This window comes from the organism of the source record quoted next, unplaced genomic scaffold, assembly GCF_019419815.1.
Source record: "Pyrus x bretschneideri cultivar Hongxiangsu unplaced genomic scaffold, Pyrus_bretschneideri_v1 Contig268, whole genome shotgun sequence".
Taxonomy (NCBI): domain Eukaryota; kingdom Viridiplantae; phylum Streptophyta; class Magnoliopsida; order Rosales; family Rosaceae; genus Pyrus; species Pyrus x bretschneideri.
Genome location: NW_025999577.1, coordinates 235,737 through 307,825, shown reverse-complemented (window position 1 = coordinate 307,825; position 72,089 = coordinate 235,737). Strand labels below are relative to the sequence as shown.

General features: G+C 37.7%; 1 protein-coding gene and 1 pseudogene across 1 annotated transcript; both read left to right on the top strand.

The window, feature by feature from the left end:
* The first annotated feature begins 49,441 nt into the window (after positions 1-49,441).
* Positions 49,442-50,560, top strand: LOC125478819 (annotated as a pseudogene).
* Positions 50,561-53,864: 3,304 nt separating this feature from the next.
* LOC103942686 (F-box/kelch-repeat protein At3g06240-like) lies at positions 53,865-55,076 on the top strand. The gene has a single exon (XM_009352872.3). It carries the CDS (start codon positions 53,874-53,876, stop codon positions 55,074-55,076), a length of 1,203 nt encoding a protein of 400 aa, XP_009351147.2. The 5' UTR covers positions 53,865-53,873.
* Positions 55,077-72,089: the final 17,013 nt, after the last annotated feature.

Below are 72,089 nucleotides of genomic sequence, written 5' to 3'. Positions count from 1 at the left end.
CATCAAACGATTTGGAGAGCGTGCGGTTATTGTTCACTATATAGTTTACAATAAACTTAGTGAACCATTAGGATAGGGACACAAAGGTGAAGTCCTTTCTTAGTTTCTGTCTCGTTAAGTGGTTTAACACTTCAACACTGAATGATTCAAAATCATCATAAGTCCATATAAATGGACTATTTTTGTCAACCAACCATTATGTTCTAAACATAATAACAAACTTTCAAGAGTTGTTGAAGGCAACTCTCATTTCTTCATACAACAATTTGTAAGTGAAGAATCATGGCACATAAAGTGTCCATGCCCTTGTGCTTACTTCTCAAGTTCCTTGTTCGTGTAACAAAGAGACAAGCACTAAAGTTTGTGTTGATTAAGGGTTGTTCAAAGCAACTCTTATTTCTTCATACAACAATTTGTATTTGAAGAATTATGACATTAAAAGTGTTGTCCTTCTCATGTTAGACTTATCTAACATATTCTTCCAATGATACATTATCAATAGGAAGATTGTGAGGATGAGACTACTTAGTTACATCTACAAGCCATTAAAGACAATCTATGGGATTGTAGAACTAAGTTCGGAAATTAAAGCATTCGGCTTTTCTTTGTCAAGTTTTGGATAGCGTTTGCAAATATATTGGTAAACAAATACATAACGAATATAAATTGATTGATTTTAAGCCATTTGATTCGGGTCTTTAAATCAAATAGCACCACCCACTATTTTTGGCAAATTCCATATCCCTCATCGGAATTCGAGAGTTTTGGAGGAAACTCCTAGCAGGGTATGGGAGACTCACCATTACCAAGCCCACCTCAGAATTATATCATTTTGGTTAGCAAAAATAATGATGAGAGAATAACACTTTAGTCATTTACAACTCTTGTAATTACCCATCTAGTTTGGCCTCTAGAGAATGAATGCCTCAGAATTATATCATGTTGGCGCCATTGCACTTAGTTAAGTTATTCCCACCATGCTTAGTTTATGTAGAGGTTCAAGCACAACCTCAGAATTATATCATGTTGGTCATACTCGTTGTCTACACTCACCTCATCATATGTTTATGGACTCCTCCTGGATGTAAGCACATACTTTGTACTTCCCCATTATAGGGTGAAGCCGGTGCATGAGTCACAAACGATTGGAGCCCACCACGGTGGAAGGCCTACGAAGAGATATTCAAAGCATCTCTCGCTTATCAACTTAATAATGGTTTGTTGAGGGTTTTAGGTCTCATCACATATAAACATACATTTTAATCCAATTAAAACATTTTGGTCCTATTACAACTATTGGTCCATATGATTGATTTAGTAGTATATAATACTCCCACTATGCTTTTAAAACGGTTTTTAAAGCAAGACTATATGGTACTACTAACATAAGATTTGCATTCATTGATGGACTATATAGTTGCCTTAGGGCCTTAGGATGACTATGAACCTTTGATTAGATCCAACACGAGCCTTGTGTTGAATCTCGGTCTAGGGATGGTGATTGATTTTAGTTACGCGTTTAATCACATTAAGGTGTGTTGTCTTATTGGGCGTTGGACCCAACTACTCCAATTTCATGCATATCGAATAAAACAAGAAAGGAGTACTTCAAAGTAAATAAGAGCTTATGCCCTTTTACAACAATTGATCAAATCAAATTACTTTAAAGTAAAGAAGAGCTTATGCTCTTTTACAACAATTGATCATATCAAATTACAACCAAAATTTAATCTACACATTCCCATGGTTCAAACAAATTTGAAACGGCCTTTCACATAGCTCAATTATAGTAGGCTTAGGTTCATAATCACCCTTTCTTTAATTAATTAACGCTTTAACTAATTAAACTTGAATGCAACATTTTCATTTGGTTTTTGTATCCATAGAATTAATTTAAATGGAGCTAAATGAAATGAAAATCCAATTCTCATTTAAAGAGACAAAACAATTTTGTTCTCTACCTAATTTGGGCCAAAATGCTATGACCTCAACTTGTTTGGGCCATAGTGCAATTAACCTCAACTTTTGGGCTATTTTGCAAAAACTTAAACTTTTGGGGTCACTTTGTAAAAACACAAAAGTCCACTACTTCATGTAATTACAACTAGAACCCAAAAATTTCCACAAAAGCTAAAACTTCATTAAAGGAGCAAAACAATTTGTCCTTTTAGTGATTTTGGACCTTTACGTAAAAACGTAAACTTTTGGGTCAAAGTACAAATACACAAAAGTATCAAAACTTTATGTAATTGCATAAAAGCCCCACAAGGACCCTAATTGAGTAGGGTGGCCGGCCATTGAAGCAAAGTATATAAAAAAAATTTCAAAGTTTTGTAAGTGGGGTGTGTGAAATGGAATAAATCATTACACACCTACCCACTAAAATTTCTTTAATTTTTCAAAACAAATATCTAAGATATTTAAACATAAGAAATATTTCAAAACAAAACTTTATGAAATAAATGAAAACTTTGAATCAAAACACCAAACCTTTTCTTCTTGGCAAGAACATATCAAGAACAATGAAGAACATCCATGAAAACCCATAAAAGCTCCATGAACATTTTTCACCCAAAAACATACCAAAACCACTCAAACTTAAGGGAAATAACATACAACCATACTAGGGTACATAGGGGTTCCAAAAGTCACTTTAAAACACTTTTAACAAGTCAAACAAGAACCCAAAAATCCACCCTTTGGATTTGGCCGAATTTCCCCAAAAACATGGCACCAAATTTTAGCTCCAAAATTCATGCTCATATGAACTACATCTACAACATTTGAGATGGCAAATTTTCTAACAAAATTTACATTCAAAGAAGCAAGAATAAAGCTTGTAACAATTACAACATTCAAATCACAAACTATGAACTACAAAACCCAAAAGGATTCACCAACTACTAGACTTAGGCTCTGATACCACTTGAAGGAAGATTTGTGAAAAACAAGTTCATTTGAGCAACATCAACAACATGCAATTAACATATTAAAAGGCGGAATCATGTTTATATGCACTCAAAAACAAAACTTAACCCATGAACTTCAAAGCCTAGTAGATAGGTGAACCAAGACTCAACTCAAAACAAAGTGAGTTGAGAAATCAATACCTTTGTAGATTCCTCTTTGCATAAGCAAAGGCTAATCACCCAAAGAGAGGGCCTTCATTCCTTGCATCTTAGATCCATGGATTTGGATGGATGAAAAGGTTTCTCCAAGTTCCCAAAATTGAGAACCTCTAAGTCTCCACACCAAGGTAAGATTGGAGAAGAAATGAGTGACCTTGAGGAAGTAAGATTGCTAGATGTTTTCCTCAAGTGTGGCTGGCCATTTCTAGAGAGAAAGGAGAGTTTGTGTTTCTCCAATTTCCCCAAAAACAACCCTTAATGAATTTTGGCTATTAAGTCATACTTATTCCTTAATTCATTTGAGTGGCAAACTTGTAAATAAGTCCAAAACCACTCCTTCTCTAACATGGCCGGCCTTAGGGTATTCATTGGGCTATTTGGGCCTTTGTGAATCATTATTCATTAAGTTGTCACACAACTTAAGTCAATGGACTTGACGTTCGAAGCCCATGGGGCCTTAAGGTCCAAAACTATCCCGTGGTCTTCAACGAACTTATTCGTTTGATTAATAATCATATTAATTAATCCTTGCCATAAATAATTAAACCATTTAATTATTCTTACTCATCTCCGTTGAATCTTCAATCTCTACCTTACACGGTGTACGATCCATTAGGTTCCTTTTAGCGAGGCAGTGGGCGATTCAAACTCTTTCAAATCGATTGTGAATTGAAACTTACTTTCAATTCTCCCGTTAGTGATAATACACTTTTAGGGCTTCCACAAACCATGGTTGACGCCTAGCAGCATGTCATGGTTACCCAAGCTAATCAGAAGAGGTGGAGAACCTATTTAGTTTTAGGATTACAAATGCAATACGGTCTTTCTCTAATACAATACTCTTGACCACATTGTTTGGTTTGATAGTTTATTCATGTCTACTATCCAATGTGAGTGTTGTGCTTATATGATTACCTTGAATGTGATTTGGAACACATTCCTAAATCTCATTCATACTTTGGCCAAAGATTCTTAATCATATCATAGAGTATTCTCCCTCAAACAGTTTGAAGGTTAGAGATCCCTTGTTGCGCATTCACTTGCCTCCATGGCTAAGTGGCTTAACCCCAACGATGTCGTGGACACCCTCCTGATGGAGTGATTTTGACATAATCAAAGATTAAGGACCTAACCACAAGACAACTGTGATGCCTCAGGTCAAAAGACTAATTTGCATTATCCCAACCATGAGTTCTCATGTGACATGAATATGAGAACTCTTTGTTGATCGTGTTCAGTGAACTCATTCTCTATTGAGCACCTACGTACTTGTCTTGATGTCACACACACCAATGACTCGAGACTAGTCACTCTCCCTGAGAGAAGACATAGCACGTACTGATCTTAACGGACTGTCAATGCCCAATTGACAATCCTATGATCAGGAACGTTTAGGATGTGTCAACGAAAGAATGGTCTCATGAATCTAACTTCTTTAGATCGCATTCTTCCAATCACATATTCCTTGGACTTATCGTTTAAGCATATAACATTTATATGAGACGGCTCAAACAATAATCTTTGCCCTTTACATTTAAACTACATTAGTTTGAAATGTCCGTAAAGTATCATCATATGATTGGTTTTAGGGCACATTTCCAACAGTCGTCCCCAACGGAAATTGGACAGAAGTTCACTTGAATCGCTTCAGAATTTTTCAAGAATCCGATTCAAATTTTTCTAGGGTTTGGTTGTTATAACGTTGAGATTAAACCATCTCCATTCACCACCTTGGTTGTCAACGATCACCATGACTTGTCCCGAATCATAACAACCCAGACACACCACCAAAAGCTGCGGTGCCGTGCATCCCTCCAATGTGGACACCCAGCACGATTGGGATTTGTGTTCAGTCCAACACTCGGCCCTTTGGGCCTATATCATTCTCAGCCTATCAGTGAAAAAAAAAAAAATTAAATTTGGGCCTGTGAACCAAGCCCAGTTGCTGATCCAGTTGACCCACTTGTGACACCAGCCCAATTAAATTTGGGTGTCCTTGTGTCCTCACCACATTTGATCCATTCCCTTCATAGGCCATCTTGGACCTTGCCCAAAATTCTGGGCTTGCTCTTATAGCCCAGAAAAGCCTACAACTTTTTCTGATGGCTCGGCCCACTCTATACCCAGCCCGTTTTGGGCTTGGGCAGCACGGTCATAATTTACTCAGCCCACCTATGGACTTTGGTCTAAGTCTTTGGGCCTCGAGTTTAATTACCTAATTATTTAGGCCCAATGGGTTTTATTTTTTCACCCACACTTTAACTTGGCCCAAAGTCCAAATAATTAATTCAATTATAAACCTGAAGTTCTATTTGCATATTTTCTTGTTGCATATTTCTGTATATATATTTACGATTGTCTAAAGGAACATATGAACTTGACGTTCATAATTATTTCGAAACCTAAAGTTTCTATTAACGTGCCTTATTTGAAAACCTGAAGTTTTCCTTAAAAACATTACCCATGAAAACCTGAAGCTTTTTCATGCGAATTTTAACCAATACGTGTTTGTTAGAACCTGAATGTTCTACTCTTTTGTGAATGGATTGATATTTTTCTCCATTGCACTAACCACATCATGTCCATCTATTTTGTGATAGGAACATGTCGAATTTGAACAAACTTGACTTCACCGCTTTGGAGGTCTCTAGATGGAACTACCTCAAGTGGGTTGTCACATCCTGGCCCGGGGTGGATCACTTCCCGGGCCCGCTCCACTACCGTAGCACGATATTGTCCGCTTTGGGCCCCGACCACGCCCTCACGGTTTTGTTTCTGGGAACTCACATGAGAACTTCCCGATGGGTGACCCATCCTAAGAGTGCTCTCATGCGCTACTCGCTTAACTTCGGAGTTCCCATGGAACCCGAAGCCAGTGAGCTCCCAAAAGGCCTCGTGCTAGGTAGGGATGGGAATATACATTTAAGGATTGATGTGAGAATTATACGCACACAAATTAAACCCTCTTTTTATCAATTGTAGTATAAGTATAAGTAGGGATCGTTCTGGACCGGGGATTAGGAGGGATTGTTAATCTCTTGGAAACTGACTCAAAAACGTAAAAACAATATAAAACACTATATTAAACTCGAAGAATGCAAAACTAAAAGTAAGAAAGATTAAGACTAAAACTTAAACAAAATAAAGGGGGATTGGATTTGGACGAAAATTGAAATAACGAAACAAGTTAATAAACTAGACAGAATGTAAATATGAAATTGATGAAATAGAATGAATGGATGCTAGCCAAGGGGTTCATCTCCACACATGTTACACTTGCATAATAAAAAGATTTCTAATTTCATTTCAATAAACCATGAATTCTCAACGCTCCGGGTTAATTAGGTCCGCTTAAATTAACCGTCAAGTTTTCCTTAAGTTAATGAATTGGATGATTGCATACGACAACCCAAAGCATTCCTCACAAGTTCCCTACATGAATTGCATAATAGAGATACAAGCAAGAATCATTAAGCAACATGAAAACTATAAGTGTTGACGAGGCATTCGTTACAATGATTGCATGAAACTTATGCCAAGAATTTGTTTAACGCGATTGTTTATAAGCAACCTCCACTACTTGTGAATATAAGTTCATAACTATTACGTGAAACTCGCTTATATTCTAGCGTCAAATTCATGCATGAAAATTAAGCGTTCATTCTTAATAAACATACATAAATAGGTTATCAATCAAACAGTTAAACAAATTGAATTCACAACTTATGAAACGTAATTAAAAGTAATCAAATCATATTACAAACATAAACATAGTTTCGAATCACCCCCTAGCTAAGGGGGGTTTAGTTCCTCATACGTACAAAACAAAGAGAATTGAAATTAAACATTGAAATGAAAGAAACGCCTAAACATTCCAACAACTCAAACTTGAATTGTATGAACGTTTAGGCCCTCTTCTCTTCCTCTTCGTTGTAGCATAAGGTCTAGGGATAGTTGGTTGGGGGAATGGAAGTGTGGAAAGGAGTGAGGAGTGATGGAAATGGAAGATGGTTTTTGGATTCTAAGGGAGACTCACGGCTAGGAGAAGGAAATGGAAGTGTTTGTGGTGTGTTGTGTTGTGAATGAGATGATTTGAATGAATGGGAATGCAAGGGTATTTATAGGAGGAGTGGAGGTTATATGGCTGTTTGTTTAAGGTGTTTGTGTGGAGGAATGATGGAAAAACAGCTAGGACACATGTGAAAAGCTGGAATTGCATGTGTTAGTATGTGAAAGCTGGAAATGGGTTGGTGGCCACGGCAATGAGTGGTGTTTGGTGCTGGAAATGGATGTGGCTTCAATCTGAAAATGGGAGAGCATGTGCAAGGCAAGGATGTGAATGATTATGGAGGGATGTGGCTGAAATAACATGTGGAAAGGTTGGAAAGTTGGAAAGGTGAGTGAAGGCCACGGCAATGGGATAGAATTGGCTGCTAGGATGGATATGTAATGCACGGCAATGGGGGAAGTTTTTGATGATTTAAAATGTGGATGCATGATGAAGAGTTAATAAATAATGCATGTAGGGTTAGGAAATAAAATCATAACTTAAAGGGGGGATGATTAAAGGGTGTGGCTAGAACAAAGGGGGAAGCACATGGAAATGCTTGTGAGTATGCTGGAAATGGGAGGTAGGCCACGGCATGGATGTGTTTTGGGTGTGTGTGTGTGTGAATGTGTGGCTTAATGATTAAGTGAATGAATATATGGCTGCATGTGGATTAAAGGGGTGTGAATGGTGGTGTAATGATGAAATGAAATGGCTAGAAAGGGTATGAAATGCACGGCAAGGATTTTAGGATGCATGTGATTGATAAATGGTGGTGAAAATGCATGTGAGTGCATGTTCTGGAATTAGGGGGAATGCACGGGTAGGCTTGGTTGAATGATGATGATGCATGTGATTGGTGGGGACAAAGGGGGAAACAAGGCACAAGGGTGCTTGAGTGAATGATTGAATGTGCATGTGGATTAGGTGATGAAAGCATGTGAATGCATGTGTTAGGTTGTTGTTGTGATAAGTGATAAGTGTATGATATGATAAGTGAATGATATGATAAGTGAATGGTTTGATAAGTGATAAGTGATAAATGAATGATATGTGGTGAGTGATAAGTGAATGGAAGTGATAAGTGAATGGTTTGATAAGTGAATAGTTTGATCTTCAATTTCGTCCATCTACTTGGCTCCATGGATAAGCTATCCAATCCATGCACAAAAATGCTCCAAATAGCCTCAAAATGCACTTTCTTGCTCCCTAAGCCCTTAGAACCTGAAAACACACAAAAGAAGCATAAAGGACTAAAATAACTAGAGAAACATAACGTAAACGTACGAGAACAAGCCATTTAAGTCGCATGAATATGCTCCTATCAAACTCCCCCACACTTATCTTTTGCTAGTCCTCGAGCAAAACAGAAAAACAAAACAAAACGAAACGAAACGAAACAAAACAAACCAAAGACAATCTTAAACCTTCCAACAATCGTCTTAGGGATTTCCAATGCACATGACATGTTAAAAATCGTCATTCCCACAGATTTTAGTCATCTTCACACTTAAGTACATTCTTAATCATAGTCACCACATACTATTTCACAATTAAGTATTTAAAACCATGTTTTGAATGTAGTTACATGCCTTAGAGAATTTGCTCAATTCCTCACAAGATATGCACTCAATTTCACTCAGATTTTCTGACTACACACCCTACACTAAGTATATGCGAGAAGATCGATGTAAACATGAAAACGAACACTCACATATATGTATCACAAAGAACGCAATTTCTGGAGTTAATAAGCATGTTTAGATATGATCTCATGAATGGAATGCTACTACTTAGACGCGAGAACCAGTGACACCATATGCTCATACCAAATTCAAACTCCACAATTGAAATGCACAACACTCAAGATAGAAGTCAAGGGTTGTAACGGGGCTTGGGGTATTGGCTCACAAGGAAAGGTAGGGATAAACAAAAGCTCTTTAAACAATAGCAAGCAAAGTAATGAAATTAAGGCTTAGAATTCACTTGGTATGCAGAAATCAACTTTTAGACATAAGGGGGAGATTCAACAACTCTTAGGGCCTAATTTATTGTTTTGGGCCCTTACTTCAACAAACAATACTTTTCAACTTTTTTTTTTTTTTTTTTTCTTTTTTTCTTTTTGGCCGTGCCTATGGCACATCAACTCACATAAACACTCTTTCCCCCACACTTATTTTCTGCAATACCTTAATCAAAAGGAAATCATTGCTTATTATGCTTCAAGAACAAGGGTAAGGATGGTCATATTCTAGGCTAGGTGAGGATAATTGTGGGTTAACAAAGAAAGTAGGCTACACAATGCTCAACAGGGTTAAATCCTACAAAACAAATAAAATTGGGAAATATGGCAATTTGGCTTTGGTGGTGGTCACTACACAACTTCTTCTTGAATATGTGTTATGCAAATCAATAACATGCTTTGAATGAAATGGGCATGAGTTCTAGCATTTGGAACTATATGATGAAATGCCTTCTAAGTAGTAACCAAGCAAAGAATAATGAGATCATGCAACGACTTTAGAAAACAAGAAATCACAGATTATACTCTCCAAAGAACGTTATAGGCTCAAGTCTCTTAGGGTTGTAGCGTTTGTTTGAGTTCCTTCCTTCAAGCATGTTACAAAAACGAATTTTTCTTTTATGATTGCATGTGAAGTCATACATTATAACCATAACCAAGCATATACCAAGAGTAAATCAAACTTTTCTCTATGTTTATAACTCTTTTCAACAGTCATGCAATTAGAAACCAAATCCTTATCATTGTGTTGGAAGGTGACCTATGACACAAAAATGACTCAAAACACTCTTTTTAGGCTTTTCAAAACATGTTTTTCAAATTTTTATGTGATTTTCGAATTTTTAAGTCAAAACACACTAAACACACTTAAAAACAGCAAGAAACAACATTTGAAGTTATGGTGGATAAAACCCTACGAATTTGCATCAAAACACTTTAGTAACTCCCCCACACTTAAATCAAACATTGTACTCAATGTAAAAAAAACCACACTAAACACAAACAAACATATAAACAGCAATTAAACATACTAAACATGGCAGAATGTATCTAACAAAGAGAAGAGTTTAGAGATGCAAATCTGGTTATGGAGTGTTCGTTCCATCTTCTCCTTGGTGATTGCAGTGAGGCTTCATCTTGAGTTTTTCCACAGGCTACTCTTGAACTGAGCTGGAGATTCTTTTGGTTTCCTCCGATCGTTGATTTTCCTTTGTGCTACTCTTGAACTGGGCAGCAGGATTCTTGTGGTCTCCCCGGAAGGTCTGAGCTTACTTCTTTTATCTGTTTCTTTGTTCAATCTCTCCAATTCGTATTGAAGAGGGTTAGAGGATAGCTCAGCAACGCTAGGTAAGCAACCAGGGAATAGAGTCCAGATAGACTCCAAGTGCCGGCTGATTGCTTCTTTCACTTTGCCATGCAAGTAATATCAAGCACAAAGGAAAAGACAGGGAAAGGGCATGATATGAGATACCTTTGCTTTCGCCCTTGATGATATGAGATACCTTTGCTTTCGAAGAGGCAGCGAATGAATCCACATGCTTCGATCCACCGTTTCCTCTTGCCTCCTTTGTACTCCAGGCATTTGGTATCTTCTTTGGGGGATACATCCATGGTTGAAAGTGTGTTCATGTTTGTGCGGGTTGGTTGCAGCTTACATTTTTGGCCGAGAAGGAAAGTTATGCGTTTGTGGGTGTATGCCTTGCCATGCATGTTGATGTATATAGGAATTGTAATGGCAAGTGGCAATGCGGATGCGGAAATTACCTCCACGCGTCTTCTGAAAAGCCGGGAGCTTTTGACAAAGTGGCACGCGTCTTCTGAAAAGCCGGGAGCTTTTGACAAAGTTGCACTCGCTTTCTGGAAAGCCGGGAGCTTTCGGCTTTGTCACCCACGTTTGTCGGCTAAAGTGTGCAGCTGATTTCTCGCCTTCCACGCGTCTTCTGAAAAGCTGGGAGCTTTTGACAAAGTTACACACGCTTTCTGAAAAGCTGGGATTGCGTCTGACGAGCTAGCGATCTTTACGCCGGAAATTCCGGTTTTGAAGAGTGGTGTCTCTTCATTTCTGAATCGGTGAACGCCTCTCCTTTAATAGAGATGATCGATCACCTCTAGCATGCACACTTGAAAATTGCCCAGAAATCGTCTCCGGCCCGTCGAGATTTCACTCCATCCAACCCTTCTCTTTTAACTTCTTGAAAAATGGCTAGCTCATCTAACCCATCGAACATTTGCTTAGATTTGAGTCTAAGCAATGATCCTGTTGCGCCGCGTCAGGATAAGGTATGGTGCCCGTCTTTCTTATCTTCTCATGGCCCTCTTACAGATGAGAACTCTGTGATGACGGATGCCACAACGACTACGATAGTAGGTCGGAACCTCCTCACTCCCAAAGACAGTCAGTTGCTTTCAGGACGGTCTGATGAGTTGGCCGTTCAAGAGTCCCTGGCTCTTAGTGTTCAGTGCGCTGGCTCTGCGTCCAACATGGGCCAACGCCTTCTTGCTCACTCCCGTCAGGTTGAATCCTTGATGGCGGAGGTGGAGAGTCTTAAGCAGGAGATCAAACAGCTTAAGTACGAGAACCGAAGTTTGCACGTGCTTGCCAACAATTCTTCGATAGGCATGAAGAGGAAGCTTGATGAGCTTGATGACCGTCAACAGTTTGCAGCTTTCTTCCAGAGGCACCTCTTTCCTGGGTCATCCAGCGTTCCACCAAGGTTTGGGGCCTTGAATGATCTATCTTCGGTGCCTCCCGCTCCTATGCCTCCTGCTCCTATGCCTCCTGCTCCGATGCCTCTTGCTCCGATGCCTCCCGCTCCGATGCCTCTTGCTCCGAGAGTGTTGCCACGTAGTGGGGCCTCACGTACACAACCTTTGTAAAGGCTCCATCTTTCTGCCATGTTTAGATACAATTGTAATTTATCGAAAATCAATGTACAAGCTTTGTTTTATTCACTGTATTGGGTTGCCTCCCAAGTAGCGCTTTCTTTTACGTCTTGCAGCCGGACGAAGAACTTCTTTTCTCACTTAGGACCCACGACATGGAATTTATCTCTGAATGGGGGGTGATACTTGAGATGATCCGGTAATGGTTTAAATTCTAGAGTGGGTGCCTGGATCATTAACAGCATATCAGTATAAAACAAACTTGAAATTCGGGGAGGCGGCTTACCTGTGTGCTCCGACAAGAACTCAATGACAAACACCACTCCCTTGAAAGTTTCAGGGATATTGGACTTGGCCAGATTGCATGTGATGGTTATGACTTGTCCAATGTCGTCAAATTCAACTTCTTTGGATTTTGTGGTTTCAAATATGTCCTCTTTGACGAATTCCCCCGTCACATCTTGCTCTTGATTCTTTGGAAATGATTCGAAGATGCCTTTCTCACCCTCTTCTTCCTTGTATTGCATGATCCTGCAAGGAATAGGGACATTCAGTGGAACGGGGTTAGAAATAATTAACTTTGGAACAACCTTACCTGAATTGGATGGCGTAGGAGCAATAGGTTCCTGCGGCAAAGGTGTTTCCACCCTTGCCATAGGTTGCGTGTGTTCCTCTTCCTCAATTAGCAGCTCCTCATCCACTTCTTGCTCTTGAATTTGTTTCATGAACTCCATAATCTGCCCAATTTGCTCCTCCAATTTACCCAACTTCTTGTCTTGATTTTGTTCGTCCTTGTTTTGAGTTTGGACTTCCTGCGTCAAAGTAGTAAGTAATTGAAAAATCGTATCATTATCACTTGAATTACTTACATTGCTTTGGGCAGGTTGTGGTGGCTGCATAGGTGTCGTATAGAACTCATCATATGGTTGCCAATATTCCCTTTGTTGAGCCTCCTCGACTTGGTTTTGTGAGCCCTACACCAAACAAAGTAATTCATTAAGCTTTTGATTATAATCTATTGACGAACTTGAGTTTGGTTGGGCATATTGAATATGAGGTTGTGGTGGATGCATAGGTGTCGTATAGAACTCCTCATAAGGCCGCCAATATCCTTCTTGTTGAATATGTTGAGGTTCCCACCATATAGAGTTTGAATGATCACTCCAATCCGAATTGTAAGTATTGGAAAACACGTCGTTCCTTGATTGATTATGATCAAATGTACCAACTCTTTGTGTTTGGTACTCTTCCATAAGCTGTGACAAAAGAGAAACACTATCAAGTGCCATGTCTTGCGTCTAAAATAAAACTATAAATATATACACACAAATGAAAATAAAACAATCCAAGAGATTAGCAAAGTTTCTAATCCCCGGCAACGGCGCCAAAATTTGATGCGAGAATTATACGCACACAAATTAAACCCTCTTTTTATCAATTGTAGTATAAGTATAAGTAGGGATCGTTCTGGACCGGGGATTAGGAGGGATTGTTAATCTCTTGGAAACTGACTCAAAAACGTAAAAACAATATAAAACACTATATTAAACTCGAAGAATGCAAAACTAAAAGTAAGAAAGATTAAGACTAAAACTTAAACAAAATAAAGGGGGATTGGATTTGGACGAAAATTGAAATAACGAAACAAGTTAATAAACTAGACAGAATGTAAATATGAAATTGATGAAATAGAATGAATGGATGCTAGCCAAGGGGTTCATCTCCACACATGTTACACTTGCATAATAAAAATATTTCTAATTTCATTTCAATAAACCATGAATTCTCAACGCTCCGGGTTAATTAGGTCCGCTTAAATTAACCGTCAAGTTTTCCTTAAGTTAATGAATTGGATGATTGCATACGACAACCCAAAGCATTCCTCACAAGTTCCCTACATGAATTGCATAATAGAGATACAAGCAAGAATCATTAAGCAACATGAAAACTATAAGTGTTGACGAGGCATTCGTTACTATGATTGCATGAAACTTATGCCAAGAATTTGTTTAACGCGATTGTTTATAAGCAACCTCCACTACTTGTGAATATAAGTTCATAACTATTACGTGAAACTCGCTTATATTCTAGCGTCAAATTCATGCATGAAAATTAAGCGTTCATTCTTAATAAACATACATAAATAAGTTATCAATCAAACAGTTAAACAAATTGAATTCACAACTTATGAAACGTAATAAAAAGTAATCAAATCATATTACAAACATAAACATAGTTTCGAATCACCCCCTAGCTAAGGGGGGTTTAGTTCCTCATACGTACAAAACAAAGAGAATTGAAATTAAACATTGAAATGAAAGAAACGCCTAAACATTCCAACAACTCAAACTTGAATTGTATGAACGTTTAGGCCCTCTTCTCTTCCTCTTCGTTGTAGCATAAGGTCTAGGGATAGTTGGTTGGGGGAATGGAAGTGTGGAAAGGAGTGAGGAGTGATGGAAATGGAAGATGGTTTTTGGATTCTAAGGGAGACTCACGGCTAGGAGAAGGAAATGGAAGTGTTTGTGGTGTGTTGTGTTGTGAATGAGATGATTTGAATGAATGGGAATGCAAGGGTATTTATAGGAGGAGTGAAGGTTATATGGCTGTTTGTTTAAGGTGTTTGTGTGGAGGAATGATGGAAAAACAGCTAGGACACATGTGAAAAGCTGGAATTGCATGTGTTAGTATGTGAAAGCTGGAAATGGGTTGGTGGCCACGGCAATGAGTGGTGTTTGGTGCTGGAAATGGATGTGGCTTCAATCTGAAAATGGGAGAGCATGTGCAAGGCAAGGATATGAATGATTATGGAGGGATGTGGCTGAAATAACATGTGGAAAGGTTGAAAGTTGGAAAGGTGAGTGAAGGCCACGGCAATGGGATAAAATTGGCTGCTAGGATGGATATGTAATGCACGGCAATGGGGGAAGTTTTTGATGATTTAAAATGTGGATGCATGATGAAGAGTTAATAAATAATGCATGTAGGGTTAGGAAATAAAATCATAACTTAAAGGGGGGATGATTAAAGGGTGTGGCTAGAACAAAGGGGGAAGCACATGGAAATGCTTGTGAGTATGCTGGAAATGGGAGGTAGGCCACGGCATGGATGTGTTTTGGGTGTATGTGTGTGAATGTGTGGCTGAATGATTAAGTGAATGAATATATGGCTGCATGTGGATTAAAGGGGTGTGAATGGTGGTGCAATGATGAAATGAAATGGCTAGAAAGGGTATGAAATGCACGGCAAGGATTTTAGGATGCATGTGATTGATAAATGGTGGTGAAAATGCATGTGAGTGCATGTTTTAGTGCTGGAATTAGGGGGAATGCACGGGTAGGCTTGGTTGAAAGATGATGATGCATGTGATTGGTGGGGACAAAGGGGGAAACAAGGCACAAGGGTGCTTGAGTGAATGATTGAATGTGCATGTGGATTAGGTGATGAAAGCATGTGAATGCATGTGTTAGGTTGTTGTTGTGATAAGTGATAAGTGTATGATTGTTGGAAATGTGCCCTAAAACCAATCATATGAAGATACTTTATGGACATTTCACATGTTAAACTAATCTAGTTTAATATTAAGGGCAAACATTATTGTTTGAGCCGTCTCATATAAATGTTATATGCTTAAACGATAAGTCCAAGGAATATGTGATTGGAAGAATGCGATCTAAAGAAGTTAGATTCATGAGACCATTCTTTCGTTGACACATCCTAAACGTTCCTGATCATAGGATTGTCAATTGGGCATTGACAGTCCGTTAAGATCAGTACGTGCTATGTCTTCTCTCAGGGAGAATGACTAGTCTCGAGTCATTGGTGTGTGTGACATCAAGACAAGTACGTAGGTGCTCAATAGAGAATGAGTTCACTGAACACGATCAACGAAGAGTTCTCATATTCATGTCACATGAGAACTCATGGTTGGGATAATGCAAATTAGTCTTTTGACCTGAGGCATCACAGTTGTCTTGTGGTTAGGTCCTTAATCTTTGATTATGTCAAAGTCACTCCATCAGGAGGGTGTCCATGGCATCGTTGGGGTTAAGCCACTTAGCCATGGAGGCAAGTGAATGCGCAACAAGGGATCTCTAACCTTCAAACTGTTTGAGGGAGAATACTCTATGATATGATTAAGAATCTTTGGCCAAAGTATGAATGAGATTTAGGAATGTGTTCCAAATCACATTCAAGGTAATCATATAAGCACAAGACTCACATTGGATAGTAGACATGAATAAACTATCAAACCAAACAATGTGGTCAAGAGTATTGTATTAGAGAAAGACCGTATTGCATTTGTAATCCTAAAACTGAATAGGTTCTCCACTTCTTCTGATTAGCTTGGGTAACCATGACATGCTGCTAGGCGTCAACCATGGTTTGTGGAAGCCCTAAAAGTGTATTATCACTAACGGGAGAATTGAAAGTAAGTTTCAATTCACAATCGATTAGAAAGAGTTTTAATCGCCCACTGCCTCGCTAAAAGGAACCTAATGGATCGTTCACCGAGTAAGGTAGAGTTTGAAGAAACAACGGAGATGAGTAAGAATAATTAAATGGTTTAATTATTTATCTAAGGCTAAGATTAATTAATATGTTAATTAATCAAACGAATAAGTTCGTTAAAGACCTCGGGTTTGTTTTGGGCCGCAAGGCCCAATGGGATTTGAATGTCAAGCCCATTAACTCAAGTTGTATGACAACTTGAATAAACAAAGGGCTTGAAAGCCCAATAAACCCTATAGGCTTGCCATGTTAGAAGAATAGGGCTTTTGGTCCATTAGGTCACTTATTTGAAGCGACTATATAAAGGACTTTATAGCCTAAAATTTACATATGGTAATTTTTGGGGAAAGGATGAGAACACAAGCTCTCCTTTCTCTCTAAAATTTAGGCCACCTTGGAGGGATCATCTAGCAATCAAACTCCTCCAAGGTCACTCAATTCCTCTTCATTATGCCTTGGTGATGAATAATTAGAGGTTCTCAATTTTGGGAACTTGGAGAAACCTTTTCATCCATCCAAATCCATGGATCTAAGATGCAAGGAATGAAGGCCCTCTCTTTGGGTGATTAGCCTTTGCTTATGCAAAGAGGAATCTACAAAGGTATTGATTTCTCAACTCACTTTGTTTTGAGTTGAGTCTTGGTTCACCTATCTACTAGGCTTTGAATTTCATGGGTAAATGTTTTGTTTTTAAGTGCATACAAGCATGATTCCGCCTTTAATTGTTAATTGCATGCTATTGATGTTGCTTAAATGAACATGTTTTTCACAAATCTTCCTTCAATGATATGATAAGTGAATGATATGATAAGTGAATGGTTTGATAAGTGATAAGTGAATGGAAGTGATAAGTGATAAATGAATGATATGTTAAGTGATAAATGAATGATATGTGGTGAGTGATAAGTGAATGGAAGTGATAAGTGAATGGTTTGATAAGTGAATAGTTTGATCTTCAATTTCGTCCATCTACTTGGCTCCATGGATAAGCTATCCAATCCATGCACAAAAATGCTCCAAATAGCCTCAAAATGCACTTTCTTGCTCCCTAAGCCCTTAGAACCTGAAAACACACAAAAGAAGCATAAAGGACTAAAATAACTAGAGAAACATAACGTAAACGTACGAGAACAAGCCATTTAAGTCGCATGAATATGCTCCTATCAAGGATCACTCCCCTGGGCGATGTGGGATGTCACATGGGTCTAAGATGTGAAGCTCCACCTCATTGTAAAGAATTTGTGTCTTGCCATTGAAGATGAAATAGACAACCCTATTGGCAAAGCTGAGAAAGCCACTACCATGATCTTCATCCGAAGACATATTCATGATGCACTGCAAACTGAGTATCTTGCTGCGGAGGATCCACACACATTATGGGTCAGTTGGCTGATCATTTTGATCACCAAAAGGACATCTTCTTACCTGAAGTAAGACATGACTGGCAGCGTTTGCGTTTCTGAAACTTTAAGTCTATGAATGAATATAATTATGAAGTTTGTTGAATCCGATTACTTTTCAAGTTTTGTAATGAAACTTTGACTGAAAAGGATCTCCTGGAAAAGACCTATTCGATCTTCTCAGCTACTAATATTGTCTTACTGCAACAATACAGAGCTCAGAAGTTCACTAAGTTCTCGGATTTGATGAAAAATCATAAAGCTCGACCTACTGGGGCAACTATTGTGCCTGAAACACACTATAGCACGAACCAATGCCCAAAACACAAAAAGAGGCATGGTAAGGGCGACCAGAAGCCACCCAGTCAAGGTCAACAGAGCCAAGGCCCACCTAAAGGAGGAAACAAAGCCCATAAACGCCCTAACCTCACTCCCAAAACCCCAAACTTCAAGAATAAAGGCAAAGCACTTGACACCATAGATGCATATATGTGTTATCACTGTGGTATAAAGGACCATTGATCCCGTGTTTCCTAAGCTCCCTAGAAGGTTGTAGCTGAATATCATTCTCATGATAAGAATTTTGAATCAAATTTTATGCAAGTAAATGAATCGAAGACTGCAAAGATGGAGGTTTCTAACTTTCAAGAAGCCGTTACCCTTATGGAAGATTGGAATCCTAGACATAAACTATTTTTTCAGTTGAAATAAGACCATGAGGCTGCATTCCACAGATAGTGCAACCACGTACACTGTTTTGTGTGCAAAAAATCTATTTCATTAACTTCATCCATAAGAATGCACCTCTGACAACCCTCTGTGAACACGAAAATTCTGTAACAAATGAAATGAGAATACGTGCTAAAAGTAGATTTGTATTGATGAATTAGTGGGGTTACAATCTTTGTTTACAATTTTCCTCTGATTCAATCTTCAAATTTGATGTAGATGCGTATTTGATCCAAGGGTTGCGATGACTTGATCTCGAACAAGTAATTGAATGATTGCATCAAGTTTTGAGCTTGAAACAATGTGTGGATAGTCTTCACCTCTAGGTTTACACATGACCTGCGATAAAGGTGATGTTGATGTGGGGTTTTGTTGATTCAAGGTTCTTGGCGACTTGATCTTGAATCAAACGTTGTTACCAGCGTTAAGCTTGCAACAAAGTCTTGAAGGAATCGGCACAAGTGCTTCTTAATTTTTCAAGGGAATGCTTCGGCTTTAGTTGTACGTGCTTTGAAGAAAGCTTTGGCAGCATATTAGTCTTCAAAGATTTGGTAGAGGTTCTCCCTTTGTTAGAATTTCGGCCCTTCAATGTAGAAATTGTCGACCCTTTGTTTGTCCTAGGACTTTGTATTTATAGACTTTCGAAACCATGCCTTTGGGTTTGATTTGTGTCTTGTTTCAGCCACTTTCCCTTGCTTGGCCGAATTATAGGGCTTTCTTGCCTATTTTGGGAGTAATGTTCAATTCCTGCTTGTTTTGCCAAGATGCTTTAGCTTTCTTTCCGGTTTTTAGAGCAATTTGGACTGTATGCCGATTTTAAGGGATATTTTCACCTTTTTGTCGAATTTTCGGGAAGTTTTGAGCTTCCTTTGCTTGATTTGTGCCACATATTATTGATGACTTGTCCATTTGTGATAAGGCATATGCCAAGGAAGGTGTTTTCCCCTTTGATTTGGGAAACTTGAAGACTTGTCCTTGCCTTGGAGGGGTTTCCTTTTGTATTTTGGCAAGAAGAGGTACTTTCCCTTGATGTTTTTTTGGAAATTTTGAAGCCCTGTCCTTATTTTTTGTTTTGTTTTGTTTTGTTTTCTTTGTGATTTTTGTTGCAAAAAACAACATTTTTTTCCCTTTATTGTTGTGCATAAGCATTGCCTTGTTTGTTTGGAATTTGTTTCCTTCTTGTAGTTGGAATGTGCTTCCTTTTTTTTTATTTTCCTTTTGCTATTTGGTATGTATTTCCCTTATAGCATTAGGAAGCAATTGATCCTTATTTATAGGACAATTGGGTGTGTGCTTTGTCACAGACCACCCTTGTAGTGCATTTCCTCTATGATTCCCATGTGCTTTCTACTGCTTAGTGCCATAGGTTTTGCTACTTAGAGCTGTGCCTTTTTGCTTGTTGCTTGTTGCAGTGCATCATTTTTTCCCATGTGGTGCTGTGCAAAAGGCTGCAGTGAGGTTACGCTGTGTAGTGCATTTTGGTTGCAGTTTCCCTCGATGGTGACGTTGCCATGCAGTACAAGAAACTGCTTGTGTAATCACTGCGGGTTGCGTAGTGCGATAACGTAGCATTTTGGTTTTCTTTGCTAGTGTAGCATGCTTTGAAGAACCGTCTTGTAGCTTCTCTCCTTGTTGTGCTACTTAAGCTTTGTGGATGATTTCTTTTCGTTGTTGTGACATTGTCGTCGTCATCCTTCAACTCTCATGAGATTTTTCTCGCATGTCTTTAGCTTTAGTGAAGTAATTTTTTTTTTTTATTCTTGCAAAAGAAGGCAATTCACAAGATAAGGGAACGGCGTTGAAACTTTGTGCACCGTTGATTAGCCCTAAGGTGTTTGTTCTTCCTGTAAAAGACATCTCGATGCATATGAAGTTGTGGTCTTCTGAAGTATCTTGGGAGGTGGCAGAGTTTGGTCGACCAAATATGAAGAAGAAGGCATGTACGTTGAGGATTCTTATCTTGAATCCTTCGCACCATGTTCGTGACAATTTTCTGGCTTTGTTTGAGCTTCTTGGTGATTGCTTCCATAGCAGAACTATGACTTGGAATAACACCTTGTCGACTACTGGAGAAGCCATCTTTGTTGAGTTTTATTGGGAGTGGCTTGAAGATGCTTGAGCCGATCCAAAGATGTGCTTACTAACGTGGGTCTTTATCACGCTGTATATGCATCTTTGTTTAGTTATGATCGCCATCATTCCGTCCTTTGTGCATTTTTCGAGCATTGGTGTTTAGCGATCAACACACTTCACATGGCACAAGGGGAGATGTCGATTTCACTTTGGGATTTCCACAAGATAGGAGGCTTGCTGATTTAGGGTAAGTTTTATGATGAGGTTGTTCCTAGCGTGGATGAATTTTCTCATCACAAAAGTCGATGATTGCCTACGAGTTACTGCTATTTGTTTTGGGTGTATCACAAGCTTTCCCATGAGCCTCAGGGTAAGTCAGGCATGAAGATATCTTCATGGATCTAATTTTGGTATTGGGGTTCCATGAAATACAGGAAGCCTTTGAAGAAAAGTGGCCACAATAAGACAACCAAGCCAAAGGGAGACTTGGTGCCGTACACCTACCGAATTGAAAGCGTTTGACAAACTTGGTGTAGTGTCAGAGCATGTGGAAGAATCTTACCTAGCCATTTTCTTAGCTTGTTGGCTTTGTAAGTTTGTTTTCCCCAAAGACGACGTCAACTTTATCCATCTCGGAGTCTTCAAAGTGGCCAACAAGATGGCTACAGGTGAATTTTTAGCCTTGCTATTCCGATTTTTGTTGGAAATGTGCCCTAAAACCAATCATATGATGATACTTTACGAACATATCACATGTTAAAGTAATCTACTTTAATATAAAGGGCAAAGATTATTGTTTTAAGCCGTCTCATGTAAATGTTACATGCTTAAACAATAAGTCCAAGGAATATGCAACTGGGAGAATGTGATCTAAAGAAGTTAGATACATGAAACCATTCTCTTTCGTATACATATCCTAAACGTTCCTGATCATAGGATTGCCAATTGGGCATCGACAATCCGTTAAGATCAGTACATGATATGTCTTCTCTTTGGGAGAGTGATTGGTCTCGAGTCATTGGTGTGACTGACACCAAGACAAGCATGTAGATGCTCAATAGAGAATGAGTCCACTGAACATAATCAACGAGGAGTTCTCATACTCATGTCACATGAGAACTCATGGTTGGGATAATGCAAAGTAGTTCTTTGACCTGAGGCATCATAGTTGTCATGTGGTTAGGTCCTTGATCTTTGACTATGTCAAAGTCACTCCATCAGAGGGTGTCCACGACATAGTTGGGGTTAAGCCACTTAGCCATGGAGGCAAGTGAATGCGCAACAAGGGACCTCTAAACTTCAAACCTTTTGAGGGAGAATACTCTATTATATGATTAAGAATCTCTAACCAGAGTATGAATGAGATTCAGGAAGTTGTTCCAAATCACATTCAAGGCAATCATATAAGTAAAAGAATCACATTGGATAGTAGACATGAATAAACTATCAAACCAAAACAATGTTGTCAAGAGTATTGTATTAGAGAAAGACCGTATTGCATTGTAATCCTAAACTAAATAGGTTCTCCACCTCTTCTGATTAGCTTGGGTAACCATGACATATTGCTAGGTGTCACTCATGGTTTGTGGAAGCCCTAAATGTGTGTAATCACTAAAGGGAGAATTGAAAGTAAGTTTCAATTCACAATCGATATGAAGAGTTATAATCGTCCACTGCCTCACTAAAAGGAACCTAATGGATCATACACTGTGTAAGGTAGAGATTGAAGAAATAACAGAGATAAGGAAGGATAATCAAATGGTTTCATTATTTATGGCAAAGATTAATTAATATGATGATTAATCAAACAAATAAGTTCGTTTTAGATCTCGGGTTAGTTTTGCACCGCAAGGCCCAATTGGACTTGAATTTCAAGTCCAATAATTCAAGTTGTATGACATATACAGAAAGGGTAGTGAACTTGCTTTAATTGCAAGTTTGCCATTACATTGTGAGGTGGTATAAAGGCAACTTTATAGCCATTTCATCCTTAGGGTTTCTTTTGGAGAAAAGATGAAAACACAAGCTCCATTTTCTCTCTAAGAGGTCGGCCACCCTAGGAAGGTTTTACTAGCATCTAAATCTTCCTAGGTCCCTCATCTCTTCATCAATGCTCACCTTGGCGTAGAAAAATTAGAGGTTCTCTATTTTGGGAACTTGGAGAATCCTTTCAACCATCATCCTCTAAGAAATCCATAGAGCTAAGAAGCGAGGAATGAAGGCCCTCTCCTTGGGTGATTAGCCTTTGCTTATGCAAAGAAGAATCAACAAAGGTATAAGATTTCTCAACTCATTTTGTTCTTGAGTTGAGTCTTGGTTCACCCAACTACTAGGCTTTGAATTTCATGTGTGAAGTTTTGTTTTTGAGTGCATACAAGCATGATTCCACCTTTTAATTGTTAATAGCATGCATAGATGTTGCTCAAATGCACTTGTTTTCATAAATTTTTCCTTCAATTTTAGCCAACATTTACGACAGCTAAAGTATTGTTTCGAACTCAGCGAGCACTGACGATCGTGTTGCAGTTCTTCCTTACCACTATGTGTACGGTTGGTTGGGTAAGTACTTTGGCACTCATTTTCCTTCATCAACTTTAGACAAGTCGAGGCCGTCTTCGTTAACTTTAGTCAAGTTGGGGCCTTTGATGATGAAGTATTTTGGCGTGCTTTCTACGAAGAGCCTTGATGATTTGCAGGCGCAAGGATTTTTTAGAAGTTGTGAAGGTTTGAGAATGCATCACCTAGCAAAGGTTCGCTCAGCACAATGAGTCCTCATAGATGATTCACACCTTGGGTTCTCAAACTTGTCTTACCTTACAAGTCTTCATTTTGGGTATGTTTCGTTTCGACAAGGAGACCGATGTATCATTTAGCCGTATAGTTCTCACCATTTCAGCAGTTAGTTTGGTTTTGTCTAACATGTGCTAGGCAAGTTGAAGGAAATTGCACAGTCGGAATCCTTACAAGCTATGTATATGCATCGGGAGTCTTATACCCGTGCATGTACAAATGCTTCTACCACTTTGTAGGCCAAAGACGAGTTCAAGAGTAATCCAGAGACCCGTGCCTACATAGATTGGTGGTTAAAGGTACATCAAAAAGACCTAAGGATGGCAAGTGGCACCAATTCTACTCATTAAAGCTATGACGTGCCGATAGAGGGTTGTTCTGCGGTTCCTACATAGTTGGCACCTTTTGATTGTGCGAGTGTAGCTTCTTTGCAAGAAGGACTTGCGGCTTTAACTTCTTAATGCCCGTATTTGTCTTCTAATCATTCGGATACTTTTGAAAAGGCAGATGATGAAGTTAACTCAAACAAAGATGAGCTTGTTTTGTGGCAGCGTCAATTAGTTTTGAACAAACGACTGCTTGAAGGTGTTTAGGATGACAGCGATGTAAATTTTTGTCATAAGAAGAAGAAAGTGTTTAGGCCTCCTCAATTTGATGGTCGTGTGTTACTTGAGAAAGATGTATTTCCTTGTTTCTTTTGATTTCTTCTGCTTTCATTGGTTTAGCTCTTGTTTCTAACATCTTTCTTTGTCTTCTTTAGGCTAGGCCCTCTTGTTCTTTTAATTTGGCGAACATGGGCGTTTATTCCTTTAAGGAGATCTATTTGGAAGAAATCTACTTATAGATGAGAAGATTAGGGACCCGCCCGGTGCAATGCTTATTACAAATGTGCCAAGTTGGCCAAGTTTGCCGTATGTAGGCGAAGGTATGCAAGAGCTCGTCATGTGTCCAACACCTTTGCCAGCTAGCTCCGAGATCTCTCTTAGAGGGTCGAACCTTAGTGGCACTGAGAAACTTTTCCATCACATCAACCTTCGTATGGCTATGGATATCAAGAGCCACATTGAGAAGAAGATTTCAAAATGCCTAGTGGGGGACCTTGCATTGCTCAAGGAGGACTTTTCGAAGCTTATTTCTGTGATTAACAATCTTAACGTTGATTCCTCACACTTGAGAGTCAAGATTGCTGAACTTATGGCTGCCTCAACTGAGTATTTTTCCTTGCATGCTATTTCCTTGAAGAAGTTGAGTGCAGAGGTTAGAGTTCAACAACTTACGACAATAGACTTATCAATTGCCCAAGTTCGGTCAGTAAGCTGCTTCAGAAGGTTATCAAGTCACAGGGACTTCTTTAGCTTCCATCCAGACAAGTCTAGAAGCATTGGTGCGTGAACAAAAACAGTTAGAAATCGAAGCATCACGACTTTAATGTGTTCTCTCGGAGTAGGAACTATACTTTTTCAGCATCAAAAGGAGATTTCACGCCCAGAACAAGAGAAAGGCATGGCCATGGAAGTGCCCACCTTGTCCCCACCAATGTGGAGACTTTGAAGACTTTGGAAGGCTTGCTTGAAGACCGTCGTTGTAGTTTTAGGGACATAACTTTCAAGTAGTGTCATACGTTCTTTGTACTTTAAGCCTTCTCTATTTTTTGCTCATTTTGTAATACGACTTTGTGGCCGAATTCTTTGTTTAAAGAAATAAAGTATTCACATTCTTGAATTGCTCTTTATTCTTCAAAGTGTTTGTGTTTTTGTTGATGATGTGATTGTACTTGAAGTTTTGAAGTTTTAAGTTGCCTACGTACCCTCGGTTAAGGAGGGACCAAGTCGTGACGTAGCTCAAAGGAATGATGGATTACTTTTGATGGTTTTGACGATTTTGATTTTGATGATGATTTTGATTTTTTTTTTTTTTGCGAGCTAGGAGCGTTGGGTGTCCCTTTTAAGCTCATGCAAATAAAGAGCATTGCGTGTCGCCTTTTAAGCTTGTGCGAACAAAGAGCATTGTTGCCGTGTGCAATTTAGGCTCGTGTAGGCGAGGAGCTTTGTGTCGTCCATGAGTCAGTTGGAGAATTGTTTTCTATTGTAAGTGGTGATGTAGCGAGGCGTACCATATCGATGGATGATATGCTTCTTGATGAAACGGACGATAGTTTCCTTCTTTACTTCCCTTAGGGGTATGGCATTGGCCCACTTGGAGAAGTAATCTATTGTAGCTAGGATGTAAGCTTCTCTTGAGATGACTTTGGTGTGATTGGTCCTAAGATGTCCAATCCACATGCATCAAATGACCATGAAGCAACTGTAGAGTGTAATGGCTTAGGTGGTTGATGTATGAAGTTGGCATGGAATTAGCAAGCTTGTCACCTTTTGGCATGTTCCAGGTAGTTATTCACCATGCTCGGCCAGTAGTAACCTATTATCTTGAGCTGGAAGTGTAGTTTTGGTCCAGACTGATGCACTCCGCATACGTTTAAGCGTGCTTATTCCCTGACTTGATTGGCTTTTTCCTTACCTAGGCATCTTAGACGTATTCATTCAAAAGAGTGTCGGTAGAGTGTTCCTTCGTAGTAGAGGAAGTGAGGTGCTCGTCGACATATTTCAGAGCGGTGTCTAGGATCTTCTAGAAGCTTTCCATGCTCTAAGTAGTAAATTAGCGACTGTCTCTATTCTTCAGTGTCAACTTGAAGTACTGAGATGATGTTTGTGTCATCTAGTAGCATTTTAGTAACGAGTGGGATCACTCATCTTTGGCAAACTGGCATGTTCGCAACTTCATCTTCTTCTAGTGCCATACTTGAGGCTAGGTTAGTGTTAGCATTTGCTATTTGATTTTCTTTTCTTGGCACATGTTCTAGCATCACAGCCTCAAAATTTTGTAGTAGTTGAGTTGCTAGCTGAAAGTATGGGATGAGGTCATCTTTCCTTACTTCATATTCAGTCAAGAGTTGATTGATTATGAGTTTGAAGTCGCCATACACTTTTAGTGTTATGATTTCCATGTCGATCACCATTTGGAGTCCAATGATTAGCACTTGGTACTCAGCGACGTTGTTGGAGCATATCTCACTTAGTCCGAAACAATAAGGTAGTATTTGTCTTTGTGGCGACATGAATACTACTCCTGCCCTTGCTACATCAGTTCGTGTGGATCTATCGAAGAACATTGTCCATGTCGGGAAGATGTTGATGTAGAACACCTCCTCGTCAGGCAAGTCATTTGAGATTTTCCAATCGGCTGGGATTTGATGATTGGCAAAAAAGTCTACTAGTGTTTGTCCCTTGGCGGCTTTACCTGGGACGTAGATGATCTCATATTGATTGAGAAACAATGCCCATTTAGGTAGTCGCCCTGTCAGAACGAGTTTGGACATAACGTACTTGATTGGGTTAGCTTTAGCAACTAAGTGGATGGTGTAAGCATACATGTAGTGTCTTAGCTTTTAAACGGCAAAGGCTATGGCAAGGCACATCTTCTCAATCGGTGAGTGGTTAAGCTCGGCACCAGTGAGAGTTCTACTTAGGTAGTAGAGTGCTTTTTCTTTTTGGTCTTCATTTTTTTTTTTGGGTGCTCCAATGGAACCCTCTTGTGCAGTAATGTATAGGATGAGCGGTTTTCCAAGCACTGAAAGGTTGACAGTGTCTAGTAAGGTTAAAGATAAAGCGTCTGATGAAGGCTAGCCGTCCTTGTAGACTTTTCAGCTCATGCAAGTGATAGGAGCATATTCATGCGACTTAATTAGCTTGTTCTCGTGCATTTACGTTGTGTTTACTTAGTTGTTTTAGTGTTTAAGGCCACTTTTGTGTATTTTCAGATTATAAGGCCAAAGTGTGCAAGAAGATGCAAATTGGAGCCTTTTGGAGCGAAAGAGGAATGAATGAGTTGAAGACTTGAAGAAACGACGAATTCCTACTCCAACGATGAATTCTTACCAAAACGAGGAATCCTACTCAAACAAGGCTTCCTATTTTAGGAAAGTTGACCCTAAGTTTCCCGTTTTGGTAACCTTTCCTAATCTTAAACGTCCGCATTTTCTAGCCACTCTGAAGTCCTTGTAGGCGCTTTAGGACGCAAAACGAAGGCCCTAGGGCCCTTAACACCCAATGCCATGGGCTTTAGCCCAAGTCCTTTCCCTTGCCGTGCAAGGGGGGGCATTTTAGGCCCAAATCCATGCATTAAGCCCTTCACCCTAATTGGCCCAAATCCATGCATTAAGCCCTTCACCCTAATTCTTCCTCCTAATTAGTGCATCCCACCATTCCATTCCATAATTTCCATTAGTGCATCCCACCATTCCATTCACACTTAAATGCCCATTATCCCATTTTTTTTAGCTTTTAATTCCACACCATCCCATTATCCTTTACATCCACTAAACCATGCATCCACATTCACCTAAATAAACCCTAAATTACATCCACTAAACCATCCATCCACCATAATTCCCACCATCCACACCTTTTCCCTTCCACCAAATACCTTAAACAAACATCCATTAACACCCATTCTCTTCCTATAAATACCCATTCATTCCATTCACCAAATCATCTCATTCACAACACAACAACACACCACAAACACATTCCTTTCTCCCTTAGAATCCAAAAACCATCTTCCATTTCCACCAATCCTCATCCATTTCCATAATTCCCCAACACTTCCATCCCCCCAACCAACCTATCCTTAAACCTTGTGCTACAATAACGAGGAAGAGAAGAGTGCCTAAACGTTCATACAATTCAAGTTTTGAGTTGTTGGAATGTTTAGGTGTTTCTTTGATTTCAAAGTTTCATTTTAATTCTCTTTGTTTTGTACGTATAAGGAATGGAAGAGAAGAGTGCTTAAACGTTCATACAATTCAAGTTTTGAGTTGTTGGAATGTTTAGGTGTTTCTTTGATTTCAAAGTTATGAGGAACTAAACCCCCTTTAGCTAGGGGGTAATTCGAAACTATGTTTATGTTTGTAATATGATTTGATTACTTTTAATTACGTTTCATAAGTTGTGAATTCAATTTGTTTAACTGTTTGATTGATAACCTATTTATGTATGTTTATTAAGAATGAACGCTTAATTTTCATGCATGAATTTGACGCTAGAATATAAGTGAGTTTCACGTAATAGTTATGAACTTATATTCACAAGTAGTGGAGGTTGCTTATAAACAATCGTGTTAAACATATTCTTGGCATAAGTTTCATGCAATCATAGTAACGAATGCCTCGTCAACACTTATAGTTTTCATGATGCTTAATGATTCTTGCTTGTATCTCTATTATGCAATTCATGTAGGGAACTTGTGAGGAATGCTTTGGATTGTCGTATGCAATCATCCAATTCATTAACTTAAGGAAAACTTGACGGTTAATTTAAGCGGACCTAATTAACCCGGGGCGTTGAGAATTCATGGTTTATTGAAAAGCAATTAGAAATCTTTTTATTATGCAAGTATAACATATGTGGAGATGAACCCCTTAGCTAGCTTCCCATCCATTCATTTCCGTCAAATCCATAATTACAATTTGTTTTATCTCCAAGTTTCCATTTTTAGTTTAAAGTCGTCCAAATCCAATCCCCCTTTACTTTATTGTTCAATTTAGTTAGAAATCAATTTAGTTTGTGTTTTTAAAGCATTTTGAGTCTTTTGGTTTGTCTTACTGTTTTAACGTTTAGTTTCACATTCTTTGAGTCTAGTTTAGTGTTTTATCTTGTTTTTACGTTTTTGAGTCAGTTTCCAAGGTTTTAGCAATCCCTCCTAATCCCCGGTCCAGAACGATCCCTACTTACATACTTACTACAATTGACGAAAAGAGGGTTTAATTTGTGCGCGTATAATTCTCGCATCAGCAAGTTCCTTGGTTCGGGCATGTTTTGGATGGCCTTGATCTTCGATTGGTCTACTTTAATGCCACGGTGCTTGACAATGAAGTTGAATAACTTGCCAGAAGTGACGCTAAATGCACACTTTAACAGGTTCATTTTGAGGTTGTAGTGCTGTAGTTTGTTAAACACCATTCGTAAATCCTTTAAGTGATTGGATCTCTTTTTGGTCTTAACAACTACGTCGTCTACTTAACATTCTACATTTTTATGTGGCAGGTCATTGAAGATCTTCTGCATTGCATGTTGATATGTAGCTTCAGTATTCTTCAAGCCAAAGGGCATTACCTTGTAACAGTAGGTACCTTTTGGAGTGCGGAAGGCTATTAGTTCCTCGTCTTCGAGAGCCATGCAGATTTGATTGTATCCAGAGAAGTCGGCCATGAATGATAGTGCCTCGTGGCCAGTGGTTGCGTCCACCATGATTTCGATATTGGCCAAGGAAAGTTATCCTTTGGGTAAGCATTTTTGAAGTTACAGAAATCTACGCAAACACGTATTCGTCCAGATTTCTTAAGGACAATGATGATGTTGGAGATCCATTTAAGGTATTGCACCTATCGAATGAAGCCTGCTTCCATTAGCTTGTCAATCTCAACCTCAATTTGTGGGATGAGCTCAGATAGATAGCGTCTTTGAGTTTGCTTTGTCGGTCTCGTTCCAGGCTTGATTGAAAGATGATGCACGGTAATGGTATGGTCAAGGCCGAGCATTTCTTTGAAGGTCCAAGCAAAGATGTCTTTGTTCTCTATTAGAAGTTGGTAGTACTCCTCGATCTTGTCTGCACTTAGTACTTCACTTATGAAGATAGGCTTCGGTTCCTCATTTGTGCCTAAGTTGAGCTCCTTGAGATCATCAACCATGGCTTAGCCCCCATCCTCGAGCTGTGATGGCGCAACAGTGATGTCTTTTTTGGGGATTTCGTCTTCTTTGTCTTCTTATATTGTGATGTGGAAGACATCTTGGACCTCCTCTTCAATGTTGTCCTCTTGGGCCTGTTGGAATGAAGATTGGCCAGTGTGGATGATGGTGCGCCTCTTTACCTTTAGCTGTCCTTTTGTGTCAACTTCCAAAGTTTCTTGGCACTTCATCCTTGAAAGAATCGAGCTTTGAACATCGTCCTTTGCTGTTAGATCACCGAGCTTTTCTTCTTTTAGAGTTATCATCATCTTTCTAAAAGGCTACTTGGTTTCTTCAAGTCTTTCTAAGCTGGCCATTGTGGAAGAGAGGTAGCCATGTTGCTTTGTTTCTTAGGTTTAGACAACCTTTCGAAAATAGAGCTTTGGGGTGTTGGCTTGTTAAGCCGCTTGAAGATGGAAGTTCGATTTTGACCACCAATGTGATCAGGTACTGAAATTATGGGTTTTGGATGATTTAGCCTATCAAAGACTAACGTTCGTGTTGGAAGTATGCCCACAAAGCCATTCATTTGATGTAATAGCTTTTGGAATACTAATTGTGTTAAACTATTATATGTGTAATAAGGGGCAAAGCTTATTGTTAATCACTAGTTATTGTATTATGTGTTTAAGAAATAAAGGAATCCAAGGAATGTATGTAATCTAAGAGAGAAGTGATCTAAGTAAGTTAGATTAATGAGACCTTTCTCTTACATTCATTTCTAAAACGTTCCTAGCCATAGGATTACCAATTGGGCATTGACAATCCACTAAGGTTAGTATGTGTTATGTTAACTTAAGCGTGAGTATGACTAGTCTCAAGTCATTTAATGTTGGACACTAATACAAACACATAGGTGTTCAGAAGGTAATTGAGTACACTGAACAATGATCAAAAGAGAGTTCAAACATATATGTCATGTAAGAACTCGTAAGTTGCAATATTCAAAGTGACCCTTTGACCTGAGGCATCATAGATGTCTAATGTTAGGTTGCAATATGCAAAGTAGCCCTTTGACTTAAGGCATCATGGATGTCTAATGGTTAGGTCCTTGATCTTTGATCATGTCAAAGGCATTCCATCGAGAGTGTCCACGACATTGTTGGGGTTAATGATAGGAGCATATTTATGCAACTTAGTTTACTTGTTTTCGTGCATTTATGTTATTAATTCTTAGTTATTTTAGTTCTTTAAGCTTCTTTTGTGTGTTTTCAGGTTCATAAGACGTATTTGGCGAAAGGATGCATTTTGGAGCCTTTTGGAGCACTTTTGGGCACAAATTGGATAGCTTATGCTTGGAGCAAAAGGAATGGACGAACTTGAAGAGTTGATGTCGCAAGGATTCCTACTACGACAAGGATTCTGATAGGAGCATATTTAGGCGACTTACTTAGCTTGTTTTCGTGCATCTATGTTGTTAATTCATAGTTGTTTTAGTAGTTTAAGCCATTTTCGTGTGTTTTTAGGTTCATATGGCTAAGGAAGCAAAAAGATGCATTTTGGAGCATTTTGGAGCAAAATTGGGCTTGGAATGGATAGCATATGATTGGAGCCAAAGTGTTGGACGAATTTGAAGGCCTTGTATTCATTTTGGACATAAAACAAAGGGCCTAGCCCATTCTCTCTTAAACCAACCCCAAGGCCATGCATTTCCTTCCAATTCCAAAGCCCACAATCACTTCAAAAGCCATGCAAAGAACCATCCATTCCATCAAAAACAATCCATCAATTCACATGCAAAACCACCATTAACACACATGCACCCAAACAAAGCCAACCTAGCTAACCCTACATGCATTCTTTATGCAACTCTTCATCATTCCACCATTCATTCTTTATTCCACAAACAAGTCACATGCATTTCCACCTTCCTACTTCATCATTTCACCACATTCTCCCTCTTTAACTCATTTCATTATTCATTCACTTTGCATTCATTCAATTCCACCCCACATGCACCCTTTATTCTTCATCATTGCAACCATGGCACATTTACACCAACAAAACAACTCCCATGCCATGGCCTACTCATATTCCCATTTCCTTTCCAACATCTCACATGCATTTCCACCTTCCTACTTCATCATTTCACCACATTTTCCCTTTTATTTCCACATGCAATTCTTCATCATTGCAACCACAAACACCTTAAACAAATAGCCATATACATCTCCACTCCTCCTATAAATACCCTTGCATTCATTCATTCAAAAATCATCTCATTCACAACACAACACAACACCACAAACACATCCACCTTCCTTAGCCGTGAGTCTCCCTTAGAATCCAAAAACCATCTTCCATTTCCACCACTCCTCATCCATTTCCATAATTTCCCAACACTTCCATCCCCCCAACCAACTATCCCTAGACCTTATGCTACAATAAAGAGGAAGATAAGAGGGCCTAAACGTTCATACAATTCAAGATTGAGTTGTTGGAATGTTTAGGCGTTTCTTTGATTTCAATGTTTAATTTCAATTCTCTTTGTTTTGTACGTATGAGGAAATAAACCCCCTTTAGCTAGGGGGTGATTCGAAACTATGTTTATGTTTGTAATATGATTTGATTACTTTTAATTACGTTTCATAAGTTGTGAATTCAATTTGTTTAACTGTTTAATTGATAACCTATTTATGTATGTTTATTAAGAATGAACGCTTAATTTTCATGCATGAATTTGACGCTAGAATATAAGTGAGTTTCACGTAATAGTTATGAACTTATATTCACAAGTAGTGGAGGTTGCTTATAAACAATCGTGTTAAACATATTCTTGGCATAAGTTTCATGCAATCATAGTAACGAATGCCTCGTCAACACTTATAGTTTTCATGATGCTTAATGATTCTTGCTTGTATCTCTATTATGCAATTCATGTAGGGAACTTGTGAGGAATGCTTTGGATTGTCGTATGCAATCATCCAATTCATTAACTTAAGGAAAACTTGACGGTTAATTTAAGCGGACCTAATTAACCCGGGGCGTTGAGAATTCATGGTTTATTGAAAAGCAATTAGACATCGTTTTGTATGCAAGTATAACATATGTGGAGATGAACCCCTTAGCTAGCTTCCCATCCATTCATTTCCGTCAAATCCATATTTACAATTGGTTTTATTTCCAAGTTTCCATTTTTAGTTTAAAGTCGTCCAAATCCAATCCCCCTTTACTTTATTGTTCAATTTAGTTAGAAATCAATTTAGTTTGTGTTTTTAAAGCATTTTGAGTCTTTTGGTTTGTCTTAGTGTTTTAACGTTTAGTTTCACATTCTTTGAGTCTAGTTTAGTGTTTTATCTTGTTTTTACGTTTTTGAGTCAGTTTCCAAGAGATTAACAATCCCTCCTAATCCCCGGTCCAGAACGATCCCTACTTATACTTATACTACAATTGACAAAAAGAGGGTTTAATTTGTGTGCGTATAATTCTCGCATCAGATTCCTACTACGACGAGGATTCCAATTACGAGAAGGTTTCCAAATTGAAGGAGGTTTCCCACTCACATGAGGATTCCTAGTTGGACGAGGATTCCTAATCACACGAGGATTCCTACTTGAAGTAGGAAAGTTAAGCCAAAGTTCCCTATTTTGGTTGACCTTTCCTAAATCAAGAATGCTCTAAGTTTTAGCAACTAAGATGGCTCCTAAGCACCCTTGGACAACAAACAAAGGTTCTTTGCAACTTTCCCTTCCTTGCCGTGCAAGGAAGGTTGTTTCCCTTTCTTTGTGTAAATTTCCCTATTTTCCATATGTGGTAGGACCTTTCCCTTATTCCAATACCTCTTGCTTTGTGCCTTACCTTTCCCTAAGCTATGTGCCGCACCCTTCCCTTGTGTTTCCTGATTTCAATTTCTTATTTCCTAGTTTAATTCACTTTCCTAGTTCTAAAACTTTCCCTAAAGTCCTAATTTCTAATTTCTTACAAGGAATAGACTTTTCCTTCCTTCTTTTGCACCTATTTCGTACCTTACCTTAAATTCCCTTTCCTTGCTGTGCAAGAGGTTTAATTTCTGACTCCTTGCAAGGCAAGGACATTCCTTACTTGTTTTAAATTTGTGCATTCCCCTTTTCTGAATTTATTTGGACTTTATTCACTTACCTTTTCTATTTAGACTAGGAAATCTGAATCATAACTCAATTAGGTATGTTATTAACTTCCCAAAACACATATATCAGCCCCTGGCCGAACCCTAAAGGGGGATTCACCACCAAAATTTGTCCATTCACTCCCACACGCATCCATCCAAACACCATTCTGCAACCCAGAAACACAACCAGCCATTCCACCTTCTTCCACCATCTTTGCCGAGTCCTCCACCACCTTCCAACCATCAAACACTCATCTACACTACACCTACATCCCTTGTCGTGCCTCTAAACACCCCAAATCCATTCTACATCATCAAAATAACCCAAAAAGCATCATCACCCAATCTACCGCAAGCAAGGAAAAAGAGACAGATTCACTCAATTGTTTAGCCCTTCATTCTGAGTTATTGAACAATTTTAGGTGTATTCTATCTTATATTTCAATGTCTAATTCATGTAATCTTTGTTTTTCTTTGAGTATGATTGGCTAAATTCGTTTTGGCTAAGGGTGTATTCGAAACCATGATTATATATGTGAAATAAGTTGATTACTTCCAGTTATCGTTGCATAAGTCGTAAATACAATTTGCTTAACCGTTTGATTTAGAACTTATTCTTGTATGTTGATTGAGAGTGCACGCTTAATTTGCATACTTGAATCTGATGCTAGGGTATAAGTTTGTTTCACCTAATTGTTATGAATTTATATTTGCAAGTAGTGAAGGTGATGCGTTACGAATGTGACACATAAATTAAACCCTATTTGTGACAATTGTAGTAATGATGTAAGTAGGGATCGTTCTAACCGGGGATTAACTAGGGGTGCTAAACACTTGATTCAAATGAATAAAACTAATCTTTAAACACTTAATTCACTTAACAAAAACTCAAAATAAGTCCACAAGACTCCAAAGACTTAAAAACACAAAATAAGATAGATTAAGATTAAACAAAATATGGGGGGGATTGAGGTTTTGACGAAATTAGACTAAAATGCACAAATTGTAATTAAGGGCAAAATGTAAATATGAACGTGATGAAAATATGGATGAATGCTAGCTAGAAGGTTCTTCTCCACACATGTTACACTTGCATACAAGATGATTTTCGGTTGGTTTTTCGATGAATTATGAAACTCAACACCCCGGGTTAATTAGGTCCGCTTAAATTAACCGTCAAGTTTTCCTTAAGTTAATGAATTGGATGATTGCATGCGACAACCCAAAGCATTCCCCACAAGTTCCCTACATGAATTGCATAATAGAGATACAAGCAAGAATCATTAAGCATCATGAAAACTATAAGTGTTGACGAGGCATTCGTTACTATGAATTGCATGAAACTTATGCCAAGAATTTACTTAACGCGATTGTTAATAAGCAACCTCCACTACTTGTGAATATAAGTTCATAACTATTAGGTGAAACTCACTTATATTCTAGCGTCATATTCATGCATGAAAATTAAGCATGCACTCTCAATAAACATACATAAATAGGTTATCAATTAAACAGTTAAACAAATTGAATCCACAACTCATGAAATTCCAACCAAAGGTAATCAATTCATATTGCAAGCGTAAACATGGTTTCGAATCACCCCCTAGCTATGGGGGGTTTAGTTCCTCATACGTACAAAACAAAGATACGTAAATTTAATCATTGAAATCAAGGAAAAGAAAACACCTAAAAATTCCAACAACTCAAACTTGAATTGTATGAACGTTTAGGCCCTTCTCCTCCTCTTTGTTGCGACACAAGGTCTATGGATAGGTTGTGGAGTGGTATTTGTATGGAGGAATGGATGTGTGATGGTAGGATTGTGTTTTGGAGGGATGGGAAGTGGTGGAAATGGAAGAGAAGATGCAGGAAATGGAAGTGGAAGTGCACGACACAAGATTTCAGGATGTGTTTGTGTTGTGTTGTGTATGAATGGAGGTGTGGAATGAATGACAATTGAATCCTCTTTTGTGGCTGCAATGGATGCTTATTTATAGGTGGATGAATGATTACAAGAGGGAATATGACAACTAGGAGAGAATGTGGCTACCATCATGAAGAGTGAAGCTGGAAATGCAAATGGGAAAGCTGGAAAGGCAAAGGTTATGCACGACAAAGGGTGTTTTGGTGCTTGAAATGCATGTGTTTGCATGTGAATTAAAACTAGAGTGAATGATGATGAATGTATGTGGATTAAAGAGTGAATGGTGGCTGCAATAATGAAATGGAATGGCTGGAAATGCAAGGGGAATGCATGTGGAATGACAGCTAGGTTGCTTGGTGGAAAGCTGGAATTTCAAGGGGGGGTGCACGGCAAGCTTTGTTTTGGGTGATGGGTGCATGTGTTGGCTGATTTATTTGTTGGGAATGCATGTGAAAAACAGCTAGGGTGAATGATTGAGGTGGGAATGGAAGAATGTGGCTGCAATGATGAATACATGTGGCTGAAATGAAAGGGAAATGCAATTGCAACACACGGCAAGGGATGTGTTGGTGTGTGTATGGGAATTTCTGGTTCTAAGGCTTTGTTTGATTGGGCTAGGCCCTTTGTTTTATGTCCTAAAGTGCATACAAGGCTTCAATTTCGTCCAACACTTTGGCTCCAACCATAAGCTATCCATTCTAAGCCCAATTTTGCTCCAAAATGCTCCAAATTGCACCTTTTTGCTTCCTTAGCCATATGAACCTAGAAACACACGAAAATGGCATAAAGGACTAAAATAACTAAAGAAACACAACGTAAATGCATGAGAACAAGCCAATTAAGTCGCATAAATATGCTCCTATCAAATTCCCCCACACTTAGCTTTTGCTAGTCCTCGAGCAAAACAAACAAACTAAACAAAACGAAACGAAACAAAACAAACAAAAGACAATCTAAACCTTCCAACGTTGCCTCCGGGATTTCCAATGCACATGACATGTTAAAATTCGTTATCTCCACAGATTTTAGTCATCTTCACACTTAAGTACATTCTTACTCATAGTCACCACATACTAGTTCACAATTAGGCATTTAAAACCATGTTTTGAATGTAGTAACATGCTTTTAGAGAATTTTCTCAATTCCTTACAAGATATGCACTCAATTTTCACTCAGATTTTCTAACTACACACCCTAATCTAGTCATATGTGAGAAGATTGATGTAAACATGAAAACGAACACTCACATATATGTATCACAAAGAAAGCAATTTCTGGAGTTAATAAGCATGTTTAGATATGATCTCATGAATGGAATGCTACTACTTAGACGCGAGAACCAGTGACACCATATGCTCATACCAAGTTCAAACTCCACAAATTGAAACACATAACACTCAAGATTGAAGTCACGGGTTGTAATGGGGCTTGGGGGCGTGTGGATAACAAAGAAGGGATATGGAAAACAAAGGTTCTTAAAGAAATAGTGAGCAAAGCACTTGAATCAACTTAGAATTCACTTTTGAATGAAAACTCAACTTTTGAACAAAAAGGGAGAATTTAGACAATTTAGGGCCAGAATTGGTGTTTTGGACCCTTTCTTCAATCACTCATTCTTTCATTTTTTCCAGCTCTTTTTTCTTTCTTTCTTTCTTTTCTTTTCTGTTTTTTTTCTTTTCTTTTGAAACTCAAAACATACATAAACACTTAAGAACAAGCATTCCTTCCCCCACACTCATTTTCTTGCATAATGTAACTCAAAAGGAGCTCATTTAAGTCATGCTCACTATCTGTTAAGAACAAGGGTGTGGACTGTCCTAAACTAGGCTAGGTGAGGATAATGTGGGTTAACAAGGAATAAAGGCTTAACAAGGCTCAACGGGGTTAACTTAAACAAATAATGAAGTAGGATACACGGTAATTTGGCTTTGGTGGTGGTCACTACACAACTTCTTCTTGAATATGAGTTATGCAAATCAATAACATGCTTTGAATGAAATGGGCATGAGTTCTAGCATTTGGAACTATATGATGAAACGCCTGAAGGAAAATTTGTGAAAAACATGTTCATTTAAGCAACATCAATAGCATGCAATTAACAATTAAAGGCGGAATCATGCTTGTATGCACTTAAAACAAAACATTTACCCATGAAATTCAAAGCCTAGTAGATAGGTGAATCAAGACTCAACTCAAAACAAAGTGAGTTGAGAAATCAATACCTTTGTAGATTCCTCTTTGCATAAGCAAAGGCTAATCACCCAAAGAGAGGGCCTTCATTCCTTGCATCTTGGATCCATGGATTTGGATGGATGAAAAGGTTTCTCCAAGTTCCCAAAATTGAGAACCTCTAAGTCTCCACACCAAGGTATATTGAAGAAGAAATGAGTGACCTAGAGGAAGTAAGATTGCTAGATTTTCCCCTCTAGATTGGCCAAAATTTTAGAGAGAAAGGAGAGCTTGTGTTCTCATCCTTTCCCCCAAAAATAACCCTTAGTAAATTTTAGGCTATAAAGTCCTTTATATAGTCCCTTCAAATAAGTGACCTAATGGACCAAAAGCCCTATTCTTTTACACATGGCTAGCCTATAGGTTTATTGGGCTTTCAAGCCCTTTGTTTTATTCAAGTTGTCATACAACTTGAGTTAATGGGCTTGACATTCAAATCCCATTGGGCCTTGCGGCCCAAAACTAACCCGAGGTCTTTAACGAACTTATTCGTTTGATTAATTAACATATTAATTAATCCTAGCCTTAGATAAATAATTAAACCATTTAATTATTCTTACTCATCTCCGTTGAATCTTCAAACTCTACCTTACACGGTGTACGATCCATTAGGTTCCTTTTAGCGAGGCAGTGGGCGATTCAAACTCTTTCAAATCGATTGTGAATTGAAACTTACTTTCAATTCTCCCGTTAGTGATAATACACTTTTAGGGCTTCCACAAACCATGAGTGACACCTAGCAGCATATCATGGTTACCCAAGCTAATCAGAAGAGGTGGAGAACCTATTCAGTTTAGGATTACAAATGCAATACGGTCTTTCTCTAATACAATACTCTTGACCACATTGTTTGGTTTGATAGTTTATTCATGTCTACTATCCAATGTGAATCTTGTGCTTATATGATTACCTTGAATGTGATCTGGAACGCATTCCAACATTTCATTCATACTCTGGCCAGAGATTCCAAATCATATCATAGAGTATTCTCCCTCAAACAGTTTGAAGGTTAGAGATCCCTTGTTGCGCATTCACTTGCCTCCATGGCTAAGTGGCTTAACCCCGACGATGCCGTGGACACCCTGATAGAGTGACTTTGACATAATCAAAGATTAAGGACCTAACCACAAGACAACTGTGATGCCTCAGGTCAAAAGACTAATTTGCATTATCCCAACCATGAGTTCTCATGTGACATGAATATGAGAACTCTTCGTTGATCGTGTTCAGTGAACTCATTCTCTATTGAGCACCTACGTACTTGTCTTGATGTCACACACACCAATGACTCGAGACTAGTCACTCTCCCTGAGAGAAGACATAGCACGTACTGATCTTAACGGACTGTTAATGCCCAATTGACAATCCTATGATCAGGAACGTTTAGAATGTGTCAACGAAAGAATGGTCTCATGAATCTAACTTCTTTAGATCGCATTCTTCCAATCACATATTCCTTGGACTTATCGTTTAAGCATATAACATTTATATTAGACGGCTCAAACAATAATCTTTGCCCTTTACATTTAAACTACATTAGTTTGAAATGAACTACATTAGTTTGAAATGTCCGTAAAGTATCATCATATGATTGGTTTTAGGGCACATTTCCAACAATCTCCCACTTGCACTAGAGCCAATCAGCTTAGTCATCATTGATGATACCTCTTCTGTAATTCATTTCATAAATGGCTGAGTAGTAGGCCTAGACAATGGATATCTATATGTTATCCATAGAAGCAACCTTGAGAATAGCGACGTCACCATTATACATGATTCTCAATCATGTGGTTCAGTCTCTCATTTGAGTTCGGACCTTGATGAGACCTTGATTCCCTGGCTTGAGCTATCGCCCCATTAGTGTCATACACTTTCTGGTTGGAACCGAATGAAGAGTTCATGAATGAACTTTCCCATCCAAACAACAATGTTGTAAGCTTCTATATGGCAATATATTTTGCATACATGATGGAACACATTAAAGTCATTTACTTTTAATGTTTCCACCCAAATATCTCTTTAGTCATAATAAAGAGATATCTCATTATCACTTTATTCATAATGAAGAGATATTCTATGATGGATTAGATTCATAATCTAATACATTTACGCTTCCATTACGTTACTCTAATTCTTCCTCATTCTTGAGGAATCCATCCTTAATATTTCTTAAATACCTAAGGATTCACTTGACAGTTGCCATGGTTCTGATCCTGGGCTTGCACTGATATCATCTTGTACCGTTCTAGGTACGACTTATATCAATGTTTTCATACAATATGAAATACATAAATCACCTTTCTGCGTATGCATAAAGGATTCTATTTACGCATTATTTCTTTGGGAGTCAAAGGGTACATTCCCTTTGAGAAGAACAACTTCCTAGTCTCACTAGAATTGTCATTCTAATTGAAGTTTATCATCATATGAGAAACTTCCTAGCATCTCATTGTCTATTTTAGGGATTGATATAATCCAATTATATCTTTGAAATCTATCATTATAGATTTCCATCCCATGTATATAGACTATGTCTCCCATATACATTCTATCATTATAGAATGTTTAAAGTCATAACTTTAACGATGAAGAATTCCTTTCATTTTCAAAATTAATATATATCATGTATATATATTCAAATTTAGGAATATGATCAACTCCCACTAATCTTTTGTAAACCTAGTAAACAAAAGATTCATTTACATCTTTATGAGAAATCAAACAATTGATCTTTTCTCATAAGACGCTTATAGCTCCCACTAGCTTGCTAAGATCCATGATGGATGGATCTTCTTACAACTAACATGTCTTAGAAGTATATATCATATATATATGGGTAATTGATAATGTCCAACGAACTAAATCTTATTCATGTTCATTCTTCTCCTAATGGAGAAATTCATTATCTTACGATGCTACTTTCCTTGATATTTTTCAAGGAAATTAATCTAAAGTGTTACTTTTTCCTTGGATCAAATCTAAGGAGGTAAATACTTTAGACGTCTTACTCATCTACTTACATTTCTTGAATTCTTTGAAACCTTTTGCAAAGTATTCGGACTTGTGTTTATTCAAAATAAACTATAGTCCAACCGAGAGTGATCTTCGGTGAATGTCATACAACATGAGTAGTATTATGTTGTGGACAAGTGCCACTAACATCTAAGTGAATCAACCTCAACAACTTTGTGATTCTTTCTTCTTTCCAAAAGAATAAAGATTCGAACATTTCGCCTCTATACAATTTTAACAAGAAGGTATTGGATCCGGATCTAACGATCCAAAGCATCCATCTATGACCAACTCGTAACTTATGTTTTAGAGGTATCACAACTCAGTTGGGATTAGTCACTACCTTGCAACCTTTTGGGTTTTAAGCATCATCGTATTCTAAACAGTTAAACTACCACATCATCTCTACTATAGAGACAACCAATTAAATTACAATAATCTAATTTTTTTTTTTTTTGATTAATAAAGAACAATGTTTTGTCAAACAAAACATTTATCCATCTCTACTATAGTGACGGATTTAAGTTCCTTAAAATTAGAATGTAAAGACAATCTTTAGTATTTTCCAATTTCTTTGGTAGTTCATATGAGGAAGTAAGTACAATCCGCTTTCGCAGAGATCTATATTCGATTCACGTTTGGAATGTGAAGTACTTTCTCTTCTCTCATTTAATCTTCTACTTCTTATTAGCACACTTTTACAACAATTGTAAAACATAGTTACTAATACAGAATCATGCATTCAAGTAGAAGAACCAACTGTTGTGAACTATTTCAAGAACATATTACAACACCTTCGAAAGGTGTGTTCTTGACACTTGCAAGACATTTCTTGCAAATACCCCTTCCAATGTCCATCCTTTCATAAAGAAAGTTTGTTCCCTTGGAGTTATTTTGCCTTCTTCATTTGACTTCCCTTTTGACTACAATAGTCATGGTCCCTAAACTCCCACTATCTCTCTTGAAACTTATTTCAAATGTGTTATACACATCAAACGATTTGGAGAGCGTGCATTTATTGTTCACTATATAGTTTACAATAAACTTAGTGAACCATTAGGATAGGGACACAAAGGTGAAGTCCTTGCCTAGTTTTCGTCTCGTTAAGTGGTTTAACACTTCAACACTCAATGATTCAAAATCATCATAAGTCCATATAAATGGACTATTTTTGTCAACCAACCATTATGTTCTAAACATAACAACAAACTCTCAAGAGTTGTTCAAGGCAACTCTCATTTCTTCATACAACTATTTGTAAGTGAAGAATCATGGCACATAAAGTGTCCATGCCCTTGTGCTTACTTCTCAAGTTCCTTGTTCGTGTAACAAAGAGACAAGCACTAGAGTTTGCATTGTCCTCTTCATGGTAGACTTATCTAACATGTTCTTCTATTGATACATTATCAATAGGAAGATTGTGAGGATGAGACTACTTAGGTACTTTTACAATCCATTCAAGACAATCTATGGGATTGTGGTACCAAGTTCGGAAACTAAAGCGTTCGGTTTTTCTTTGTCAAGTTTTGGATAGCGTTTGCAAATATATTGGTAAACAAATACATAACGAATATAAATTGATTGATTTTAAGCTATTTGATTCGGGTCTTTAAATCACTTAGCACCACCCACTATTTTTGGCAAATTCCATATCCCTCATCGGAATTCGAGAGTTTTGGAGGAAACTCTTAGTAGGGTATGGGAGGCTCACTATTACCAAGCCCACCTCACGATGATACGATATTGGCTAGCATTAATAATAATGAGAGAGTACGCTTACTCATTTGCATCTCATGCAAGTACCCATCTTATTTGGCCTCTAGAGAATGTTGCCTCACAATGATATGATATCGGCGCCATTGCACTTAGTTAAGTTATTCCCACCATGCTTAGTTCATGAAGGGGTTCAAGAATAGCCTCACAATGATATGATATTGGCCATCCTCGTTGCCTACACTCACCTCATCATATGCGTATAGACTCCTCCTGAGTGTAAGCATGCACTTTGTACTCCCCCATGATAGGGTGAAGCCGGTGTACAAGTCACAAACGATTGGAGCCTACCACGGTGGAAGGCCACGAAGAGATATTCAAAGCATCTCTCGCTTATCAACTTAATATTGATTTGTTGAGGGTTTTAGGTCTCATCACATATAAACATACATTTTAATCCAATTAAAACATTTTGGTCCTATTACAACTATTGGTCCATTTGATTGATTTAGTTGTATATAATACTCCCACTAAGCTTTTAAAACAGTTTTTAAAGCAAGAGTATATGATACTACTAACATAAGGTTTGCATTCATTGATGGACTATATAGTTGCCTTAGGGCCTTAGGATGACTATGAACCTTTGATTCGATTCAAACACGAGCCTAGTGTTGAATCTCGATCTAGGGATGGTGATTGATTTTAGTTACGCGTTTAATCACATTAAGGCGTGTTGTCTTATTGGGCGTTGGACCCAACTACTCCATTTTCATGCATATCGAATAAAACAAGAAAGGAGTACTTCAAAGTAAATAAGAGCTTATGCTCTTTTACAACAATTGATCAAATCAAATTACTTTAAAGTAAAGAAGAGCTTATGCTCTTTTACAACAATTGATCATATCAAATTACAACCAAAATTTAATCTACACATTCCCATGGTTCAAACAAATTTGAAACGGCCTTTCACATAGCTCAATTATCGTAGGCTAAGGTTCATAATCACCCTTTCTTTAATTAATTAACGCTTTAACTAATTAAACTTGAATGCAACATTTTCATTTGGTTTTTGTATCCATAGAATTGATTTAAATGGAGCTAAATGAAATGAAAATCCAATTCTCATTTAAAGAAACAAAACAATTTTGTTCTCTACCTAATTTGGGCCAAAATGCTATGACCTCAACTTGTTTGGGCCATAGTGCAATTAACCTCAACTTTTGGGCTATTTTGCAAAAACTTAAACTTTTGGGGTCACTTTGTAAAAACACAAAAGTCCACTACTTCATGTAATTACAACTAGAACCCAAAATTTTCCACAAAAAATAAAACTTCATTAAAGGAGCAAAACAATTTGTCCTTTTAGTGATTTTGGACCTTTACGTAAAAACGTAAACTTTTGGGTCAAAATGCAAATACACAAAAGTATCAAAACTTTATATAATTGCATGAAAGCCCCACAAGGACCCTAATTGATTAGGGTGGCTGATTTTGAAGCAAAGTAATAAAAAAAAATTTCAAAGTTTTTGTAAGTGGAGTGTGTGTAATGGAATAAATCATTACACACCAACCCACTAAAATTTCTTTAATTTTTCAAAATAAATATCTAATATATTTAAATATAAGAAATATTTCAAAACAAAAACTTTATGAAATAAATCAAAACTTTGAATCAAAACACCAAACCTTTTGTTCTTGGCAAGAACATATCAAGAACAATGAAGAACATTCATGAAAACCCATAAGAGCTCCATGAACATTCTTCACCCAAAAACATACCAAAACCACTCAAACTTAAGGGAAATAACATACAACCATACTAGGGTACATAGGGGTTCCAAAAGTCACTTTAAAACAATTTTAACAAGTCAAACAAGAACCCAAAATTCCACCCTTTGGATTTGGCCGAATTTCCCAAAAAACATGGCACCAAATTTTAGCTCCAAAATTCATGCTCATATGAACTACATCTACAACATTTGAGATGGCAAATTTTCTAACAAAATTTACATTCAAAGAAGCAAGAATAAAGCTTGTAACAATTACAACATTCAAATCATAAACTATGAACTACAAAACACAAAAGGATTCACCAACTACTAGACTTAGGCTCTTGATACCACTTGAAGGAAAATTTGTGAAAAACATGTTCATTTAAGCAACATCAATAGCATGCAATTAACAATTAAAGGCGGAATCATGCTTGTATGCACTTAAAACAAAACATTTACCCATGAAATTCAAAGCCTAGTAGATAGGTGAATCAAGACTCAACTCAAAACAAAGTGAGTTGAGAAATCAATACCTTTGTAGATTCCTCTTTGCATAAGCAAAGGCTAATCACCCAAAGAGAGGGCCTTCATTCCTTGCATCTTGGATCCATGGATTTGGATGGATGAAAAGGTTTCTCCAAGTTCCCAAAATTGAGAACCTCTAAGTCTCCACACCAAGGTATATTGAAGAAGAAATGAGTGACCTAGAGGAAGTAAGATTGCTAGATTTTCCCCTCTAGATTGGCCAAAATTTTAGAGAGAAAGGAGAGCTTGTGTTCTCATCCTTTCCCCCAAAAATAACCCTTAGTAAATTTTAGGCTATAAAGTCCTTTATATAGTCCCTTCAAATAAGTGACCTAATGGACCAAAAGCCCTATTCTTTTACACATGGCTAGCCTATAGGTTTATTGGGCTTTCAAGCCCTTTGTTTTATTCAAGTTGTCATACAACTTGAGTTAATGGGCTTGACATTCAAATCCCATTGGGCCTTGCGGCCCAAAACTAACCCGAGGTCTTTAACGAACTTATTCGTTTGATTAATTAACATATTAATTAATCCTAGCCTTAGATAAATAATTAAACCATTTAATTATTCTTACTCATCTCCGTTGAATCTTCAAACTCTACCTTACACGGTGTACGATCCATTAGGTTCCTTTTAGCGAGGCAGTGGGCGATTCAAACTCTTTCAAATCGATTGTGAATTGAAACTTACTTTCAATTCTCCCGTTAGTGATAATACACTTTTAGGGCTTCCACAAACCATGAGTGACACCTAGCAGCATATCATGGTTACCCAAGCTAATCAGAAGAGGTGGAGAACCTATTCAGTTTAGGATTACAAATGCAATACGGTCTTTCTCTAATACAATACTCTTGACCACATTGTTTGGTTTGATAGTTTATTCATGTCTACTATCCAATGTGAATCTTGTGCTTATATGATTACCTTGAATGTGATCTGGAACGCATTCCAACATTTCATTCATACTCTGGCCAGAGATTCCAAATCATATCATAGAGTATTCTCCCTCAAACAGTTTGAAGGTTAGAGATCCCTTGTTGCGCATTCACTTGCCTCCATGGCTAAGTGGCTTAACCCCGACGATGCCGTGGACACCCTGATAGAGTGACTTTGACATAATCAAAGATTAAGGACCTAACCACAAGACAACTGTGATGCCTCAGGTCAAAAGACTAATTTGCATTATCCCAACCATGAGTTCTCATGTGACATGAATATGAGAACTCTTCGTTGATCGTGTTCAGTGAACTCATTCTCTATTGAGCACCTACGTACTTGTCTTGATGTCACACACACCAATGACTCGAGACTAGTCACTCTCCCTGAGAGAAGACATAGCACGTACTGATCTTAACGGACTGTTAATGCCCAATTGACAATCCTATGATCAGGAACGTTTAGAATGTGTCAACGAAAGAATGGTCTCATGAATCTAACTTCTTTAGATCGCATTCTTCCAATCACATATTCCTTGGACTTATCGTTTAAGCATATAACATTTATATTAGACGGCTCAAACAATAATCTTTGCCCTTTACATTTAAACTACATTAGTTTGAAATGAACTACATTAGTTTGAAATGTCCGTAAAGTATCATCATATGATTGGTTTTAGGGCACATTTCCAACAACGCCTTCTAAGTAGTAACCAAGCAAAGAATAATGAGATCATGCAACGACTTTAGAAACAATAATGCACAGATTTTAACTCTCCAAATAACGTTTAGGCTCAAGTTTCACAAGGTTGTAGCATTTGTTTGAGTTCCTTCCTTCAAGCATGTTACAAAAACTAATTTTTCTTTTATGATTGCATGTGAAGTCATACATTATAACCATAACCAAGCATATACCAAGAGTAAATCAAACTTTTCTCCATGTTTATAACTCTTTTTAACAGTCATGCAATTACAAACCAAATCCTGAGGCAAGTGTTGGAAGGTACCCTAAGACACAAACACACAAAAACGACTCTTTTTGGTATTTTTCAAACTTTTTTTTTCGAATTTTTCTAGGGTTTTCTGTTATATAACACTAAAACACATCAAAACACACTAAAAACACTTTAAAACAGTGAGAAACAACATGTGAAGTGATAGGTGATAAAATCCAACGAATTTGCATCAACATACTTAGTTACCCCCCCACACTTCAATCAAACATTGTCCTCAATGTTTTAAGCCTAAATTCACACCAAACAAAAGTAAACACATAAACAGCAACTAAACATGGCAGAATATATCTAACAAAGAGAAGAGTTTAGGGATGCAAATCTGGTTATGGAGTGTAAATTCCATCTTCTCCTTGGTGATTGCATTGAGGCTTGATCGTGAGTTTTTCCACAGGCTAATCTTGAACTGGGCTGGAGGATGCTGACACATGGCAGGCAAGCACGAGGTGGAGGTGATGACCTGTTTCTTTGTTCAATCTTTCCAATTCGTATTGAAGAGGGTTAGAGGATAACTCAGCATATGCAGTTGTTGCGTTTGCTGACTATCCACAAGATTGATGTTTCCTCGTCACTCATCTTAGCTGTTCTCCAAGCAGATATGGTCCCTTCTCTGGAAGTGTATCAACCTTTGAAGATGACTACTCGAGAGCAACGCTAGGTAAGCAACCAGGGAATAGATTCCAGGTAGTCGGTTCCAGATCGGAAGACTGACTCCAAGTGCCGGCTGATTGCTCACTTTACTTTGCCATGCGAGTAATAACAAGGTCAAAGGAAAGGACAGGGAAATATCATGATATGAGATACCTTTGCTTTCGCCCTTGATGATATGAGATACTTTTGCTTTTGCAGAAGCAGCGAATGAATCAGCATATATATTTGTTGTGCTTGTCTCCACATACTTCGATCCACCGTTTCCTCTTGCCTCATCTGTACTCCAGGCATCTGGTATCTTCTTTGGGGGATACATCAATGGTTGAATATGTGTTCTCAAGAGAAGAAGAAAACTGAGCATGTTTAGAGGTTTGGTTGCGGCTACATTCTCGGCCGAGAAGGAAAGTCATGTGTTTTTGGGTGTATGCCTTGCCATGAATGTTGATGTATATAGGAATTGTAATGGCAAGTAGCAGTGCGGATGCGGCAATGACCTCCACGCGTCTTCAACTTTGTCAGAGATCTTTTGACAAAGTTGCACGCGTTTTCTGAAAAGCCGGGATTTCGGCTTTGTCACCCACGCTTGTCGGCAAAAGTGTGTAGGCGTTTGGATTCCTAAAGTCCCTGTAAAAGCTCCCACCACCTTGAAATTGATTGGGTACCTGCACCAAACAAGGTAACAACCTATTAGTTGAAATGGGAATCGGAATTGGGCAACAGATTGGCTTTGTTTTATCTTTGCTTGAACAAGGTCCCACACGCATGACAGTGTGAATTTTTCTTTCTTTGTTAATTACAATTATGTAATGTCACATGCTCGCCCATATACAGATATCATTTGAATTTTCCCTTCTTAATTAATTTAATGTAGAAGTAAAAAGTAAAATTTGAATGGTTATTTTTGTATCAATAAAAACTTAAAAATAGTACAATTTGAATGTCTGATCCTCCATAAAACTTGAAACTGACTGGATCACCCTTGTGTTCTTTGATAGCTATATATATTGTGGTTGTGGAAGTCAAAGTTTATCTAATACTATTGGATTTTGGCATCTTATATGGATTTTGGCATCTTATATGTTTACCAATTAAACCTCGATCTACTCATCCTTAGGAATTTGGAGTTTGATTTAATTTGTCTCTGAAACTGGTGGTGTTCTTTCTTGTGTATGTATACAAGTGAAGAATTCCTGTGAAACTAAACTGCAAAAATGTTCCAGGTGCGTCAAAGTCAAAACTCCTAAAGATAGGGTGGTCATCTTGTCCAGGTTGCCGCCCAGGTCTCTAATGCAATTTAAATGCATACAAAAGTCTTGATGCATGCACTCTCGTCAATAGTCCAAGTTTTGTGGCCAAACACCTCAGCAATTTTGTTGACAACAAACTCTCATCCTCCTCTTGTATCATTCTGAATCGTTCTCATTTGCTCGTTTTCCCCGGACAATAGTTATAAACATGAAATTTTGTGGTCCATGATTGATTTTTCCATTGATAGTGATGAGCACAACCTTTATTATGATGTTGAGGACCTAAATAAACCATTTCCAATGGTTGACCATCATCCTATACAGATTTACGGTTATTGCAATGGGATTATTTGTGTAAAAATAGGGAACAATGTTGTTCTATGCAATCCTACAATTGGGGAATTCAGGAAACTCGCGGATTCTTGCCTTTTTCTGCCTTCTCCCGAGGGAAAATTCCAATTGGACACGAGCTTTGGAGGATTGGGATTTGGGTATGATTGCAAAGCTAAAGAATACAAGGTTGTGCAAATTATAGAAAATAGTGAGTATTCAGATGATGAGCAAACATATTATCATCGTATTGTTCTTCCTTACACGGCTGGGGTATACACCATGGCTGCTAACTCTTGGAAAGAGATCAAGATTGATATATCAAGTAAAACCGACTCCTGCTCTTGTCCAGTGTACTTGAAGGGATTTTGTTATTGGCTATTTCATAGAATATAATTGCCTTCTATAGGAGGGAATTCGGTTTTAAGTTTCTTTTTATGTATAATGAATCCTACACTTCTTATTGCACTCAATACGATCCAAGTGAGGATTCTAAATTATTTGAAATATGGGTAATGGACGACTATGATAGAGTTAAGAGTTCATGGACAAAACTCCTAACCGTTGGACCCTTTAAAGACATTGAGTGTCCATTGACACTTTGGAAATGTGATGAGCTTCTTATGCTTGCCTCCAGTGACCTCTTATAATTCTAGTATCAAAAATCTCAAGTATCTTCATACTCCTATTATCAATGAGGTTATAGATTTCAACACTCTTATTTATGTGGAAAGTGTTGTTCCAGTAAAGTGAGTTGAGGGCAAAATTCCATTTTCTCCAATTTAATTTGTATGCCTGAAGGTAGCATCTTTTAATTTAATTTGCTTTGTGGTCTTTGTACTATGTTTGCTTATCATAGGCTGACTTTAGTTTTTGTGATTTCCACATTTTCGTAATGTTATTCTATTTGACAGTGTTTGATAACTACTATTTTAGATTTAATTAGTAAAAACAATTCCATGTTTTCCTTTTATTTTCTTCAAAATTCCTTCTTAAAAACCTAGTAAGTTTTTACTCATTTAACATAATCAAGTTAAAGCTTCTAACCTAGGCATAATTACTCTCCTATGGTCTTCATTTTGAGGACATGTGAGGCCATTCTTTCATATCAGCCTTTCAATTAATTTTACGGTAGATTAAGCTGGCAACTTAAATAACTCATGTTACGCCGAAAGACAATAATTCTGAAAAGTGATTAACTTGAATAAAAATTTCTCGCATGAAACATTCCGTCTTCTTCCCATATTGTATCTTTGCTCCAAAACTATTTCCTCTCTCCATCTCTCTCTCGATCGTTCACTCCCCTTCTCTCCTCCTGAGTTATTTTTCCTTTTTGCATATGAAAATGGCAATGAGTCCTGTTTTGCCATTATTGGAAAATTTCATATGAAAAAAGGGTTCACATGTTTAAGAAAGGGAACCCAATTTTTGAAATCACACAATCTCAATTTTTTGTGCTTTGTAACTAACTGGGTTTGAATATTATTGATAAAAGATTAGATGAAAGTGGAGGTGAACTGGCTGGGCTTAGATATTTGATGAAGGGACTAGGTTTTGCAAATGCAAGGGATTCGACATGACGTCTTTCCTAGAAGGCTCTATCTCCAGGTCAAAGAGGAGAATCTACATCAAATTGGGAAATAACTCTGTACTCTCCAATGCAGCTTGATATTTCTACACCTATTGCCCTTTTTGGGTGCAATCCAGGGTGTGGGGTCATTTGTGGAGCGAAAAAGAATCAAAAAAATAATCCTAGAGACAACACGTAAACTTTTCTCGAAGAAGACAAGATTTCCTTCTTTAAATGGGTAAGGCACACACATATTCCCACACGCAGCTTAGCATCCTTGGTTCAAGCAGCTGACTACGGATGAGACAACCTTTGCCAATGGGAAGTCATCATGTGTAGGGCAAAACCTTACACCTAGGCTAACCACCTCCTTATAAATACTCTCATCTCCTCCAAATTTTGGTAAGCCTTACACTGCGCATAAACTTTTGCTATGCATACAAACCTTAAACATTGACTCTTTTCATGGTCACTGACTTAGGCATTAGAGATCCATTGGTCTAACCCCCTCCCCCACCTCGTGGGCCCATGTGGCTTTATCTTTGATCAGAGGTTGGTAAGTCAATTTCATATTTTATACATTTTACCCAATTCTTAGTATATGTTGATTATTATTTTGATAGAATTTTGATATTTTGGATTAGATTTTCAATGTAGGACATCTGACTTTCTCTTGAGCAAAAAGTACTCAAACGAATTTTGGAGTGATTCTAATTGGAAGATGTTCGTGAGTCTTTCAACTTGTTCTCGTAAAAGTTTCAGATTTTTCTACTAAATGGATTATTTATGTCGATGAAACAATGGAGCAGTGCGCAATGTAGGAAAACTTATGTTTTGGGCTTAATTGCACTTTTTGGAGTCCAAGATGGCCTTTTGTGGGCTTGGATCCTTCTAAAAAGTGTTCAAGACATTTTCAACCAAAAAACAAGCTATTTTGGGCCTGTTTTGGAGGTGGCCAAGGTCTAAAGCGTCGCTAATTAGTTATATGACAAATTATCCCTTATTGTTTAGCAATTTGTTTCCTAGTTTATTTTATTTTAGTTTGTTTCCTAGTTTTATTCAAAGACATTTCCTAGGAAGGATTTAAATTGTAGTACTATAAATAAAAATGTTCGGCCCTAGGTTTTTTCTACGAACTTTTGAGAGGATTGCCGAAGGCTTTGGTGGATTTTATACTTTATTCTACAAGATGTTTTCAATCTTTTTCTAGTTCAATAAAATTTCTTTTGATTCTAATTATGAATATATGTACCTAATTTCTTTTGATATAGCAAGGCCATATGTGACATCCCACATCGCCCAGGGAAGTGATCCTTAAATGTATATTCTCATCCCTACCTAGCACGAGGCCTTTTGGGAGCTCACTGCCTTCGGGTTCCGTAGGAACTCTGAAGTTAAGCGAGAAGGGGGCTAGAGCAATCCCATGATGGGTGACCCACTGGGAAGTTGCTCGTGAGTTCCCAAAAACAAAACCGTGAGGGAATGGTAAGCCCAAAGCGGACAATATCATGCTACGGTGGTGGAGTAGGCCCGGGAAGTGATCCGCCCCGGGCCGAGATGTGACAAATTGGTATATTGTGACATCCCACATCGCCCAGGGGAGTGTCCTAGGTAGGGATGCATACTTTGAATTATTAGTCATTCAAAGTGAGATCCCACATCACTTAGGGGTGTGGATCCTATAAGCCTTATATGTATATTCTCATCTTTACCTAGCACGAGGCTTTTTGGGAGCTCATTGGCTTCAGGTTCTTTAGGAACTCTAAAGTTAAGTGAGTTAGCTCGAGAGCAGTGCCAAGATGTGCTTCGGTGCAGGTTCGACCCTCACCGATCATCTTCCCTTAACATTTAATAATTTAACCCATTAATACAATCATTTGATAAAGGAAAATTTTCTTAATTCAAAATGATGCATCATAATAACACAACCATATTTAGATCATATATTAACTTCGCATTTTCTGTGAGGTGTCTTTAGATTATTCTACTTAATTTTTTAGTCTGTCATCTACAGAAGTAAGATTGCGAATTATTAACAGATTCTTTTAAATAAAAAAGCCTATGAGTATTCGTAAGAATCCGTTTTGTAATACAAAATAATTTTTGAAAAATAATTTTGTAAAATAAAAATGACATTTTTTTATTTTATTTTATGATTTAAGAATGCTTTTGGTTATTTAATTTCAAAATGATTACTGAGAAAGAAAACATTGAAAATGTTCTATTATCAATTTAATGTAGAATTAAAAAGTAAAATTTGAATGGTCAGTTTTGTATTAAACAAAAAGATTAAAAAATAGTAAAATTTGAACCTATGATCCTCCATAAAACTCGAAACTGACTCGATCGCCCTTATTTATTTAGTACTGTTGAAATTGAACCTCAATCGGCCAAGCCTTGGGGACTTGTATTTTGATTTAGTCTAGCTCTCAAACTGGTGGTTTCCTTTCCTGTGTATATATACGTGAAGAATTCCAGTGGAACAAAATTTTCAAAATGTCTCAGGTGGATGAAAGTGAAACTCCTGAAGATAGGGTGGTCGAAACACTGTCTAGGTTGCCGCCCAAGTCTCTGATGCGATTCAAATGCATACGCAAGTCTTGGTGCACTCTCATCAATAGTCTAAGTTTTGTGGCCAAACATCTCAACAATTCCGTGGACAACAAACTATCATCCTCCACTTGCATCCTTCTCAACCGTTCTCAGGCTCATGTTTTCCCGGATAATAGTTGGAAACCAGAAGTTTTCTGGTCCATGATTAATCTTTACATTGATAGTGATGAGCACAACCTTCATTATGATGTTGAGGACCTAAATATACCGTTTCCATTGGAAGGTCATGATTTTGTAGAGATTGACGGCTATTGCAATGGGATTGTCTGTGTAATAGCAGGGAAAAATCTTCATTTGATAAATGTTCTTTTATGCAATCCTGCAACCGGGGAATTCAGGCAACTTCCGCTTTCAGGCCTTCTTTTACCTTCCCGTCCTAGGGGAAAATTCGAATTGGAGACGATCTTTGGAGCATTAGGATTTGGTTATGATTGCGAAGCTGAAGAATACAAAGTTGTGCAAATTATAGAAAATTGTGAGTATTCAGATGATCAGCAGTACTATTATCATCGTATTGCTCTTCCTCACACGGCTGAGGTATATACCACGGCTGCTAACTCTTGGAGAGAGATCAAGATTGCTATATCAAGTGAAACCTATCATTATTCTTTTTCAGTGTACTTGAAGGGATTTTGTTATTGGTTTGCAACCGATGGCGAGAAATACATACTTTCATTTGATTTAGGTGATGAGATATTTCATAGAATACAATTGCCTTCTAGGAGAGAATCCGATTTTGAGTTTTCTAATATTTTTCTATGCAATAAATCGATTGCTTCTTTTTGCTCTTGTTGCGATCCAAGTGATGCGGATTCTACGTTATGTGAAATATGGGTAATGGATGATTATGACGGAGTTAAGAGTTCATGGACGAAACTCCTAACCTTTGGACCCTTAAAAGGCATTGAGAATCCATTTACATTTTGGAAAACTGATGAGCTTCTTATCGTTGCCTCCGGTGGAAGAGCCACCTCTTATAATTTCAATACTGGAAATCTCAACTATATTCATATTCCTCCTATCCTCAATGAAGTTAGAGATTTCCAAGCTCTTATTTATGTGGAAAGTATTGTTCCGGTCAAGTGAGTTAAGGGAAAATTAAGTTCGATTTTCTCCTATATATATATGTGTGTGTGTGTGTGTGTGTGTGTATGTGTATTTGTATGCATGGTATAAGATATATGGAACATTGTTTTGTTGAGATCATATCTACAAAAGTAGTACTCATAGCCTAGCGCTGTTCTAAATCTCATCTTATGTTACGTTTAACTTTCACATATCAATTTTCACTGTCCCCTTCCCGATATAGTTTTTTATTTTTTATTTTTATTGATCAATTGAATGTCTCTGCTTGGTCCTCTAAACTCAAATCGTAGACATAATAATATATTATTTTTATTAAATTGCCACCACTTATACTTTTGATTTCAAGAATGAATAGATTAATTAATAGTAGTAATGTATTCATGTATGACACCCAGGAGGACGAATCCATTAAGGGACCTGGATGGTCCCAAGACCACCCAAAATCAGCTAAGTGGTTGTGGGACACTACTACAAAACCATTTATTAGTGTCGTTATGATAACCGACAAGAAATGTATATTACTGTCGGATTTTAAGCAAATCCGACAGAAAATGCATGCAATGGCGAATACAATAAGCGACAGAATTATCAACGTCAGGAAATCAATTTTCCGACAGAAAATACTCTAAAACCGACAGAAATTGTGTCAAATATAGCCGACAGAGAATATATTAATAATGTATAAATAAGAGAATTCTTTGTCGGTTAAAACCGACAGAACTTGTATCGGATATAACCGACAAAAATTTTATTAATAATGAATAAATAAAAACATCCTTGTCGGATATAACCGACAAAAAAGTTATTAATAATGAATAAATAAAAGCATTCTTGTTGGATAAAACCTAAAAAAAAATATATTAATAATAAAAGATAAAAAAAAAAAAAAAAAAGCTACGTTCTTCACTTGAAAAGTCTTCTGCTATTAGTTGTAGCAGCAACTACAACAGTGAAAGGAAACGCCAGAAAATGAAGAAGATGGAGAGGGCGCTGAGATGGATTGTACTTGAAGTCTCTCAAGCTTAAGCTGCAGAAGATTGTGAGTTGAGAATTTGAACGACTAAACGTGGACTTGAGTTATGGTGCACTAGAGCTATGTTGAGCAACAGTGAAAGGAAACTTCTGCAGAAGATTGGAGTTGAGAATTTGAACGACTCAACATGGCCAATGGTCCCAATCTCATTCAAGAACTCCTTCTCTTTCCTCTCATCAATCACAGCTTTTGTGAGCCTCTTCAACGCAATTTCCTCACCATTTTTCAGAACTCCTCTATAAACTTCTGCATACCCTCCTTTCCCAACCAAATTTTCTACCAAAACCCACATCACAAAATATGAATACTATATAAATTTCAATTACCCAAAAAACCCCCGACAAGATCAAAAAGTTTTTTAAGGAAAACAAACAAGCACCTACCTGAGCTAAAAGCATTTGTGGCATCAGAAATCTCTTCATAGGAAAAGAATTTCCAAGTGGGTCTTGGAGAAAGCTCTTTTGCTTCAACATTCTTCAGGATTTCATTGTTTTATACGCCTTTGGAGCCATTCAGGCTAGTGGCTTCCTCTAGGCTCCTCCATTTGAGGGAGAATAGCCTTTTCAGGCTGTTTGTTCTAATGTATTTCATTGCTGCAAATTTCAGAACAGTGAAAAACACTTTCTCATATGTAGAGCAAATGGGCAATTAAGCAACAAATATCCAGCCTGAGCCAGCTCTCAAGTGAAGAAGCACAAACAAAGGTGACCAAAGTCTTTCTCTCTCAATTTAAGGAGAAAGAGGCAGAGGGGGCATGGGCAAGGAAGTGATTTGTCCTGTTTTTGTGGGTGTGGGTGTTGAACTGGAAGTAAATGAGGAGAGAAGAGAAGGAGAAAGAAATGAGGAGAGGAGAAAAAGGGGGAGGAATGGAGAAGCGAGAAGGCAGGGGCGCAAGGAAGAGATGGAGTTTTATTTTGGAAAATTGGTTAAAACCGACAGAAACATTTTTTTAAAATATAAACTGACAGAAAATGTTCATTACTATCGATTAAAACTGACAGAAACATTTTTTAAAATATAAACCGACAAAAAAATTTCATTACTGTCGGTTATAACCGACAGAAAAAAATGGCGGCAAAAATCCCCCCAAAATTTTGCTACAATTTTAAAAAATAAAATAATAATTGCTTGGTTTAATAAATAAATAAATAATTGTTTGGTTTAATAGATAATAACTCATGTAAAATATGCAATAAAGAAACAAAAAGATAATTGTATAATGAAAATGTCATCACACAAACTGAATATTGTCTAATCAATACTTGAAAACCATAAATAAAAATTTAGCACAAATTACTTTTCCCACTTCAAAATTTAGGCAAATTTAATGGAGATATGCATTATACGAAACTAGTTTCAATGATCTAACCGTCAAACTTGTTTGTGGATACTACAAAATCGCAAAAAAAAAAAAAAAAAACATTCAGAGATTGGGTAACAAAACAAAAGTTTTCGACGGTTATAAATAAAAAATCACAATTTAACGCTTATTTTAGGTCCGGTTTTGAAGATTTTTTTACAGCTACACTCCTCGACCCTATAAGAATGCAATGAACGAATTCGATCTTCAATTTCTGCCTTTTAATTGTTAATTGCATACATAGATGTTGCTCAAATGAACTTGTTTTCACAAATATTTCCTTCAAGTGGCATCAAGAGCCTAGGTCTTGTAGTTGGTGAATCCTTTTGGGTTTTGTAGTTCATAGTCTGTGATTTAAATGTTGTAATTGTTACAAGCTTTATTCTTGCTTCTTTGAATGTAAATTTTGTTAGAAAATTTTCCATCTCAAATGTTGTAGATGTAGTTCGTATAAGCATGAATTTTGGAGCTAAAATTTGGTGCCATGTTTATGGGGAAATTCTGCCAAATCCAAAGGGTGGATTTTTGGGTTCATATTTTTCTTGTTAAAAGTGTTTTAAAGTGACTTTTGGAACCCCTAAGTACCCTAGGATGTTAACCCCCTTTTGAGTAGTGAAAATTTGAGTTTTATTGAGTGAAAACATTCATGGAGCTCTTATGGGTTTTTCATGGATGTTCGTCAATGTTCTTGATGTTCGTACTAGGAAGGAAAAGGTTTGGTGTTTTGATTCAATGTGTTTATTGTTTTTCATAAAGTTTTGGTTTGTTATTGATTGGTGATGGATGATTGATGATGGATGATTTGTGTTTTATTATTTGATAAATGCTACACCTTACCTATATCTTTCAACCCATATCAATCAAACTATTCAACCATGTCAATCCACTTTTCAGCCCATACCTTTCACTTATTCAACACACTTTTAGATTTCGAATTATCAACAAAAACCAACCCTCTCTCCTACTCACCAAAACCGGCCACCCCTATAATGGGGTACTTTTTGGACTTTTATGCAATTGCATAAAGTTTTGATACTTTTGTGTATTTGTACTTTGACCCGAAAGTTTACGTTTTACGTAAAAGCCCAAAATCACTAAAGGACAAATTGTTTTGCTCATTTAATGAAGTTCTTGTATTTGTTGAATTTTTGTGTTTGTACAAAGTGACCTTAAAAGTAGAGAACAAAATAGTTTTGTATCTTTAAATGAGAATTGGATTTTCATTTCATTTAGCTCCATCTAAATCAATTTTATGGATAAAAAAGCCAAATGACAATGTTGCATTCAAGTTTAATGAGTTAAAGCATTAATTAATTAAAGAAAGGGTGACTATGAACCTAAGCCTACGATAATTGAGCTATGTGAAAGGCCGTCTCTCAAATTTGTTCTAACCATGGGAATGTGTAGATTAGATTTTGGTTGTAATTTGATATGGTCAAATGTTGTAAAAGAGCATAAGCTCTTCTTTACTTTGAAGTACTCATTTTCTTGTTTTATTTGATATGCACGAATTGGAGTAGTTAGGTCTAGTGCCCAATAGGAAAACACGCCTTAATGTGATTAAACACGTAACTAAAATCAATCATCGTCCCTAGACTGAGATCCAACACTAGGCTCGTGTTGGATCAAATCAAAGGTTCATAGTCAACCTAAGGCCCTAAGGAAACTATATAGTCCATCAATGAATTCAATGCTTATGTTAGTAGTACCATATACTCTTGCTTTAAAAACCGATTTACAAGCATCGTAGGAGTATCATATGCTACTAAATCAATCACATGGACCGATTTACAAGCATAGTGGGAGTATCATATGCTACTAAATTAATCACATGGACCAATAGTTGTAATAGGATCAAATTGTTTTAATAAGATTAAAATGCATGCTTATATGTGATAAGACCTAAAACCCTCAACCAAACCATTATTAAGTTGACAAGCGTGAGAGTGCTTTGAACACTTTTTCGTGGCCGTCCACCATGGTAGGCTCCGATCGTTTGTGACTCATGCACCGACTTCACCCAATCATGGGGGAGTACAAAGTATGTGCTTACACTCAGGAGGAGTCTTATATGCATACATGATGTTATGAAGGTAAGCAACGAGAATGATCAACATCATATCATTGTGAGGTTGTTCTTGAACCCTTACCCGAAGTTGCATGGTGGGAATGACTTAACTAAGTGCAATGGAGCCAACATCATATCATTGTGAGGCATCATTCTCTAGAGGCCAAATAAGATGGGTACTTACATGAGATGTAAATGAGTAAGCGTACTCTCTCATTATTATTGTTGCTAGCCAACACCATATCATTGTGAGGTGGGCTTGGTAATAGTGAGCCTTCCATACCCTACTAAGAGTTTTCTCCAAAACTCTCGAATTCCGATGAGGGATATGGAATTTGCCAAAAATAGTGGGTGGTGCTATTTGATTTAAAGACCTGGATCAAATGGCTTAAAATCAATCAATTTATATTCGTTATGTATTTATTTACCAATATATTTGCAAACGCTATCCAAAACTTGACAAAGAAAAGCTGAAGGCTTTAGTTTCTGGACTTGGTACCACAATCCCATAGATTGTCTTAAATGGATTGTATATGTACCTAAGTAGTCTCATCCTCACAGTCTTCCTATTTATAATGTATCATTGGAAGAACATGTTAGAGAAGTCTATCATAAAGAGGACAACACTTTACAAATTTTTGTATGAAGAAATAAGAGTTGCTTTGAACAACTCTTAGTTAACGCAAACACTAGTGCTTATTTCTTTGTTACATGAACAAGGAACTTGAGAAGTAAGCACAAGGGCATGGACACTTTATCTGCCATGATTCTTCACTTACAAATTGTTGTATGAAGAAATGAGAGTTGCCTTGAACAATTCTTGAAAGTTTGTATTCATGTTTAGAACATAATGGTTGATTGAGAAAAATAGTCCATCAAAATGAACTTATGATGATTTTGAATCATTGAGTGTTGAAGTGATAAACCACTTCAGGAGACGGAAACTAGGCAAGGACTTCACCTTTGAATCCCTATCCATATGGTTCACTAAGTTTATTGTAAACTATATAGTGAACAATAACCGCACGCTCTCCAAATCGTTTGATGTGTATAACACACTTGAAATAAGTTTCAAAAGAGATAGTGGGCGTTTAGGGACCATGACTATTGTAGTCAAATGAGAAGTCAAGTGAAGAAGGCAAAATAACTCCAAGGGAACAAACTTTCTTTATGAAAGGATGGACACTGGAAGGAGTATTTGCAAGAAATGTCTTGCAAGTGTCAAGAACACACCTTTCAAAGGTGTTGTAAATTGTTCTTGAAAAGTTCAAAATAGTTGGTTCTTCAACTTGAATGCTTGATTCCGTATTAGTAACTATGTTTTACAATCATTGTAAAAGTGTGGCTAATAAGAAGTAGAAGATTAATGAGAGAAGAGTTAGTACTTCACATTCGGAACATGAATCAAATATAGATCTTTGCAAAAGCAGATAGTACTTACTTCCTCATATGAACTGCCAAAGAAAATGGAAAACAAAGATTGTCTTTACAATTCAATTTGAATAAAGGAACTTAATTCCGTCATTATAAGAGATGGATGAATGTTTTGTTTGACAAAACATTGTTCTTTATTAATGAATGATTGGATTATTGTAATCTAATTGATTGTCTCTATAGTAGAGATAATGTCATAGTGTTAACTGTTTAGAATCTAACGGTGCTTAAAACCCAAAAGGTTGCAAGGTAGTGACTAATCCCACTGAGTTGTGACACCTCTCAAACATAAATTACAAGTTGGTCATAGATGGATGCTTTGGATCGTTTGATCCGGATCCAATGCCTTCTTGTTAAAATTGTATAGGGGTGAAAAGTTTGAATCTTTATTCTTTTTTAAAAGAAGAAAGAATCACAAAGTTGTTGAGGTTAATTCACTTAGATGTTATTGGAACTTGTCCACAACATAATACTACTCATGTTATATGACATTCACTGAAGATCGCTTTCGGTTGGACTATTATTTATTTTGAATAAACACAAGTCCAAATACTTTGCAAAAGGTTTCAAAGAATTCAAGAATTTAAGTTGATGAGTAAGACGTCTAAAGTATTTACCTCCTTAGATTTGATCCAAGGAAAACTGACGCTTTCGATGAGTTTCCTTGAAAGATATCAAGGAAAATAGCATCATAAGATAATGGATTTCTCCATTGGGAGAAGAACGAACTCGAAAAAGATGTAGTTCGTTGGATGTTATAAATTACCCATATATAGGATATATACTTCTAAGACAATATGATTGTCAATTAGAAGATCTTCCAAAATTTTCATGACTCTATAGGATGTAGTTGGAAAGAAAGATAGTCTTAATCGTGTTAAGATTTAGGGATGTGTGCTAATAAGCAATATTTGTTTGACAACAATCTTGTGTGATATCCTTATATTAACTTTTGGATATCACTTAGATAAAGCAACTAACAAATGTTGTTTGTTGGGTAGTTCATTGTAATCATACAATAGGATTTGCTTAACATATAGCAAATGAACAAGAGATAGAATTCAAAGAATGGGTTCTTTGAGAGACAAGATGATGATCAACAAATATAACAAACTAGTTCCTACACCACTAGCTCCAAGGTAGTCAAGAAAGATCTATAAACCGTCTCAGTTGAATGGTTTGAACTTTATGACTATGTCATAGAGTTACACCTCTTAATTCGAAAGAAATAAGAATGAAAATCCTTATGACTACTGATGTGAGAATTATACTCACACAAATTAAACCCTCTTTTTATCAATTGTAGTGAAGAATGTAAGTAGGGATCGTTCTGGACCGGGGATTAGGAGGGATTGTTAATCACTTGGATTTGACTCAAAAACGTAAAAACACAATATAAAACACTATACTGGACTCAAAGAATGCAAAACTAAACTTTAAAACACCAAAACAAACCAAAAGACTCAAAACTGCCTTAAAAACACAATCTGGGCAGTTTTGAACACTAGACACAACTTTGGACGAAAATTGGTTTTAACTTGACCTAAGACACTTAAAAACACAACTAAAGTGATTTCTAACTACTATGACTCAACAAAGTAAAGGGGGATTGGTTTTGGACGAATTTAAAAACAAAACATTTGATGTGAATTAGAACAAATTGTAAAAACGAATTTGATGGAATTGAATGGATGGGAAGCTAGCTAAGGGGTTCATCTCCACACATGTTATACTTGCACACAAAACGATTTCTAATTGCTTTTCAATAAACCATGAATTCTCAACGCCCCAGATTAACCGTGAATTGCACTAATTAACCCTCAGATTTTCCTAACGTTATTGAATTGGATGATTGCATACGACAACCCAAAACATTCCCCACAAGTCCCCTACATGATTGCATAATAGAGATACAAGCAAGAATCATTAAGTTCTATGAAAACCATAAGCGTTGACGAAGCACTTGTTACTATGATTGCATGAAACTTATGCCAAGACTTTACTTAACGCGATTGAGATCATCAACCTTTACTACTTGTGAATATAATTCCATAACGATTAGGTGAAATTTCCTTATATCCTAGCATCCAATTTATGCATGATAATTAAGCGTGCACTCTCAACCAACACACACAAATCAATGTAATTCACATAGATAAGTAAATTGAATTCACAACTTATGAAACGCAATTGGAAGTAATCAAATCATATTGCAAGCATAAACATGTATTTCGAATCCCCCCCTAGCCAAAGGGGGGTTTAGTTCCTCATACGCACAAAACAAAGAGAATTGAAATTAACCATTGAAATCAAGGAGAGGAAAGCACCTAAAAATTCCAACAACTCAAACTTGAATTGTATGAACGTTTAAGCACTCTTCTCCTCCTCTTCGTTGCGGTACAAGGTCTAAGCACGGGTTTGTTGTGAATTTTGGGGGTTATGGATGGTGTAGAGTGATGTGTTTAGGATAGGGATGGATGTAGGGGATGGCAAGGCTTATTTTTGGGCAGAAAATATGAAGAATGGTGAAGTATGGATGTGTTATAGAGAGGGGATGAATTTCTGGCGTGAATGGTGAATGAATGGTTCATTTGAGGCTGCAATGGAGGTTTATTTATAGGTGGATGAATGATTAAAGAGGGAATATGACAGCTAGGGAGAGAATGTGGCTGCCATCATGAAGAGTGCATGGATGTGGCTGAATAATCACATGGGAAAGCATGTGGCTGAATGGATTAAAGAAGGAATGATGATGGGAGAGCATGTGGGTGACAGCTAGGTTGGTTGGTGGCTGCAATGGAGGTGTGGAATGATGATGGGAGAGCATGTGGGTGAATTATAGAATAGGAAAGCATGTGAGTGACAGCTAGGGTGATTGGTGGTTGCAATAATTTCGTCCATCCTCTTGGCTCCAAGCATATGATATCCATTCCAAGCTCTAATTTGCTCCAAAAGGCTCCAAAATGCATCCTTTTGCATACTTTGCCCTTAAATCCTGAAAATACATAAAACTAGCTTAAAAGACTACTTTACTAAGGAAAAACACTTTAAATGCACAAGACAAGCTAAACTAAGGTGCATAAATATGCCCCTATCAAATTCCCCCACACTTAGCTTTTGCTAGTCCTCTAGCAAAACAAAACGATAACAAACAAACAAAACGACACTAAACAAGTAAAACACAACCTAAACCTTCCAACAATCGTCTCAGGGATTTCCAATGCACATGACATGTTAAAAATTCATTATCTCCACAGATTTTAGTCATCTTCACACTTAAGTACATTCTTAATCATAGTCACCACATACTAGTTCACAATTAAGCATTTAAAACCATGTTTTGAATGTAGTAACATGCTTTAGAGAATTTGCTCAAATCCTTATAAGATATGCACTCAATTTTCACTCAGATTTTCTAACTACACACCCTAATCTAGTCATATGTGAGAAGATTGATGTAAACATGAAAACGAACACTCACATATATGTATCGCAAAGAAAGCAATTTCTGGAGTTAATAAGCATGTTTAGATATGATCTCATGAATGGAATGCTACCAATTAGATGCGAGAACCAGGGACACCATATGCTTACATCAATTCCAAACTCCACATTATTGACAACATCATGATCAAGATTGAAGCATAAGGATTGTAACGGGGTAAAGGTGATTGGCTAACAATGAAAGGTAAGGATAACAAACGTTCTTTAAGCAAGAGCAAGCAAAGTAATGAAATTTTACACTTAGAACCACTTATGATAGCAGAAACTCACTTAGACACAGAAGGGGAAAATTCACACAACTCTTAGGGCCATATTCAACGTTTTGGACCCTTTCTTCAACTACCACAAACATGTGAGCTTATTTTCACTTATTTCATCCTCTTTTTCTTTCTTTTCACAACTTTTTTCTTTTCTTTTTCTTTTTCCACGAATATTTTTTTTTTCATGCCTTATTTCTTTTCATGGCATATCAACACACACACACAAATTCCCCCACACTTGTTGTTTTGCATATTCGAAAGGATTCCCTCTAAGTCATGCTTACTATGCTTCAAGAACAAGGGTATGGGTGGTCCTAATCTAGGCTAGGTGGGGATGATATGGGTAAACAAAGAACAAAGGCTAACAATGGCTCAATGGGGGTTATGACCTACAATATATATATATATATATATATATATATATATATATATATAGTGCATGGGTTGGCTGTTTGGTTGACGGCTTCACTACACACTTCATCTTGATATATATTATGCAATCATGCTTTGACTGGAATGGATGCAAGTTCTAGCATTTGGAACTAAATGATTAACAATATCGGCATACCAAGGTGCACTAACCTTAATGGACAGCAATTGTTCATCGGGGAATGTCTCGGCAATGGGTAGGGCCTCTTCATTGTGCACCATTCGGCTTAGGTGGTCAGCCACCACGTTTTCACTTCCCTTCTTCTCCCGAATCTCTATGTCGAACTCTTGAAGTAGCAAAATCCATCGAATTAGCCGTGGCTTGGCCTCCTTTTTGGTGAGCAAGTACTTTAGAGCTGCATGATCAGTGAAAACAATTACTTTAGTACCAATTAGATATGATCGAAATTTATCTAAAGCAAAGACAACGGCAAGAAGTTCTTTTTCCGTAGTGGAATAATTCAATTGTGCAACCTTCGAGAAATCCTTGATAAACCTACGATAGAATCCTGCATGGCCAAGAAAAGAACGAACCTCTCTAACCGAAGTTGGAGAGGGTAAGTGACGTACAAGATCTATTTTCGACTTATCAACCTCAATACCGTTTTCAGAGACTATATGACCTAAAACTATGCCTTGTTTAACCATGAAATGGCATTTTTCCCAATTAAGAACAAGGTTAGTTTTAACGCAGCGTTTTAAGATTAAACTAAGATTATGCAAGCAACCATCAAAAGAATCACCAAACACGCTAAAATCATCCATAAACACTTCAATGATTTTCTCAACATAATCAGAAAATATGCTCATCATGCATCGTTGAAATGTAGCAGGTGCATTACATAAACCAAAAGGCATGCGACGATATGCAAAAGTACCGAAGGGGCATGTAAAAGTGGTTTTTTCTTGATCTTCGGGTGTTATGATAATTTGATTATAACCAGAATAACCATCAAGAAAACAATAGAAAGCATAACCGGCTAACCTCTTAAGCATTTGGTCGATGAATGGCAATGGGAAGTGATCCTTCCTTGTTGCGGCGTTTAGCTTCCTATAATCGATGCACACCCTCCAACCGGTTTGAATGCGTTGAGGAACAAGTTCATTCTCGGCATTTGCAACCACAGTCACTACAGATTTCTTCGGAATGCATTGAACGGGTGAGACCCACTTACTATCCGAGATTGGATAGATTACTCCACAATCCAAAAGCTTGATTACCTCATTCTTCACAACTTCCATCATCGGAGGGTTGAGACGGCGTTGAGCCTCTCGGGATGTTTTGGACCCCTCCTCTAGAAGTATGCGATGCATGCATGTAGTAGGGCTAATTCCCTTGATGTCGGCCAAGGTCCATCCAATTGCCGTTTTGTACTCTTTAAGCACTCGCACCAATTTGCTCTCTTCTTGTGCCGTGAGTGAGGATGAAATAATGACGGGCAACGTGTCATCCTCGCCCAAGAAAACGTACTTCAAATGACTAGGCAATGGCTTAAGTTCAAGTGTAGGTGGCTGCACAACTGAGGGAAGCATTTTATTAGCCGAAACTGAACTTAAAATAGGGTCCGAATACTTACCCGATTGTGTTGGCAATGACTCGAGGGCAGCCACCATCTCAATGACCTCATCATTAGGGGGCACGGCAAAGGAATGATCATGCATGTTGTAGGTTCTTATGGTTGTGGCTTCAATGTTTTGCTTGTCCATGCCTTGTGCAATGACCAATTCAAGTGCATCGTTGTTCAATTTGTCAAAATAATCCTGCGACAGAGAGTCAATTACATCAATAGCAAAACATGAATGATTCTCACTAGGGTACTTCATAGAATCAAAAAGATTAAAATTAATAACTTCCCCATCAAATTCCATCGTCAACGTGCCATTATAGACGTCAATCTTTGTCCGAGCAGTTTTCATGAATGGCCTTCCGAGGAGGATGGGCAATGAAGGGGCATGGTCTGATTCATCCATCTCAAGTACATAGAAGTCCGCTGGGAAGATCAAATGATTAACCTGCACTAACACATCTTCCAAAACTCCCTTTGGATGGGCATTAGATCTATCGGCTAATTATATGATCACACCATCGTTTTTCAACGCTCCTAGGTTCATAGATGCATAAATTGAATATGGCATGACATTTATAGATGCACCTAAGTCTAACATGGCAGATTCAAACCTAGAATTACCAATAACACATGGAATTGTAAAACTGCCCAGATCTTTGCATTTTGGGGGCAGCTTGTGTTGTAAGATGGCTGAGACGTGACCTACTTTGACCACCTTCTTGGTCGAAATCCTCCTCCTATTGGTGCAAAGTTCCTTCAAGAACTTGGCGTACCTCGGGACTTGCTTGATTGCATCCAAAAGGGGGATATTAACTTGAACTTTCCGAAACGTCTCCAAAATGTCATTTTCCGCTTCTTCTTTCTTTGTTTGCTAAAACCTACTAGGAAAAGGAACATTCGCAGGAAAATCATTAGTAGGAACCGAACTTGACCCGTTTTTACCTTTATTGGATGAATTGGACGACTTGGGATCACTTGGAACTTGCGGCACATTTGGTTCCACCTTGGCCGTGAGTGGCCTTTGCTCCTCCTCTTCAATTCTCAACTCGTCCTCCTCGTTGGAACGTGATTTGGATGGTTTGAGGTCAGATCCGACTTGCTTTCCACTTCGCAAATGCATAGCTTTTGCAGATTCCAATCCACCTTTCGGATTAACCACCATTGAGCTCGGCAACCTTCCTTGCTCACGAAATTGCCCCATGAACTCGGCAATTTGTCCCACTTGGTTCTCCAAGTTGTCCACCCTCTTGTCTTGGATTTGCCTCTCTTTGTTTTGAGTTTGGACTTCCTGCGTCAAAGTAGTAAGTAATTGAAAAATCTTATCATTATCACTTGAATTACCTACATTGCTTTGGGCAGGTTGTGCTTGGGTTTGTGGTGGTGCCAACGGCTTTTGATAGAAACCCGGGGGTTGTTGCCTAAATCCGCTTTGTTGTTGACCTTGTTGGGGGTCTCGCCATTTGAAATTCGGATGATCACGCCAACTGGGATTGTAAGTATTAGAAAACGGATCACCATGTGATTGGTATTGGTTGCCATATCCCACGGCATTGAGTGTCTCCCACCCTCCATTCTCGATCAATTGTGGGCACTTATCCGTGGGATGTCCTTGCTTAGAGCACATACCACAAGAAGCTACGGTTTGGACTTTTGGACCTTCCACCACCTGAGAAAGCAACGTAGTAAGGTTAGCCATTTGATTTTGAAGTTCGGTTATGGCACTTACCTCATTGACTTGGTGTTGCCGTGGGGGGTTTCTTTGTCCAACACCTTCGTATTGTGATAGGAGCATATTTATGCGACTTAATTGGCCTGTTCTCGTGCATTTACGTTGTGTTTCTTTAGTTATTTTAGTCCTTTTATGCCATTTTCGTGTGTTTCTAGGTTCATATGGCTAAGGAAGGAAAAAGGTGCAATTTGGAGCATTTTGGAGCAAAATTGGGCTTAGAATGGATAGCTTATGCTTGGAGCCAAAGTGTTGGACGAAATTGAAGCCTTGTATGCACTTTAGGACATAAAACAAAGGGCCTAGCCCAATCAAACAAAGCCTTAGAACCAAAAATTCCCATACACACACAAATTCATCCCTTGCCGTGCCTTCCCTTTCCACTTTCCAGCCTTCCCACTCCTTCATTTCAGCCATACTTCCACATGCATTCATCATCATTCACCATAATCATTCACTCACATGCTTTCCCAACAAAGAATTCAGCCAACACATGCACCCATCACCCAAAACAATTCATTACCGTGCACCCCCCCTTGCAATTCCAGCTTTCCACCAACCAACCTAGCTGCCATTCCACATGCATTCCCTCTTTAATCATTCATCCATCTATAAATAAGCATCCATTGCAGCCACAAAGGATCATTCAATTCCACACCTCCATTCATACACAACAACAAACACAACAAGCTTGCCGTGCACCCCAACTTCATTTCCAGCATTCTTCTCTTCCATTTCCACCACTCCCCAACCCTTCGAAACACTATCCAACCATTCCTCCATACAAACACCAACCCAAAACCAATCCATAGATCTTGTGCGACAACAAAGAGGAGGAGAAGAGTGCCTAAACGTTCATACAATTCAAGTTTGAGTTGTTGGAATTTTTAGGTGTTTCTTTTCCTCGATTTCAATGGTTAAATTTACTTATCTTTGTTTTGTACGTATGAGGAACTAAACCCCCTATTAGCTAGGGGGTAATTCGAAACCATGTTTAGGCTTGCAATATGAATTGATTACCTTTGGTTGGAAGTTCATGAGTTGTGGATTCAATTTGTTAAACTGTTTGATTGATAACCTATTTATGTATGTTTATTGAGAGTGCACGCTTAATTTTCATGCATGAATATGACGCTAGAATATAAGTGAGTTTCACCTAATAGTTATGAACTTATATTCACAAGTAGTGGAGGTTGCTTATAAACAATTGCGTTAAGTAAATTCTTGGCATAAGTTTCATGCAATTCATAGTAACGAATGCCTCGTCAACACTTATAGTTTTCATGATGCTTAATGATTCTTGCTTGTATCTCTATTATGCAACTCATGTAGGGAACTTGTGGGGAATGCTTTGGGTTATCGCATGCAATCATCCAATTCATTAACTTAAGGAAAACTTGACGGTTAATTTAAGCGGACCTAATTAACCCAGGGTGTTGAGTTTCATAATTCATCGAAAGACCAACCGAAAATCATCTTGTATGCAAGTGTAACATGTGTGGAGAAGAACCTTCTAGCTAGCATTCATCCATATTTTCATCACATTCATATTTACATTTTGCCCTTAATTACAATCTGTGCATTTTAGTTCAATTTCGTCAAAACCACATTCCCCCCCCCATATTTTGTTTAGTCTTAATCTATCTTATTTTGTGTTTTTAAGTATTTGGAGTCTTGTGGACTTATTTTGAGTTTTCATTAAGTGAATTAAGTGTTTAAAGATTAGTTTTATTTATTTGAGTCAAGTGTTTAGCACCCCTAGTTAATCCCCGGTTAGAACGATCCCTACTTACATCATTACTACAATTGTCACAAATAGGGTTTAATTTATGTGTCACATTCGTAACGCATCAAATTTTGGCGCCGTTGCCGGGGATTAGCAAAGTTGCTAATCCCTTGTCTTGAGTGTTGTTTAAATTGTTTGGTTTCTGTTTTGTTTTAAATTTTGCACCGTGTGTATGTGTTTTGTTTTTGTGCCGTGATGCGAGATTTATTCGCACACAAATTAAACCCTCTTTTTGTCAAATGTAGTAAGTATGTAAGTAGGGATCGTTTTGGACCGGGGATTAGGAGGGATTGCAAAATCACTTGGATTTGACTCAAAAACGTAAAAACACAATATAAGACGACAAACTAAACCATATTCTAAAAACACAAACTAAATTGATTTCTAACTACTATGACTCAACAAAGTAAAGGGGGATTGGATTTGGACGACTTTAAACTAAAATGGATAGATTGTAAAGAAAACAAATTGTAAATACGAATTTGATGGAATTTGAATGGATGGGAAGCTGGCTAAGGGGTTCATCTCCACACATGTTACACTTGCACACAAAACGATTTCTAATTGCTTTTCAATAAACCATGAATTCTCAACGCCCCAGATTAACCGTGAATTGCACTAATTAACCCTCAGGTTTTCCTAACGTTATTGAATTGGATGATTGCATACGACAACCCAAAACATTCCCCACAAGTCCCCTACATGATTGCATAATAGGGATACAAGCAAGAATCATTACGTTCTATGAAAACCATAAGCATTGACGAAGCACTTGTTACTATGATTGCATGAAACTTATGCCAAGAATTTACTTAACGCGATTGTTTATAAGCAACCTCCACTACTTGTGAATATAAGTTCATAACTATTAGGTGAAACTCACTTATATTCTAGCGTCATATTCATGCATGAAAATTAAGCGTGCACTCTCAATAAACATACATAAATAAGTTGTCAATCACATAGATAAGTAAATTGAATTCACAACTTATGAAACGTAATTAGAAGTAATCAAATCATATTGCAAGCATAAACATGTATTTCGAATCCCCCCCTAGCCAAGGGGGGGTTTAGTTCCTCATACGTAAAAGACAAAGAGAATTGAAATTAAACATTGTAATCGAGGAAAAGAAACACCTAAACATTCCAACAACTCAAACTTGAATTGTATGAACGTTTAGGCACTCTTCTCCTCCTCTTCGTTGTAGCATAAGGTCTAAGGGATGTTGTTGGTGTGTTGAATGGATTGGGGAATGATTGGGTAGTGTTTTAGAGGAATGGGGAGTGGTGGAAATGAAAGGGGGATGCTGGAAAATGGAAGGGGACTCACGGCACAAGATGTTTGGTGGTGTGTTTGTGGTGTGTTGTGTATGAATGAGGTCTAGAATGAATGACAAATGAATGAAGTGTGTGTGGTTTTTATAGGGAGAGAATGGATGGGAGAACATGTGAATTGCAGCTAGGAATGATTAAAGGGGTGTTGCTAGGTTGGAAATGCATGTGAAATTGCAAGGAGGAAATCTGAAAATGGCATAAGGGATGCACGGCACAAGGTTGTTTTGGTTCTTGAAATGCATGTGAATGCATGTGAGTGCAATATGAAAAGAATGACTAATTAATGTATGTAGGGTGCAGCTAGGTTGGAAAGGTGTGGATTGTGGCTGCAATTTAGGGAAAGGAAATAGGTTTAATGCATAAATAAAAGGGCAAAGTGGCTGCAATGATGAAGAAAAGCTGGAATTGGTGTGGAAGGCACGGCAATGGTTGTGTTTGGTGTTGGAAATGCATGTGTTTGCATGTGAATGTTGTTTGTGTGAAGTGTGTATGAGTGCATGTGGATTAAAG

Excerpts from the sequence above, each read along its gene's own strand:
- LOC103942686 (XM_009352872.3), top strand. The coding sequence starts at position 53,874 with ATGTCTCAGGTGGATGAAAGTGAAACTCCTGAAGATAGGGTGGTCGAA.